Consider the following 63886-nt stretch of genomic DNA (forward strand, 5'->3'; position numbering starts at 1 on the left):
CAGATGAAGGCTTACAACTATCTGTACAGCTATAGTGTGTACTCATATGCATAAAATAAATACATAAATCTTTTTTTAAAAATGAGTTAAGGGGTTAGATCTTGGGTTAGAAACCTATATGAAGGAGAGGGAGGCGTCAAAGGTGCTAACCGCTGCCCAGGTTGATCCTCACGGTCTGGCATCGCAGCACAAGCCCTCTGCCTTGTCCCTCAGTGACCGCCTGCCTGTCCCAGCTGGACATCTTTGCCCATTCAATTGGAAAAAAAAAAAAGAATAGTCAAAACTGACATCCACCAGTCACGCTGACAGGGAAGGGACAAAAATGAGCAAGCCTCACCAAGACAGAGGACTAACAACAATCTGTCTGACAGACAAGGCAGCGTGTCCCCAATATATAAACTGCAAAGAGGAAGCTTTTAAGAAGCAGACAGAGACATGGAAAAACGTTTTACAGATGACTGAATACAAGCAGCCAATAAGCGCGTGAGAGACACGAAACCAGGGAAACAGAAAACAAAACAACAATTAACACCATTCTCACTTATCAGATAGGGAAAAAATAAAGAGAGGAGACAGATAACACCCAGTGTTGAGCAGCAAGCAAGTAAACAGGCCTCTCACCCACTGCTAGCACAGATGTGGAATGCTAATACTTCTGGGAAAGCAGTCTCAAGGTGACAACTAGCATTAAACCAACACTCTTTAAAAAGCAGGTTATGTTTATCCTTAAAATTATGTGTGTGTGTGTGTGTGTTCATGTGTGAATATGTGCACATGTGTGTTGGTGCCTGTGGAGGCGGGTCCCCTGGAGCTGGAGTGGCAGGTGGTTGTGAGACAGCCAGCATGGATACTGGGAACCAGACCTGGGTCCTCTTCAGGTACAGCAAGTACCTCTTAGCCACTGAGCCATGACTCTAGTCCTTGTGACCACATCTCTATCCCCAAAACATGACACTTGTAGACGTATCCTAGAGGAATAACGACCTCAATACACAGTTATCCGTGTGAACACTCACGTACAACACTGTTTATTGCAGAGCTCTTCCCTGCATCAAGACGGGCTGTCTGCGATGTTTATTCAAAGGGCGAGTGTTAGTTAGCATCTCCGTTAAAACAACCACTGAAACCACCGACTTTGAAGGGGGCCTTTGGCACCGGCATTTCTCAGAAGCCATTCAGCTAGGCATGCAGTCTCTGACACTGCTGGAGCGTGCTGTCATGAGGGAATCACAAGTGTCCTTAGACCCCTGCCAGAAAACTGTCACGAGGGTGTACTAATATAAAAGAAAAGAGGCTGTTGGGTGAAGTACAATATATATGCACACAGCTACGGAGGCGTTGAAGTCAGGGTCGTGAAGACCTGGTGGAATCCCCGCAACACTGTGGCATGATGTCATGTAGCCATGATGTCATGTAGCAAAAGCAAAAGGTAAGGGACAAAGGCAGTGTGCTACAGCACTTGAGAGGGACAGACCTATACAGGGGGTGGCTGTATACTAGTAAGTGATCTGAAAGTAAGACCAGGAGAGCAGCTTCAGCTACAGAGTTTATGACTCTACTTCTTTTCTCTCTCTTTCTCTCTCTCTCTCTCTTTTCTTTTTTCTCTTTTTTTTTCATTTTTTTTGTTTCGTTTTGTTTTGTTTTGTTTTTGAGACAGGGTTTCTCTCTGTAGCCTTGGCTGTCCTGGAGCTCACTCTGTAGACCAGGCTGGCCTCCAACTCAGAAATCGGCCTGCCTCTGCCTCCCAAGTGTAGCCCCGTGTATCTCTGTGTAGCCCTAGCTGTCCTGGAACTCACTCTGGAGAGTTTAGACTGGCCTAGAATTCACAGAGATCCACCTGCTTCTGCCTGTCGAGTGCTGGGATTAAAGGTGTACACACCACCACCTGTCTCACCTTATACTCTTTTACAAGCATCTCAAGTCTACCATGCTTTTTAAAAGATTTTTGTATTTTCGAGACAGGGTTTCTCTGTGTAGCCCTGGCTATCCTAGAACTCACTCTGTAGACCAGGCTGGCCTCGAACTCAGAAATCTGCCTGCCTCTGCCTCCCAAGTGCTGGGATTAAAGGCCTGCGCCACCAATGCCCAGCCTTCTTTTTTCTTTTTGAGACAAAGTTTCTCTGTGTAGCTCTGGCTGTTCTAGAACTTGTACTGCAGACCAGGCTGGCTACGAACTCAGAAATCCACCTACCTCTGGTGTGTGCTACTATGCCTTGTTTTAGAGTAGGATCCTATTTTAGCATAATATGTATAACATAACAGCATAGCATAGCATAGCATAGCATAGCATAGCATAGCATAGCATAACATATAACAACATTCCAGATGGCTGTAGACTTGATTGGTGCAATGGGAGCTATAAACTTGAAAAGCCCTTCTTGGGAGTTGGTGGGATGGCTGAGTGGGTGGAGGTGCTTGCTGCTGAGACTGACAACCTGAGTTTAAACGTTAAAGCCCATATTGCTGGTAGGGAAAACTAGTTCCTGCTAATTGTCCTCAATGTTCACATTCATGCTGGGGTGTACCACACACACACATTTAAAAAGGTATTAAAAAAAAAATCCCAGCAACCGAAAAACAAACCCTTGCTGGACCTGGTGGCATAAAACTTTAATGCCAGCACTCAGGTGACCAAGCAGGAAGATGTCTGTGTGTTCGAGGACAGTTTGATCTATGTAGGGAGTTCCATGCCAGCCAGGGCTACAGAATGAGACTCTGTCTCTAAACAAAAAACCAACCAAACAAAAACCAACCAAACAAAATCCCTGTGTTGGACTGGGGAGATGGTTCGGTGTGCAAAGCCCTTGATTTGGAATCCTAGTATCCACATAGAATCAGACACAGTAGTGCACATCTGTAATCCTAGAACATCTCCACATGTGCACAGTGATACATGCACACCTTTGCACGCACATGCACAAAGATTTAAACGTGCCATGTTCTTTGACTGGTTATAATGAGCATGTACTACATCTGCCATTACAAATATTAATAACGTAAGGAGAAAGGATGGGGACAGAGTTCATCGGGGTCCTTGTGTTAAGTAGGTGAGGAAGGAGTGAGGCCCTGCCTGCGCTCAAGCCTGTTTGTCCCTCAGTTGAGCTAATTAAACAAAAGTGACATGGCTTTCATTTCCTTGGTTAAATGGATTCAGATCCTGGGATTAAAGACAGAGTCATTTACATATGGAGTGACCCTTCCTTTATTCCCATGGCCTCTCATAATAAATTAATTAGAGTCATTCAGTGGCAGCCGGCCTTCCCAGGATGATTTTTCTTTGGTGCACACATTGTCTGAACTCGTGTTGTTAGTTAGCCTCTTTGTACGTGGGTGGCAGGGTGAGCCCAGTCACGTCCAGGGCTCTCAGAAAGCATGTGAGCCTTTTTTCCCAGTCTCTCCAGTGAAAAACATCTGCCTGTTACTGGGGAAGGAGAATACCTAACATTCATCTCTCAGCTCCTGCTTCTCAACTACACTGGAGAAATCCTTTCTTCTGGGCCCCAGCGACTCCGGAGGTCACAGTCCCATGGTCACCATGGCAACTCCCTTCAGGGTATGACCGAGGGGGCTGAAGAAAAAAGAGTCAGACTTACCAGGGGGCCTCAGGAGAAAGCCACTTTCACAGGGAGGGATTTGAAAGTCTCAATTATTGGGTCGGTACTCCGGCTACTGCTGTATATGGGATATGTTATTTCTGGAAATTTGCTTTAGGTCGTTTTTTTTATATATATAATGTAAAAATCTCGTAATTTTATTTTAACCGCTCAAGTGGGGCTCTCTGTGCGAAAAACCCCGTTGTGAATTCTTTTGTAAAGTGAATAAAAACCCTTATGATTCGTTAAGTGCAAGTGTGGATGTTCAGATTTGAAGTTATTTTTAAGTTTAACATCCAGGTTTGGGGGCATTAAAAGTTAAAAGACCACGTAAGAGTGTGGGTGGTCACTAGAGAGATTGTATTTTGAGTTCTGCCAAGAACGGCTCAGGCCACTGCCGAGAGCGCATCTAATCACAGCACCCAGCAGGCAGAAGGAAGAGGGTCATCACAAATCCAAGACCAGCCTGAGCTACACAGTGTGAATTGAAGGCCAGCCTGAGCTACCTAGTTAATTCCAGGCCGGCGTAGCAAGACCTGGACCTACGATTTCAGCTTCGGAGATTTGGGGCAACAGAGCAGCAGGATGGAGAAACAGCCTAAGAAAGGGAGAAAAGCCGGCTTCCTCCCCGAGACAGCCAGCGCTACCTCTGCGGAGCTGTGGAGCCGGATCACCTCAGCCTTTACCACTCTGAGTCCCTCAAAGGAGCTGGTCTTTTTATAATCTCAGATTCACCTTTGCTTGGCTTTAGTTGCCCAAAGGAAAATATAATTATTCCCAGAGCAAAACAGCTTCAGCTTCAGGGGCTGTGTTCTGAAAAATCATTCTAAACTCAGTTAGTGAGTAAGTAACCAGAGGTGCCCAGCCTGCAGTGCTGGAGAGAGTTAGCCAGAGTCCAAAGGGATTTTAATGACGTCGCCACAGATGCCAAATAAGGTAAACAAGCAGTTCTTGTTTATGAACTCCACCATAAAATATCGAGCCACATGAGGTTAGCTTCTCATGAAAAGCCACCCAGAAGGGTGTTGGAGAAGAGAGAGGGTGATACACTTAGGTGTATGCAAGTTGGTTCAAAAGGATAGTCGATGAGCCATTGTCCCAGGCCTGCACTATAAGAGTCTATGGGTGACTGCTTGGCTTCAATGACAGGCAACTGTTGGGACTGTTATACTGTCACCAGCCCTAAATTTACATTTTGCAGTTTCAGAATTTGTCCCTTTGTTTTCAAGGGTTTTTATGGGGAGGGAGCCTTTTTTGAGTCAGGGTCTCTTTTTGTCATAGAACTTGCTCTGTAGACCAGGCTGGCCTCAAACTCACAGAGATCCATAGCCTCTGCCTCCCAAGCGCTGGGATTAAAGGTGTGTATCACCAGTCCAGCTCATCTCTGTGTCTTAAGGCCTGTGGACCAATCACCATTGTAAGGAATTTATGCAATGCTGCTTCAAATGAATACACATGAACATTTATAAGATACCAGGAAAAGGTAGACCCTGCCTGGATATGTGCAGATTTTAAAGAACCACTATGTTTTGTTCAAATAGGGTAGCCTTGGGTTGGAGAAGCAGCTCAGTGGTTAATATACTTGTTGCCTTTTACAGAGGATCAGAATTCAGTTCCCAGCACTCGCAGGCAGTCTCAGAACCATCCAGAATTCCAATTCCAGCAGATCTTCTGACCTTGGCAGGTGCTGGGCACAAACACGGTACATATACGTACGTGCAGGCAAAACACTCATACACTTAAAAAACTCTTTTAAAAAGCATGGTAGACTTGAGATGCTTGTAAAAGAGTATAAGGTGAGACAGGTGGTGGTGTGCACGCCTTTAATCCCAGCACTCGACAGGCAAAAGCAGGTGGATCTCTGTGAATTCTAGGCCAGTCTGAACTCTACAGAGTGAGTTCCAGGACAGCCAGGGCTATACAGAGATACCCTGACTCAAACAAATGACTTTAAGGCTAGGGATATAGCTCAGTGTAGGACACTTTTGTAGCTTGTATGAGGCCCTAGATTTAATTCCAGTTCTACTCGGTCCTCAAAGATATTATCATATATGTGTATGTGTATATATAGATATGTCATGTGATATATCTATATATACACAATTATACATACATACACACACATATGGTCTCAATGTGGTCTGGCTAGCATGGAACTCCCTATGTAAGTCAGGCTGGCTTTGGATGCAGAGATCTACCTGCCTTTGCCTCTCAAATGCTAAGATTAAAGGCCTGCATTATCATGTCTGGCAGGTTTACATATTTTTAGTTACATTTATTTATTTATTTATTTATTTATTTATTTATTTATTGTGCGTGTATGGGTACACATGTGAACTTGTAATGGATGAAACTATGTAGTATTTGTTGTGAATAATTCATGGGGAAGAAGACAATCAGCTATGTGTTGGCAATTTTTAGAATTATTGGAATCCATAGGAGAAGGATGCCAGGGTTTACTACCCTCTGAAAAGTTTCTCTATAAAACCTAAGTTCCCTTGGGACATGGGAGGCAGAGAAGGACAGGTTATGTAGCAAGTCCTTTGTCAGTCAGGGATACATAAGAACCCAGGAATGTACCTGTTAGTTACTTCTCTGTTAGGAGAAGACACCAAGGCAATGTATCGAAGGAAAAGTGTATTTGGGCTTCTTATGGTTCTCAGAAGGATCAGAGTCCACTATGGCAGGGAGGCAGAGAAGCCAGCAGCAGACATGGCAACAGGGGCAGGAAGTTGAGAGCTCACATCTTTGAGGTCAACAAGGAAGCAGGTCTAGCAAACTGGAAGTGGTTTGGGACTTTATGGTCTCAAAGCCTGTGGCTACTTCCTCCAGCTAGGCCACACCTCCTACACCTTCCCAAAGAGCACCACCAAAGAGGGACAGATATTTCTCATTCAAAGCAATACCTACTGTTTTGTTTTTTTTTTTAAAGATTTATTTATTTATTGTTACATGTTTAAGTACACTGTAGCTGTCTTCACACGCACCAGAAGAGGGTGTCAGATCTCATTACGGATGGTTGTAAGCCACCATGTGGTTGCTGGGATTTGAACTCAGGACCTTTGGTAAAGCAGTCAGTGCTCTTACCTGCTGAGCCATCTCACCAGCCCCAATACCTACTGTTTTAACAGCAGCAGCAGCAGCAGCAGCAGCAGCAACAACAACAACAACCCATCTCTGTTGGCCAGACAAATAAAGGCAGAAAAAGTCAGATGGATCAAAGACCCAGAACCGTCCAGGAAGTCCCTTGCAGACTGTCAAAAACCAGAGCTGTCTCTGAATACATAGGAGTACTTTTGAGAAAGACCCCCTCCCATTTATTCCCCATTGCAGTCATCCCCTAGCCTCTTGAAGGCTCTTTTTAAACAACTTTCTTTTGTATGCCATTTGAGACAGAGTTTCATGTATCCAAGGCTGGCTTCAAACTTTCCATGTAGCTGAGGATGACCTTGCACTTCTGATCTTTCTGTCTCCATCTCCTAGTGTTGGGGTCAGAGTTGTACACTGCTGTCCCTGGTTTGTTCATACAGGGGACTGAACCCAGGGCTTCATGGATCCTGGGCAAACAACCTACCAACTGAGCTATACCCCCAGCTCCCTTGCAGTCTCCTGAGGAGAACAGCCATAACTACTAGTTAAGGCTCAGGTTTGAAAGCATTGAGCCATCGTGGGTCCTCTGGAGTGACCTCACGCCAGGCTCCAGGGAGACTTGCCATTCTTCAGGAGCTCAGAGTAGGAGCTCAGGCAGTGTCTTGGAGACTTCCTGCCTCACACTCACCTAGCTAGGCCCTAGCAGAAGAACCTCTCTACTGTTAAGACATGGGTTCCATCCTGACTTGAGTTTTTCCTTTCTCCAGGGACTGCTGAGCAGGGACTTCCGGGCAGCTGTCACTTAGCCTTGCTGTCCTTACCCCATAGGTTTCTCATACTCAAATTCTTATCTGCCACTCCGCATCCCCAACCCCCATCCTCCGTCCTCTTCCCTCCACCCTTGCCCAGTCCTGCTTAGGGTCTCACTCTGTGGTCCTTCCCTAGCTGCATCCTGCAGGCTGCTGGGCTGAAACACAGGCACTGAGACCTTTCATGAGACTGCCCAGGACTGTATAACATGTGCACTCCCTGTTGTAGGTGAATCAGGTCATCCACCGGAAGGTTTTATCCTAAGATCCTCAGGGTCTTCTGAGTAGGCAGCAGTCTATATTTAGCTTTGTATGCCACAACTGTTTCTGCGCCGTTGGACAGCCTCCCTTGCTTGCAGTTGAAAGCTAAGACAATGTGAGCATTTGGAGAGAGCAAAGGTGTGTTAATGTGCTCCCAGTGGCTGAATGTGAACATCCACAGACTTTTCCGTGGTAAGGAGAAATTTGGAAAAATTTCATTTTGATATTAAAGCAATAACTTTCTATGGGCATCTGTACTTTGAAGGCCTACAAATTTTTTTTTTCATGAGAAAAGTGAAATATTTCATGATCAAAGTCTTTTAAAATACAGAAGAGGGCTGGAGAGATGACTCAGTGATGTAAGAGCACTGGCTGCTCTTCCAGAGGACTCAGGTTCAGTTCCCAGCACCCACATGGTGGTTCATTAGCATCTATAACTTGAGCTCTAGGGGACCCAATACCCTGTCCCTGCCTCTGAAGACACCGGGTGTGGTTCAAAGGCATTCATGCAGACAAAATACCTGTACATATAAAATAAAATACTAAAACAATTTAAAATGCAGAAGAGGATTAAAAAAGAAAGAAACACAGTCTTCACTCTTTGGTGCCAATTGCTGAAAGACTTGTGCACACAAGATTCTAAATTGTCGCTGTTCACCAGAGCTATGACATTCACAGTGTACATAAATCTTAGTGCGACTGTTTTCCAGCCTTATAAAGTGCCTCCCCGCACTGTTCCTCACAGGCACGTTGCCAGATGGTTCCCCAGGAAGATCCCTCTGTCTGTCTCTCACTCCTCCCTACAAATGGGCAGATGGGATATTCCCATTTCTCTCTACTATGAATAACAACACTACAGCAAAAACTCTTTTTCTGTGTTTGAAGCAATTTTCTTAGGATTCGACTCCAGACAGTGAAAAAAAAAAAAAGGATATTTTTAAGGTTCTGGACTCATTTTGCCAATTTGTCATTTTTACAGGTTTTGCATGAATTCACACTCCTACAAGAGTTCTGATTTGAGTCTGACTATAGCAAGAGAGCCTGGAGAGGTGGCTCAGCAGTTAAGAGCACTTGCTGCTCTTGCAGAGGACCTGAATTCTGTTCCTGGTGCCCAGTGGGGAAACTTACAACCACCTGTCACTCCAGCTCTAGGATCTGTTACCCTCTTCTGGCCCCTGTGGAGACCTGCATGCGTGTGTGTGTGTGTGTGTGTGTGTGTGTGTGTGTGTGTGTGTCGCCCTTACTACTCGTTCACTGGTAAATATTTTCCTGGTTTTTAAACTTTAAGGGTTGTGACACATGAAACAATACCTGCCACCCCTCATTTAGCACTCTGGTTCTTTCAGGGTAATGGCTCAAACCATCTCTCCCGCTGCATTGTGAGCCCTTGTTCGCATTTCAAACCTCCAATGGCCACTCTGCCCCTCCCCCTGCGGGGCAGCCCTGCAGTCTGATCTCGCAGCAACTTAGAAATAAATGACTGTGGTGGTTTACACGTGAGCTGTCCTTCCCAGGCCCAAGTGTTTAAACAATTAGTTCCCAGCTGGTGGCGATGCTTGGGGAGTCTCAGAGTCTGCCTTTTGAAGCAGAGTGGGCCACACCCACTCCTGCTTTTGCTTCCTGGTCCACCAAGGTGTGAGCCATCTCAGTCACATGTTCCCATTATGATAGGTCAAAATCCTCCTGAAACCATAAATGCAAACGAAACCACCTTCCTGAATTTGTTTATTTTTTTGAGGTGATTTATGATTGTAGCAACATAGAAAGTAGGTAATACCACAGCTATCCAATTGGGACTTTCCCTGGTTTCTACACCAGTCTGCAGCTATGTAACTCTGATTCCTTCTAATGTATCCCACTGCAGCTGGATAGACCGAGAGCTCCGTATACTTACCAGGTCAATGGATTCACTGTTCTTTTTCCTTAGGATGTGAAATAAAGGTGCTTGCAGGTTTGGACAATTTGAATTCCTCCTGGAAGGAGGAAAAACCTGCCCTTGCCCATCTCCTGTTTGTTTTGATGTTGAGAGAAAAAGAGCGATGCCAATATTTACAAGCCTTTCTCTTTGGGAAGATGTGAAACAGAGACATGCCTGTGAGCCACTAGAACAGAGAAAGACAGAAGCAGGCGTCCACCAGAGCCTGCCAGAGTAGCAGCACCCTCAGGGGAGGGCCCTTCTGACCTGACTGTATTGTTTTACTCTCCAAGCTGGAGACAGAGGGAGGGGAAGAGAGAGAGAGAGAGAGAGAGAGAGAGAGGGAGAGGGAGAGGGAGAGGGAGAGGGAGAGGGAGAGGGAGAGGGAGAGGGAGAGGGAGAGGGAGAGAGGGAGAGAGGGAGAGAGGGAGAGAGAGGATGCCTATGATGAGGGAGGGAATGCTGTGAGCTGAGGAGTAACTTCCAAGTTAAGTTCAACTTACATTGACAAGGAGTCTTACAGCAAAGATGTCCTTTGCAGAAGGCTTTCTGGATATGGGACAAGAATACAGTGATGGCTTTGTGATTGGAGATAGGCACAAGAGTTCAGGGGTCAGGCTGGGAGGCTGGGAGGTAGCAATAATGGTGACACAGGTAGCATGCACTTACTATAGGCACTGTCCAGACATTTTACATGGGATGGACTATTTCTCATTAAGAGGTTATGCAGGGATGACTACGGTCACCCAGATCAAAAGATGAGAATCAGGACCACAGAAAGAACGTAGTGAGTCTAGTGGATTAGAGCCACGAGTGTGCTGGGGAGAATGCATTGGAGTGGGAACCTGGGGAGATGGTTTAGTCAGTAAGGATAAGGGACTGAGCTCAGGGGGCTGGAGAGATGGCTCAGTGGTTAAGAGCACTGACTGCTCTTCCAGAGGTCCTGAGTTCAATTCCCAGCAACCACATGGTGGTTCACAACCATCTGTAACGGGACCCGATGCCCTCTTCTGGTGTTTCTGAGATCAGCTACAGTGTACTCACATACATAAAATAAATAAATTAAAAAAATAAATAAAATAAATAAAAAAAGAGGCCGAGCTCAGTTTCCAGACCTTATGCAAGAGCTCTGAAGCTCAAGGCTGCCATCCCAGCGTTGGTGAGGGACAGGCTAGAGGATCCTGGGACTTGTCAGACAGGTGAATGGCGAGCTTGAGTGAACGAGAGACTGTCTCAGGAGAATAAGGTCGGCGGCAATTGAGAAAGACATATGGCATCTAAGTACTTCAGACATCTGCATCTACACACACACGGGTGTGTGTGTGTGTGTGAGAGAGAGAGAGAGAGAGAGAGAGAGAGAGAGAGAGAGAGAGAGAGAGAGAGAGAGAGAGAGAGAGAGAGAGAGAGAGAGAGCGCAGTGTGCAGTGGAAGCGCAGGATGGAAACCGGTCTTCTGGAAAGCCAAGTGTCCAATTATTTGGCCTCCAAATCCGAGACTCTCCTAAATCTGTGCTTGGAGCTCGCCCCGCCCTCCAGATACTCCTGACGTCACACGTGGATCCAGTCCTCTCCTGAGCAGCAATCCCCAGCTGCATCAGCGTCTAACCTCAGCTACTGCCTAATTTCCAGCTGCCTCTGCGCTCCGTCCTTCTTCCGTTTCACCCAGTGCCCTGTAAACACATCCATTTAGTGTCTAGCCCACTAATGGCAGTGGTGAATTTGTGTGCTTGCCTGTTCAGTCAAATGCTCGTCAGGTGGGAGGAGCGTGACTCCTTAGGAAGGGAAGAGGCTCCACGGAGGGAGCGGTTGGTGGGTTAAGGCTGACTTCTTTTCAGGCTTTCCTGCCGGACGCACAATCCCACAGTTCATCATCGCATAAAATAGGAAAGGAGATTTGTTCTGAGAAACACTGACCCCTTTGCTCCCCACATTTTTACAAGGTCAGGCGCATCCCTGGCTTTATTTAAGAGTGTTATTAGAAACAGCCTAGACCATCCCAGCCCCAGCTGGTCTCGCCAGAATGCTCATTTCTTTGGGCATATCACCTGAACAATGAATGAGAGAGACTGATGAAGGAGAGAGGGGTGGTTCCGCAAGTGTGTCTCCGCTTCTGTGATTGAGAGAAAGAGAAATCTACCATGTGAATCCAGAAATGGAAGAACAAGAAGGCCCAAGCTTTACATAATCAATATTTACATTTTCTTTTAAATTATTAGTCACATTGATTTACTTATTTGTGTGTGTGTGTGTGTGTGTGTGTGCATGCATGCGTGCAAGTTCCATGGTGTGCATGTGGAGGTCAGAGGACAACCTGTAGGAGTCTGTTCTCACCTTCTACCATGCAGGTCCTGGGGACTGAACTCAGCTTGTCAGGCTCATGGGCAAGCATCTTTACCCAGCAGCCCATAGTCACTAGTTTTGAAACCAAGAAGGCAGAGTCATTATCTCTGTTTCACAGATCATTGGTGATAGGCAAGGCACAGAGACGTGGAGACATCTCTGGCCTCCAGTCATGGGTGGGACTTCCAGTGTGCACTGACTAATTTCAACAGTTACTGAGCAGCTACTATGTGCCAAGCATTGGGCTAGGAAGTGTAGATAATGCAGTGAACAAAAACAAAACCCCTCCATTCCCTAGAGCTTAGTTGGAAGAGACAAAGTATCTATCAGATTTATAATTATGTATCCAGGGGTGATGGATGCCATGAAAAATTCATTATGTAAAGGGGAAGGGATGGACTTTGCTCTTTATGTAGAAACATGCATGATGTAAGGAAGGAGCCCAGTGAGTTCAGAGCCTGGGGTCACAACATTCAGGAAAGAAAGGAAAGAAAAACAGAGCCCCATGTGGCAGAATCATGCTAGGTACATTCCAGCAAAGGAGCCTGGCAGACATGAGCAAGGGCAATGACGTCAGAGAAGACACTTATGACGTAAGGTCATGGGTGGCTCTGATGACTGGAAGAACCATGCATTCCAAACATGGAATCTTTGGAAAGTCCACCGGCATATGGAAATACCAGCAGAGGATTGTGGGTAGAAGCTGGACTAGCAGCCAGGAGATGGTGGTGGTATGGACTTATGTAGAGTGGTGGAGAAAGAAGCAAGAAGAGTCAAGACACTTCTGGGATGTAAAACTGACTAGATCTGCTGGTGTTCTGGTTGAGGGTGTGAAAGAAAGAGGCAGTAAGGGATATACAGCTTGACTGGCAAAGTGCTTGCTTAGCATGCACACATAAGGCCTTTCAGTTAGATCCCCCAACACCACCTAGAGCTGGGCATGGTGGGGCAGACCATCCTCAGCTAGATCTTGAGTTTGAGGCTAACCTGGGCTACATGAAATCTTGTCTTAGAAAGGGGGTTGGGGAAGAAGAAAGGTAGCAAAGAGAGAGGATGGCCACATTGTTTGACCGAGTAATTTGTGTGAGGATACCACTAATAAATGGGAACACAGGGACGAGATGGGAGGAGACATGATGCCGTCAGAGGAGCTGGGGTGGCTGAGAGGAGCCTGGCTGGAGTGGAGGGCACAGTTCTCAAAGTGGGGAGGGGGCCAAGAGCATCCACCAATTATGTCAAAACCTTGCTAATGATGATGGAGGGATGAGGTTTGAGAATGGAGCTCTGGATGAATAGTGTGCAAGTCATGGTGACCTTCAAGAGGGCAGGATGGAGTGCTGTGGGCACCAACACCTGGTCTGTCAAACTTGAGAGCTGACAGAAGATACCATGTAGCCTTTCACTGAATCCGCTGTTGACATTTGGGGTGGGTGGGCGCTGCCTACAGGGGCATTTCTTTCCGTTGCTTTTTTTGGTAGGGAGATACTTCAGCACATTTGTAGCCCATAGATATAATTCATCAACCAGGGGTGGGGTGGGGATTGGTGGCATGGGACGAAAGGTCCTGGACCATAACTTTCTCCCTCTATTGTAGAGCTCTGAGCATTGATCAATGTGTTTAGTAATTGTTTGTGGTTGATGTTCCTGTGAAAGTCTCTGGCATTTATTTCCCCCTTTAGGCAAAGTTGTTTTCCTCAAATATGCCCATGGAACTAGACCAGATCCATTTAATGATGAAAGAGCCTTGGAAAAGCAAATCCCCTGACTTGGGTCCATGAGCCCTAGTTAGCTCTTATCACTCATTTGTAGGGGTGTCAGGCGAATCGATACCAGCGAGTTACTGTTATTGAAAACTCAGTGTGCGTTTTACATGAATTATCTCTGCAAACCATTGCTGTGATGTATGCGCTATTGATTAGCTCAGTTTAATGAAGAAACCCGTTTCAGAGGTTAAACCGCATGCCCAAGTCTGAGGGTAGCACGCAGTGGAGCCATGGCTTCAAACCTGACCGCGTCTTTTAATAGAGGTGCCTTAGAGAGCTGCTCCACGCCCCTTAGACGGGCTGTTACGCCCAAACTGTCGCTACAGGCAGATGTTAGCACAGAGTCTGAACCTTTTTTTTTCCTGCCAGGGTTGAGCCAGACAGTATACCTTAAGGTGGAAACTCCCTGAATGACAGACCTACAGTCCCTTCTCTGGGTGTTCCCCATCTTTGCTCCTCACCCCACACTCGGGTTATGTGGTACCAGCCAGGCTTGGGCAGCAGGGGGCGCTCTCTCGCCACGAGAGGCCGAGCAGTGAGGCCTCGCTCTAGGCTGGAGAGAGACTCCCTTGCTGCCAGCCCCAGCTCCTGCATTCTCGTGGCTAGCAAAGCTACTTCATAGAATCAAAAGTTTCTGCGAAGGTCCACGAGAAATCTATGCTCTGGTGGAAGGGTGTTAGGGTGGCGTGAGATAGAGGTAGGAGGCTCCAGCTCTTGGGTTGGTTGTTGACATTAAAATAGGGGGATTCAAAGAGGGCCACCAAGCTCAAGGCCTGGCCTCTGCCGGGGCTCCTAGGTACTTCCTGGGCCTGGGAAGGAATGTGGAGGACCTGAGGTCAGGCAGGCACTCAACAAACACCTACTTTTCTTTTAAAGTTCTTGCCTGAGCTGATTTCTCTCTAAGACTTCCAGCTTCAGGGGCCTCTGAAATAGCGATTTGGGGTTGGAAAAGCAGCTTCCTGCCCTTGCAGGGACACAACAAAGAGAAATAAGCACCTTGGCTTTAGAGCAAAGGACAGGGAAGCAGATGTTGTTACCCAGGGCCCATCCTCCTCTGCTCCTTCCCCAAGATGCCACTCTGGCCATTTGCTACTCTTGTGTGCTGAGGAGCAATGGTCCCTTGGGAAGGCCAGAAGCGAAGGGCAGCCATGTGAGGGGCGCCTGAGTCCTGGTGCCACCACAGCTGTCATCTGCTCGTGACTGCTCCAGGCCTGACCAGAGGCACTCCAGGCCACAGAGGGAGAGCCAGGGACACAGCTGTTCCTGCTGAGAGCTCAGCAGTCTATATCTCTCAGATCTATAATACCAGGCCAGGGAGCAAAGCTATGAGGGCAGTGGAAGGATCAGAGAGCTCCCCTCCCTTGTGCCCTTCTAAAGCATCCAGAACTGACTCAGTTGCATCAGACTTGACCCCTGTGCCCTGTGGGCATGTCCCCATGCTTCCTGACTAAGGTTGGCTTCCCTGGAGTGAACTACAATCTGGGACTTCCAGAGGTGGCTATGGTTGGGCAGGGAGCAACCAATGTCCTGGAGTAGACCCAGACACAAACCTAGTTCTTGATTTGGGAACAGTGACTCCCCTGTACTGGCATGATAATGTGTTCCCAGCTGGGGAGAGTCAGCCATAGAGGGGCCTGGCCATCCTTCTGCCCTGAAGATTCTTTGGATCCTTCTTTTCTTTTTGTTGGTTTTAGTTGCCTATTTATTTGAGACAGGACCTCACTATGAAGCCCAGGCTAGCCTTGAGTGACATCCTTCTGCCTCAACCCTGCAAGGTGCTCAATCCGGGAATGTGTAGGCTCCTTACCCTTTGGAAGTGGGAATTCTGCGGTAGCTCAGAGCTGCAGGTGCTCCACCCACCCACCACCAGCTAGGCAGAGAGCACTCATCACATTTCTGTTGATGAGACCCACAGAAATGTGAAGAGCAACTGGACAGCAAGTGTCAGTCACCTACGGAAAGTAAGAAATGGAACCCTGGAGGGCCTTTGTACTGTAGCTGATGAGAGGCAACCTGGATTCATGGGACTCCAGGATGGGGGGTGGGCAGTCTCAGTGCCGGTAGAAGAGAGGTTGGCTTCTCTGTGATGGATCATCAAACACATGGCTCCAGCAGTGGCTGATGTTCTGTCCTGAGTGGCTCAGGAGGGCTGCATGGCTGAAGTAGTCATGGGACGGACACTCTATTCCAGTCGTTCCTTGAAGGCTAAATGCATCAGATTAGGGGGTGAGGGTGGGGAGGGGGCAGTGTCCTGTTTTCTTTGGAAACCATACAAGAACCACTATTCTTGTTTGTTTGTTTGTTTGTTTTTCGAAACAGGGATTCTCTGTATAGCCCTGGCTGTCCTGGAGCTCACTCTGTAGACCAGGCTGGCCTTGAACTCAGAAATCCACCTGCCTCTGCCTCCCAAGTGCTGGGATTGAAAGCATGCTGCCACCACTGCCCGGCAAGAGCCACTATTCTTTCTGAATGATTCCAGGTCACTGCTCCTCATGTCACCAGAACAAACCATTCTATGAATAAGGATGACATCTATGTGCACCCGCTGTGCTCCACTGATTGTATGGGATGCGTTAGAAACAGTTCAGATATTTTCAGTAATACTTCCTGAAAGAGCATCCTCCACTCTATTCTACCCTGAGGCAGATGGGATGCAAAAAGCATAGATGTCTTGGCCAAGGTCAGGTGGCAGAGTCAAGGTGAAGTCAGGCCTGCTTTTAGGTCCACTCCTGCTGATTCAAAGCTGAGGGCTGAGATCTGCGTAATAGTCCCATCTATACCCCCCAAAGGCTGCCTATCCCCCCACCACCACCACCTTCAAGCAACCCTGTTGCCAAGGGAATCCAAACTATTGCACAGATTGAGAACTGGATTCCATATTATTTTGTCTTTTATTTTAAAAAGTTTTATTGTTATTTATTTTGATTGCTTTTAAATTGTGTGTGCGCACATATGTGTGCATGTATGCTTGCCTGCGTGTGGGTATGAGCATAAGAGTGGAGATGCCTGCCGAATCCAGAAGAAGGTGTCAGCTCATCTGGAGCTGGAGTTACAGGGAGTAATGAGTCACGCGATGTAGGTGCTGGGACATGAATTCAGGTCCTTGCAAGAACAGTACATACACTTAATTAATAAATCATCTTGCCAGTTCTTCCCCCTCTCCCCACCTTGTTTCCCTGCTTTCTTGTATGTGTGTGGGAGAGTGTAGGGTGAGGAGGGACAGAGTTTCTCTGTGTAGCCCTTGCTGTCCTGTGAACTCATTCTGTAGACCAGACTGGCCTTGAACTCAAAGAGATCCACCTGCCTCTGCCTCACAAGTTCTAGGGTTAAAGACATGTGCCACCACCACCTGGTCTAAAAATTATTTTTAAATTTTGTGTCTAGCCATGTATATATGTGCATGAGTGTGGATTCTACAGAGTCACAAAGAAGGTGCTGGATCTGGGGATTGAGCTCAGGTCCTCTGTAAGATCAGTACTTGCTTCTAACCACTAAGACACCCACCTCCCCAGTCTCCATCTTGCCCTCAAAGGTAATGAAAGAGATGCCCAAACAAACACTATTGTTGCAAAGAGAAAACAACACCTTATGGATAATTGCACCTGATGATTTCAGAACTCGGTGATGGTCTGAATAGAAGAAACCTTTCAGAAGCAGGGATCCTAGCCACCCAAAAGTCCCTGGAGAAAATAAAGGACTTCACTCTTCCCAGGAGGCTTCTCTGTCCTTGACCCTCAACTCCCTCCCTCTGCAGATGCTCATGGGATCATGCCAAGATGTTCAACTCTAGCCCCAGAGGAAACAGGATGCCAGGAGAGGCCAGGCTTGCTAACTCCCAGCCCCCAGGTTCTCAGTGGCAGGCGACTGACTGTACAGGGACCAAGGTGGCCTGTGGTTGAGCTGTAGACATTGCACTTGGAGTATCTGTAGTTCCAGATCCCTTTGTTTTCCTGACCCTATGGATGAGGTGATTCATGCTTGCTTCCTAGTCTGTCTTCATGGGGTCAAGGATCCACTTAGTACCTGTATTAGTCTATTCTGGCTCAAGAAGAGCATGCTATAGACTGGGTGGCTTCTGAACAACAGACATTGATCTCTTGGCTGTGAAGGCTAAGGAGTTCAAGATCAAGAGATTCAGTGTCTCACAAAGGCCAGCTTCCTGATGACTTCTCATCACATCCTCCCATGCCTGAAGAAAGGAGTCTTTGGGATCACATTCACAAGGGCACGAAGCCCATTCGTGGGGCACCACCCCCCAGGGCCTAGTCAGCTCCTGACTATGCCTGCTTCTTGATACTATCACACCATGGACCAGGATTGCAACCTTTGATGAGGGGCAGGGGCTTAAATATCCAGTCACTGACAACACCCTTCAAGAGCCCTTAGGTTTCAAAGTGATATGTGAATTCTCCATTCTGGAACTGAAACCACCTTCTAGAAAGAAATATACAGAAAGAAAGTATATAAGTGTCAAGAAGAGAATGTACATCTCTGCTTTCCCAAAGATAACTGCTGTGAATTTGGGGCTGATCCGATCAAAACATTAATGTCTTAACTTTATAACGTTGATGAAAGTGTCTCCACCTTTGCAGCCCACTCACTCCCTTAGATCCTCAACTCCTAAGCTCTCTGTGGACATCCTTTTAACTCCCCTGCAAGAGGATAGTCTGTAGGCTTAGCCTAATCGCTGTAACCGCTATACAATCGGCCGTCTTAACGGCTCTAGATTCTAGATCACAGTACAATGGATATGTTTGCTTATAAAGATATTTTGACATGTTAGTTTATAACTCAAATGGATTGCCAGAGTGGGATCAAGGAGACCAAAAGAAGGAACATGTCTAAGGCTCTTAGTACATCTTTCCAAATTGCCTTCCAAACAGGTCAGATTAATTTCTATCTTATTAGGAATCTGTACTGGCTAGTTTTGTGTGTCAACTTGACACAAGCTGGAGTTATCATAGAGAGGAGAGCCTCCCTTGAGGAAATGCCTCCATGAGATCCAGCTGTAAGGCATTTTCTCAATTAGCAATCAAGGGTGGGAGGTTCCCATGGGTGGTGCCATCTCTGGGCTGGTAGTCCTGGGTTCTATAAGAAAGCAAGCTGAGCAAGCCAGTAAGCAATACCCTTCCATGGCCTCTGCATCAGCTCCTGCCTCCAAGTTCTTTCCCTGTGTGAGTTCCTGTCCTGACTTCCCTTGGTGATGAACAGCAATGTGGAAGTGTAAGCTGAATAAACCCTTTCCTCCCCAACTTGCTTCTTGGTCATGATGTTTTGTGCAGGAATAGAAACCCTGAAGAAGACAGAATCTATAAGAACATTAAACATGGGACACCCAATCAATATTTTCTTCCTTCCTTCCCTTCTTTCCTTTCTTTCTTTCTCTTGTTCTTTCATTCATTCTTTCTTTCTTGCTTGCTTTCTTTTTTTCTATTATTATTTGGTGGGTTTGGGTGTTTTGCTTACATATATGTCTGTTACATGTGTGAAGAGTATGTTGGGCCCCTGAGACAGGAATTATAGATGGTTGTGAGCTGCCATGTGGGTACTGGGAACTGAACCCAGGTCCTTTGGAAGAAGTGGAAGAGAAGCCAGTGAGCTGTCACTCTGGCCCCAATATTTTCTTTTTTTAAAAATCCATTTTTAGCTTCCCAAGTTTATTCTCGTTAAACAAAGCCTTGTGGGTAAGGCTAGTCGCCTTTGCCCGTGTCTCCTTCTCTCTCCTCCTTTGCTAGTCTTTGCTGTACCTCGACGCATGTCTGTCCAACATTTGAATTATGACATATATATCATATGCTGATATATACTTTTTAAAGTGGTAGTTTCCTTCTCTTGGAAAAAAAGCTTGCATAATTTCTGTAAAGAGCCAGGTGGTAGAAATGTTAGGCTTTTATCTGTGCTACAGCTGTCGAACTGAACCTGCTGTTGTAGCACAAAGCAGCACTGGCAATATGCACACACATGAGTGCAGCTGTGTGCCAATAAAACTTTATTTATACAAAAAAAAAAAGCTGCCAGATCGGATTTGGCTTGTAGGCAGTTGCTGATCTCTCTTCTAGACTGTGAATTCCTTGGATCCAGGGCCAAGTGGATGCACAGCCCCTGGAATGGCCTATGCAGGATTACCGTTGGCAATGACTGGGAGGGTGGACTGGCTTTCCATCACTGAACTGACTTTAGGTGAGCAGAAAGGACATAAAGCCATCACGACCGCACCACCGCCCCTGTTCTCTCTGAACTTTGGCCTTTCTGTTGGGAAGAGGGAGCAGAAAATGGAGGACCATTCCCGTGCAACTTGAGTCTTTGAAAATGGCAACTTAAAGAGAAAGCATGCCATTTTCTTCTGCCCTCACCCCCAGCAGATCCCAAGGACCAGAGAAGGTGTGGAACAGTCCCAGGCAGGTGAAACTGTGCCATTGCGCTGGGACCCAGGAGACAGCTCAGCAGCTAAGAGCACTTCCTGATCTAGCAGCAGATGGAAGTTCAGTTCCGAGCTCCTAGGCCTCTAACTCCAGCCCAAAGGGATCTATCGCCCTCTTCTGGCCTCTGAGGGCAACTGCATACACATGTGCAAACCCACACTTACATATATAACTAGAAATAAGAATTAACTTTTTTTTTATTTATTTTATGTGTATGAGTACACTGTAGCTGTACAGATGGCCATGAGCTATCATGTGTGTAGCTGCTGGGAATTGAACTCAGGACCTCTGCTGGCCCCACTCGCTCCGGCCCCGCTCCAATGTAATTCACTGTAGCTGTCTTCAGATGCACCAGAAGAGGGCGTCAGATCTCATTACGGGTGGTTGTGAGCCACCCTATGGTTGCTGGGATCCGAACTCAGGACCTTCGGAAGAGCAGTCAGTGCTCTTACCCGCTGAGCCATCTCGCCAGCCCAAGAATTAACTTTTAAAAAACGTCATGGCAGAGGAGTACCAATAGGCAAGGTAGCATATGTCCAGCAAGCACCTCCTATGCCACGGAGGACTATAGATTGCTACAGAACTCAGTGGTAATCAGACAACACTGGAATTGCTAACGATGAACTCAGTGCTGTGGCCACTCCAGTTATATACACGATGCTGTAGCCGGCCCCTGAAGGTTCCCTTGGGGGTGGTAGAACCTTCAGGAGGTGCAGTTTAGAAGGAGGTGTCAGAAGGACATGTCCCTAGAGGGTGTTGGAGACAGCAGTCTCTTTCCTGGTGCCTTTGTCTCCTGGCCGTGAGGAAAGTCCTGTGCCTGTATTTCCTGCCACCATCACAGAGCGCCCCACTCTGGAGGCCCAAAGGCAACGGGGCCACTTTTGCATTGGAACCTCCCAAACCATGAGCTAAGTGAGTTTTTGTCTGATAAATTATTTGCCTCAGGTCTTTTGTTATAGTCGTGGCAAGCCACCCAGCACAGAAAAGAACACAGAACAAAGAGCTGAAGGGAACAAAGACTCAGAGCTGGTGTCCTGGTCCTCAGTACCTTACCTCTACTCCAGTGACAGACGCTCCAAGTTGTCATTCTGGCCAGTGTCCATTCTAATCTTCTCCTAGACAGGACCCCAGGTGACAATACAGTTCCCAGCCGGTCTCCCTTTCAGCTAGTTGTACTCAATGAGATATGGGTGCTAGCTCTTTGGCTATTTCTGTTTATCCACTACTTGGAATGTTTTCACAATGTCTGGCGCCCCAGCAGCCATGATGAAGCCACCATGCAGACAGAAGCCATGTGCTGAGGCTGGTGGGATAAAATACAGAAATGTGGCTGCCTTACTCTAGACTCTATCTGTCTGTCTTTTAAGATGAGAGAGAAAATAAATCTCTATCTTGTTCAAGCCATATCGACCAGGTCTCCTTTACAGCAAGATAAATGCAGCTCCTAAGTGTTAAAGCCTCAGAGGAGCTGGGGGGTGGTGGCGCACGCCTTTAATCCCAGCACTTGGGAGGCAGAGGCAGGTGGATTTCTGAGTTTGAGGCCAGCCTGGTCTACAGGGTGAGTTCCAGGTCTACAGTGAGCTATACAGACAAACCCTCCCTGTCTTGAAAAAAAAAAAAAAAAAAAAAAAACCAACCAAAAAATCCTCAGAGGAAACCAGAGTTTATAGGATACACAAGCTTTGCTAAGAGAGGCCCATCTGGTCGACTCCAAACATTGCTCTTTTCCCAGCTTCTGACCCAAGACCTTAGATGTAACACTGACATGCCAGTCAGGGGCTGAACCGCGGTGGAACCGAAGTGAAGGGAGGAAGTGAATTAGAAGGAGGCGTTTCCTTACTGGCATCGAAACAATGGCTGTGGGAGGCCACGCTGTGGAGTCAAAGTGGATGAGACAGTAAGACACTTAGATCCTTGCAGGTTGACTGGTACTGAATCAGGGAATGCTGAACACACTCTCCTTCCACTGGCTCAAGTAGTAAAGTTCCCCCGAAAAGCAATTATAAGAGCGGTTCGTGTAGGGGGTGAGGTGGGGTAGAAACGAGTCAGCTGAGGCCCAATCAAAGAAGATCTGTGCTCCTTCCTTCCGGGTGGGTGAGCAGTTGACCAGGTCCACCTATTGCCAGAGCCATGTGCTCAAGTTTACACCATGAGGGCAACCCGCTGGACACTAAGATCTGGACCAGTTGTCCCTTTTGGATGGAACAAATTTGCACCCGCTACCATCTTTATGCTCTGAGTTCCATGGATAGAGAGACAGGTAAAAACAGGTTTCATGGGGCTGGAGAGATGCTTTTGTGGTTAAGAACACTTGCTATTCATGCCCAGGACCTGAGTTTAGTTCCCAGCACCCACATAGTGGTGCTCAAAACTGTCTGCAGTTTCAGTTTCAGGGGATCTGATGCCCTCTTCTGGCCTCTGTAGACATTGCACACACACGGTGCACATATACAGACAAAACACTCATATACATAAAATAAAGTAAATAAAAATTAAAAAATAGTCAAAGAAAGCCTCTCTAGCTGTGTGTGCTGCTGACACATGTCTTTAATTCCAGAGGCAAGAGGCTGTGGCAAGAAGATCATTAATTAGATGCCACTCTGCGGTGTCTGTCTTGAGCCCCACCCCTAACCCTACGCCCACACCAAGTGGGGCAGCCAAGGAGAAACATTCCTTTGGAGCGTTGATTTACAATCCCACCAGGAGCTCTAAGTACAGCAGCCCTCATTGATTCAAAAATGGCTATCTGAGGTGCAGAGGTCCAAGGGTCACACTATCTGAAGCCAGTTGTAGAGTGGGTCTCACAGGAAGCCCATTTTGTCCAAGAGGAAGGCCTGGCTCTGCACAGAGTCTAGGGCAGAATCCTCACAGAGCCTCTGGAAGTGGCCAGCACTTGCTTAACCTTGAAAGAAAGTCAAGTCACCAGGGGAGGCTTCCCGCTGTGTCCTTGTCCTGACGAGTGTAGCAGCAGCAACGAGGTTCCCCTCAGACGACACCCTATCAAGACAATCTGCAGATTTTCCTCCAGCTGGCATATCGGCTGCAAAGATAATGTAGGTATTTTCAGCCAGCCCAGAGCCAGAAAGATAAGGGGGAAGAAGAGCGGGAGAGAATTTGATTGAATGACCAAGATAAATTTACTGTACCACAGGAAATCGAAATGCAAAAATCAGGATTGGGAACAACTGAAATATTTAAAAAGACAGAGACAGAGAGAGAGAGAGAAGGGCTGGGCAAGCTTACCCCTTCCTCCCCTCCCCTGAGCTCGTGAATATTGTAAAAGATAATAGGGTTGAGAAGGAAAGGGACCAGAATAGAAACTAGCCATTATGAGAGGACAGAATGACAGGGTCCGGGTTACAAATGGGAATATAATTAAGGAAGGAGGAGAAGTGAGAAGGGTTTGGGGTTGATCTCTTTGGCCTCAGGTCAGATTAAGGCCGAGAGAACAGGCCTGTCTGCTATAGAAGCCTTTTTCTCATCCTCTCTCAAGTCTGTGAATGGGGCTGGGTTGCAATGGTCTTGTGGGTTAGACTGGCCCATTGGCTTGGCTGCTGTGACTAAGAACACAAGAACCTAAATAGTTTGAGTCAGGTAGGAGTTTGCGTCCCTAATGTGTAGCAGTTTGAGTTGAGTTTTCCACCCAAGATCCTTCCATCATCCCTGGGCGCTGTCTTCAAGGGCTGAGGCTGAGCTGCCGTGGCTCCAGCTAGATAGAAAGGGACAGAGCCTAGAGAAAACCCAGCCACCCGTCCCAAGGCTCCTGGCTTAGACTTGGTACCTCTTACTCCCATTCACATTCTCTCAGGGACCTCTTCAGTTGTACTGTACCCGTTAGCTATGGGGGCTGCTGGGAAATGTAGTTTTTGCTATGCACTCAGGAAGATGGGAATAGGGTCTTGGAGGATGACCACAGATGAAGACCACAAAGAACTAGTTGGAACCAAGGGACAGAACGGCTGAGATTCTGCTGGGAAGGGACCGTGAGACTCTGGTTTTGGAGAGAGCTGCCTGTGGCTCCGCATGGACTTTTGCTGCTGTCGGAGAGATCAGCTTCAGACCTTCCATCAGGACCAGGGGGGTCTGGAAGCAGACATACTTCTTGGTGAAGATGTGGCCCATCACTTGGCATGTCCTCGCAAGTGATCAGCCCCCACCTGTCTCCTCTAAACCACCCCAGGCTACAAGAGGAGAAAACTGCCTGTGTTTCCTGCTCTCCAATGTCTGCAGCATCTTGGCATAAGTCTCCCTCCCTCCCCTCTTGAACTGAGAGCAAAATCAGGGACACAAGAGGGGCATGTTAAGCAATCAGTGGCTAATGGAAGGAGTAACCCCTCAGGATTGGACATTCAGACTCAGGTACAGAGTGAAGATGCGTGAAACACAGGCCCATGACTGCAATCAGCAGCGAGGCAGGGGGCTCTTTCATAGAGCAATGGGGGTGGAAAGTCGAGGTCCCATCTATCAGGCCCTGTCAGCTTAGACCCAGACTGTGTTTCCTCCGAGGAGCCTGGATTACATGTATGCTAATTGCCAGTCATTGGCATGATTTCCTGAGCTCCTAGCTTAGGATCAGTCTTCACAGTGTCTATTTTTCCCCTGTGGGGTCATCTCTGCAATCAATATACCTACCTTGACAGGGGCTGGCTGCTGGGCAGGATGAATCTGATCATTCCAGCTCCTTTCTGTTTTTAAGAGCAAAAATCTATGCACAAAACCTTTCAGTGATCCACAGGCCACCGTGTTGCTCACCTACCGCCCCCATCCCGGTCCACCATCAGCCTGCCAGTTCTTTCTTAAACAATGAAACCGTTTTCTCTCTTCAGATATAAAGTCAGGCCTCAGAGACCTTGACTCAAGTCAAGAGACCTGAGCTCTCTTGGGGTCTCTCTGAAGAGCTGCTGTAAACACTGTTGTCTCCATGCCTCTCCCCGGTGTGTCCTGGAAGAAGGTTGCACCCTTGTTTCTCAGGGACAGGCAAGGGAGACTGTGCTTGTTAGAGGGTTGCACTGGGGGTCTTAAAGCATGCGGTTCTGTGGGATCTTCTGGGGTAGGTGCCTTTCTCTTAACTCTTTGGGCTGCCTAAGGGACATCAGAGCTCACTACTGGCTTTGTTTCTACTCATCACTGGAGTCTTATTTAGACACAAAACCTTAAGAAACCTACTTCCCGATTCCCAAGAGTCTACCTCATTTCCTTCTGCTCTGGGTTGTATAGACAAGCTCCTGCCAGGATACTGTCTCATCAAGCTCCATACTTTCAAATGTGGAGCACAAAACTCTTTTTTTAAAGTAGAGTTGGTATTCTACCCTCTCCATAGGTCACACCTCTCTCTCTGTCTGTCTCTGTCTCTCTCTGTCTCTGTCTCTCTCTGTTTCTCTCTCTCTCTCATACACACACACACACACACACACACACACACACACACCAACAACTTGGAAATAACCAGTTGATAATGACCGGTTAATAGTAACCAGGTGATTGACTATTAGTGAGCTGGGCTTGGCAGAAGGCAGCCATGGTCCCTCCCTAGTTCTGTATACACTGGCTCTGTGGATTCAGGATTCCTGTCTCTTGCTTTCTGAATGCTCCCAGGTATTAATTCAGAGGTGAGGTCTGTGGAGGAGTTAGGGTAGAAATCAGGAGTGACTATATTGGTGGTCTCATGGGACCCAGTGGTGTCACCAACAGATGCAACCCTTCAACATCCGACTTCCAGAACCATGAATTCAAATAAACCTCTCTTCTTAAAAAAGTTACCCAGCTCCAAGCCTTTCATCTTAGTAACATAGAACAGAACAAGCACCCATTATTCTCTACTTCAGAGCCTTAGTAGGAAGGCTGAAGCAAAAATCTCATTGTGATATCCAGGTGTGGTCTCAAGGCTCATTTCCATAGAAGGTCACAGCCATTTGCAATGTGCTTTGTTGCTCCTCCCATTTGGGGGTGGAGTCTGTTTGTCTGCCTCTAGTATTTGGGTTGGTTCTGGGCCTGGCTTTGCTCACTTAGAATGGACAAAGGGGTGGGCTAGGCAACTTTGGGGCATTTGTGACTGTGATGGTTTGTATATGCTCAGCTCACTATGAGGAGGCGTGGCCCTGTTGGAGTAGGTGTGGCCTTGTTGGAATAGGTGTGTGAGTGCAGTTGTGGGCTTTAAAACCCTCATCCTAGGTCCCTGGAAGTCAGTATTCTGCTAGCAGCCTTCAGATGAAGATGCAGAACTCTCAGTTCCTCCTGCAACCATGCCTGCCTGGATGTTGCCATGTGTCTACCTTGATGCTAATGGACTGAACCTCTGAACCTGTAAGCCAACTCCAATTAAATGTCATCCTTATAAGAGTTGCCTTGGTCACAGTGTCTGCTCACAGCAGTAAAACCCTAAGACAGTGTCCTCAGCTCCTCCTTTCTTCCTTGTTTGTTGTGTGTGTGTTTTATTTAAATTACTTATGTATCTGTTTGTTTATTTATTTGAATTTGAGACACAGTTTCCTGTAGCCCAGGCTGACCTTGAACTCTTGGTCTTCCAGTTTTGACCTCCGAAGAGCTGGGAGTTGCTACTACCCTGGCTCTGTACCTTTTCCTATCCTGTCTTGGAATGTTGTCTCAAAGAAATGTCTTCGTGGAATGTACATCCAGGAAGCATCCTGGCTGAAAGACCACAAGGAGAGAAAGGTTCACCACCATCCAACACTGGTACCAACTGTGTAAGGGAGGGCTTCCTGGAGCCCTAAGCCTGTCAACCTTCCCACTGAGCTCAGCTGCACAAGCCAGACCAAACAAAGCCAGCCTCGGAACAGACCTCCAGCCAATCAGAACGGGAAATAAAAGTTGTTTTCAGTCACCAATAGACTAGGATAAATAATGAATAGATATAATATTAAGTGTGTAAGTGCTGGGCAGCGTTGGATGCAGCAATGAGGACCTGAGGCAGGGGAGTGTTAGAAAGGGGGAATGACCACTCAAGCCCTCACACAAACACCGTTTAGTATCTCATTTTCTACACACATTTTCCCAAAGTTTTATTTTGTAAATTTCCAGATATACATTAAAAGTGAACATGTGGGGGTGTGTGCGCGCGTGCGCGTGCTCATGTGCATGCGTGCTCACCCACTACAGCACTCATGGAAGTCTGAGGGCAGCATCAGGTGCTGGTGCTTTCCTTCCACCTTGTTTGAGGCAGGGCCATCTCATTGTTCCCCTGTGTCTGCCTCGCATCCCATCTCAGCAGCTCTGGGGCTATATGGGTGTGCCTGGTCTGCCTAATTTTACATGGGTTCTAGGGATTTGAACTTACATCCTCACAATTGCTTTACCCACTAAGCCACTTGTCCATCTCCCTTCTCATTTTTTTTGATACATTTCAAAACTGTAAACATCAGTCCCTCCACCCCCAAACACAACAGCACCCTAGGCATGCTGTTTTTCAGTAGCTGTAATATTATAATACCTAACGTGTAATTTTGCACCCTGCTTTATTCAATTATCATGATAGATGAACTCATTTGGATGTTATGAAACTCTTTGTGAAATTTATTTTTAATGGTAGATAATATACTAAGGAGATGCGCTGCCATCTATTTTTCCATATTATGATTGTTGGATACTTGTGATTTTTCTAGTTTCTCCTCTGTTATTATAAGCTACCCATCAAACACCCTTATTTCCAGGTAAAGGAAAAAGGCCAGAGGGCTTAAACAACTCATCTGATGGGCACTGGGATAAGAGACAGTGTACAATTCTCGTTAAATAAAACATTTCTTTCCTCTTATGGGAGGAATTAGATCATTCTGAAGAGCTTGGATCCGGGCACTGGAGACGGCTAGCTTCTGTGCTTAGCTGGATGTTCTGGCTGAATCCTACCACCTCTCACCCTCCTTGCCCAACTGCATGTCTTGGATGAATTCCCAGGACCTCCCATCTCCTCTTCCTTCCCGTGAACTGGGAATGGTAAGCGCCATGGCTCAGAGCGTTAGAGTGCCTGGCACAGGCCTCCACGGATACCATTTTGTCCACAGCCACAAGGTTTTAGTGTATGTGCTGTCGAAGTGAGCACACAGTGAAGTTTTAGAAGCAAAGGTATTTACACATAGGACGTGTCACACACGGGACCCACACAGGAGTAAAATTAAACTAAACTAGACAGCGCACAAGCTATGAGTGTGTCAAAGACAGTTCTTGAGCCGAGCCCTCTGACGATACAATGTAACCGTCTTCTTAGAGGTCTACCTGGTTCATATGCAGCCACTGCTCCCAGTTCTTTTGAACAGCTGCCCAGGTCAGGGAAGGTGCTTTTCTGATTGTTACAATTTAAAAATAAAAATGTGTGTGTGTGTATGTGTGTGTGTGTGTGTGTGTGTGTGGTGTGTATACATGTGTGCGTGAAGGCTAGAGAACAATTTTGAGTGCCACTCTCAAGAATACTGTCCACCTCCTCCTAACATAGGCTCTCTCTGGCCAACGAGCCTGAGGAATCTCCTGTCTATTTCCCCAGAGTGGGATTGCAAGCACGCACAGCTACCACAGCCAGCATTTTTACTGTGTTTTTAGGTCCTGAGCTCAGGACCTTGTATTAGCAAACACTTTACCCACTGAGCCACCTCCTTAGTGCCGTCTTCTTCTTCTTCTTCTTCGAAATGAGTCCTTGCACTCCAGGTTGGCCTTGAACTTGTAATACAGCTGAAGATGACCTGGAACTCGTGATCTTCCTGCTGTTACCTCCCAAGAATTTCAGAATATAGTTTTATGTGGTATTTGGGATAGAACCCAGGGCTTTGTGCATGCCAGGCAAGCACTCTTACCAACTGAGCTGCATCTTCTTGCCATTTTTGAGCACTACATACCAATCAAGATAAAACCAGACCTTGAACTGGCCTTTAGTCCCTGGTAACATTTACTTTGGTAACACTCCTGGGCAAGAAAAGAATATTACATTTGAAGATGTTCCAAGTTGTCTTTGACCATGATGAAAAAGAGCCTAAGCAAGGAACATGGGGTGAGGGTTCCAAAACAAATGTCAGATGCTGTGGGAGAGAACACCTCAGGGTCAGAGCTGGCAGTCTGTGTGCAAGCCTCGGTCAGGTTATCAAAACAGAGAGCCTCGGTGGAGAAACAGGATCTCTGCAAAGGAGAGGGGCTGTGGTCACAGTGGGGGATGGCTTTCCTTGGGCCAAACTTGGAGGTTGACTGTGTGCGAAGAACTGTTCCTTTAAGAACGTCCAGGCAGACATGGTGGCATATACTTGTAACCCCAACATTTGGATGGTGGAAGCAGAAGGATTGCAAGTAGGAACTCAGCCTTGGCTACCAGTGAAACCCTGTCTTAAAAAAGCCAAGAGCTGGTGTATGTCGCTCATGGGAGAGCATTTGTCTGGCATGTGCAGACCTTGTGTTTGATCCCAAGCACTAGAGAAAAGTGGTGTGTGCGCATGCGTGTGTGTGCACATGTGTGTGCCTGTGTGTGTACTGTGTGTGTTTATACCGTGTGTTTGTTGTACCTGAGTGTGTGTACTGGGTGTATGTGTACACTGTGTGTGTATTGTGCCTGTGTGTGTGTACACTGTAGCAGAGAGAAACCTCTCACTTGTCTCATGTAGCTGGATTCTAATGATTCTTGATACTCTCTTCCAGACCATTATCATTTTTGTAACCATTCTCATCACCAGCCATGGCAACTAAAACTGGGGGAAACAGTGGCTCCTTATGGGTAGTGTGAGCCTACTAGGGGGTAGTACTCACACGGCTTGGGTGGCTTGTGTGACATGTGTGACATATGGCTCTTCTTTATCCTTTTCATCTTGAATCCTAAGGAAAGGAACATTCTGGGCTCCATTGTTCCTGCCTTGTCTGGTCAGAGACCTGGGAGGCCGGACGCCTCCTTCCTCTTAGCCCCCAAGGCAGGAGTGACATGCCTGGTCTCCATCCTTTTTGGGCAAAGAGGGGAGTCTGGGGGAGAATCCAAAGGAAGGCCAAGGAGGTATGGTCTCCACGTCAGGTCTACCTCATGTTCTACTCACAGGAAATACCTTTCACCTTACATCAGCTTCTCAGTGGGTGTGGCTCACTGGACTGAGTCTTATCCGGACTTTCGTGATTGTGAGCTTTAAATAGTGACAGACCCCAAACTTCCCCAAAACTTTACCGAGATAATTACTGTTCTTAGCTAAGATGTTTTCTTTCTTTCTTTTTTACCCAAATTATTCTGGGATCTGAGCAGCTTGGTGAGGGTAAAGTTAGGAAAGAGAGATCAATGTAAGTGGCTGGCTGATGGCTAATGGCCTTTAGAGTGTAGAGATTGGGTAAACAGATTTAGCCACTGATTCAACATATTAATTGTTTGTTAACCTTTGTCTAACCTTTAGGAAGCCTCTGAACATGTGGATTTTAAACCCAGAGTACACTTGAGGTATTCCCATGACAGAGCCCATTTTTGCAAGGTGTTAAAACTCATTAATGTTCTGTTGAAGCAGGGCAGAAAAAGGCGGGGGGTTGGGGGGGGGACAAAGCATATCAAATAGAGAACTAATCAAGCAAATTAATGTATGCAGCAGGCTCGCTCCCCAGCTTGTGGAAATATTCATTTGTTACCTATATAAGCTATAATTACATAAAGCGCAGGCGATTGCTGGATAGAGGGTGATTTAAGGGTTGAGAGAGCAAACGCAATAACAATAGCGTGATCCTAATAGCCGTCATCAGTCTAATAACGTTGGCCCCTGGCTAGCACTCTCATTTGGGGATCTCAGAGCGTGTTAGCCACGTTAATTAATCCTTTCGCCCTTAAGTCTTTGAGGGTTGGCAGAACCATTAGCCCCTCTTACTTCAGGTGAGAACACAGGACAGCAAAGCTGGGAAACTGAGGAACAGCTGTGAAATCCTGCTTCTTACCCCGTTCCCCTGCCTCTGTGTACGAGCCAGCTCCAGGATGGGAGGCAGCTCTCTACTGGGAGGCTGTGGGCTTGGCTCTGTGACGTTTGAATGGGGAGAATGGATTGTCATCTTTAAGTACTGAAAGCATGTAACCCCTTCAACCTACATTTCTCAGGCGGGGAGAAACCAGGAGGTTATTCACCAAACTCAAGGTGAGCAGCTTCCAGACCTTCCCGCAAGGATCTTGCCTGATACTGCAAGCCCTAGAGAAGTAGAGGGTTGATTCTGTGGTCCCCTTGGCTTTCCTATTGTACCACCCAAGACCATTTTCTGGTTTCAATTCCATGGACTGAAATGCTGTTGTGTTTTGTCTTAAATATTTTATGATCCCGGCTTTCCTGTGAGCCTTAGTCTGTCTTCCCCAAAGTTAGCAATCACTGGGTTTTTGTGTTTTGGAGATTAACTCATGGAGTCTTTCCCAAGTGATCTGGTCTCCCAGATCATGAAGGTCCTGGCTCTCCTCTATCCAGTTGTCCCCACAGCTTGCTCAGGTTAGTCAGTCATCTGGATGACATTTCCTGCTTTCCTGAAGGAACCAAAAAGGACTTGGCTGTCTTTGTGCAGGTAGCACGAGGAACCCCCATACCTGCCCCTGTAGAAGCAATGCCAGATGCCTCTTTCCCATCATGCTCTCTCCTGTTCTCTACTTATCGCCTGCAGTTGCATAAGGCCCTGCTAAGCCCTCTTGCTGTCTCTGTGCTAGGAATTGAGGGAGCCCAGGGCTTTGCTAGCAAGCACTTTATCACTGAGCTGTGGCTCTATCTCCTTGGCCTCTCTCTGGCTGTGTGATTTCTGGCTCAGGCTTCTGCTCCTTTCAGCTTCAGTCCTTAGCTCCCAGGTCACAAATGAAGAGACAAGGAGACATTCCTCCTACTCCCACATGTGACAGCCATGGAGGCCTCATTGCCCATGGCCAGCCTACTCTCTGCTCCTGGAAACGAGAATCTCTACTTCTTCTGCAGAGGGCTGACTTCTAGACCCTCAAGGAAATTCCCCCAATAAAGTGGCTATTCCCCAACCTCTCTAACTTGGGGCATGTCAACCAGCTCAGGAGTCTACAACTGCTCCAAATCTTCCCCTCTTCTCAGCCACCAAATTGGGACCTTCTCCTATCCACATAGCCAACCATCACCACTTTTAATTTCTCTTCCCACACCCTCTGTGTGTGTGTGTGTGTGTGTGTGTGTATTTAACAGGGTCTTATTGGATAGCCTAAGCTGGCACTAGAACTATATAGCCCAGACTGGTCTCCAACTCATGATCCCCCTGCTTCAGCCTCCTGGTCATTTGTTATATCAAGATCAAACCAGCTACAAAGCCACACACAAAAACCTTACAAACAAAAGCATAAAACAATATGAAAACCAACAAATGAAAACAGGCAACCAATCAATCAAACAGCAACAACAAAGGGAAAAAAACCACAGAAGTAAAAAGAATCACACCTTATAAACTGTTATGGTTTGAGTATAAAAAGTCTCTCATGTGTTGAATGCTTGATTCCCAGTTGGTGACACTGTTTTGGAAGATAGAAGCAGCTGATCATATTTCCATTCACACACAGGAAACACACACACGGAGAACAGGAAATGACTTGAGGATGTTTGTCTTAGGGTTTTATTGCTGTGAAGATACACCAAGGCAACTCTTATAAAGGCAAACATTTAGTTGAGGCTGGCTCACAGTTTCAGAGGTTCAGTCCATTATCATCATGGCAAGAAGCATGGTAGCATGCAGGCAGATGTGGTGCTAGAGAAGGAGCTGAGAGCTCTGCATCTTGAATCAAAGGCAACCAGCAGGCTGTCTTTGGCACTGGGCAGAGCTTGAGCACTAAGAGACCTCAAAGCCCGCCTACACAGTGACACATTTCCTCCAACAAGGCCACACCTCCTATAGTGCCACTTCTCATGGGCCAAGTATATTCAAACCACCACACTATTAAACCCTCAAAACCTACCCCTAATGAACAAGGTTCTACCTATAGGTTTTACAACCTTCACAGACAGGGTCACCAGCTGGAGACCAAGTGTTAAAATACACCAGCCTGTGGAGGACATTTCTCATCCAAATCCCTTTATGCACTCAGCGACTAACCAACATGCCTCACACTTACCAAATCCTGGATTTTTTTTCCCCCTGAGTCTTCAGTTTGCATCAATCCAGCCTGACCCCAGCACACATGCACCCTAAGGATATCAGCCATATCTCAACCCCAAAAGATTAGGACTATGTCTCCTCTCACTTCAAGGCCATCAACAATGAGCAATTGGTGTTTAAAATGTACCTGGTTCTCACTGAGACACCCTGTAAGAGTCAAACTTGTATCAGACTAGAAATCTTAGTATAAAAAGGAAGAACATAAAATGTCTCGGTAATTTTTATATAAATTATACAGCTGAGTGATATTTTAGATATATTGGATTAAATAAGATATATTAATTTCCCTGGTTTCTTTTTCATCTCAAAATGGGTACTAAAGGATTTTACGTTGCATAAATGGTTAACCTTATGCTTCTCTTGAGCCTAGATCTAAAAACTCAGAACTCTATTTTCTCTGGGCTGCTCACTTGCTGAGTGTGGTTGTTTGAATGCTTGGCCATAGGAAACGGCACTATAAGGAGGTGTGGCCTTGTTGGAGGAGGTGTGGCCTTGTTGGAGGAGGTGTGGCCTTGTTGGAGGAGGTGTGGCCTTGCTGGAGGAAGTGTGTCACTGCCTATGCTCAGGCTCTGCCCAGTGATGAAGAGAGCCTTCCCTTGGCTGCCTTTTGAAAGACAGTCTCTTCCTGGCTGCCTTTAGATCAAGATGTAGAAGTCTTGGTTCCTCCAGTACCATGTCCGCCTGCATGAGACATGCATGCTTTGCACTATGATGATAATGGACTGAGACTCTGAAACTAGGTGTCTCTTCTCAGAAATGGAAACCCTAACTAAGACACTGGGCAGCTCAGAATTATCACCTTCTATGGGCTGTTTCCTAGAAGGGATGCGAGCATCTCTCTCAGTGCACTGGAGGTCCTCCAGGGTCTGTGAGCATCTCTCTCAGTGCACTGGAGGTCCTCCAGGGTCTGTGAGCATCTCCCTCAGTGCACTAGAGGTCCTAAGGGTCTGTGAGCATCTCCCTCAGTGCACTGGAGGTCCTAAGGGTCTGTGAGCATCTCTCTCAGTGCACTGGAGGTCCTAAGGGTCTGTGAGCATCTCTCTCAGTGCACTGGAGGTCCTTGCCAATAGGGTTATACCCTGCTATCCCAGATTGAATCCCACACCCCTCTTTCTATTTTTCACTCTCATCACTAAACATGCTGACTATTCAAGCCTGCCTCTGTCTGACAGCTGATAGCTCTGCTGATGGTGTTCCTAGCCTGTCATTGCTTTGGGGACAAGAAGGTATCTCAAATGAGAACAAAACCCCGTGACAGCCAATGCCCTGTATTCCCCTAGAATTCTCACCCTGGAGAAGTCTCTTGAAGAGAGGCATCCTGTAGTGTCAGGTTCTCTGCCATTGTCAAAGGCCAAGGGAGGGGACCTCTCATCTTCCACTGGCTGGACCCAGAGTTCAGCTCCTCTCTCTGTTGTCGGAGTGACAAGAAGAGACAGTAGGGAGCCTCTACGTGACCTGTTCAGCTTCCTCAGTTTGAAGTGCCCTCTCTCACCCACCTTGGTTCTGGACTATTTGGGCTTTGCTGTTGCCCTCTCCAACCCTTCTCCTCCCTTGAGAGATACTTAGAGACACTTGGTCTCAACTCTAGAACAAGAATGACATTAACCAGTCCTGTTTATTGAGTGCTGAGTGTGTGCCAGACATTGAAGTCTTCTAAGCATATCTCAAATTAAATCTTTCATTGACCCTGTGGGGTAGGTCCTAGGACACCCCTCCCCCCCCCGCCTACTCCAGAGGAAGTTGAAGCTTAGAAAATAGCTTTATTTTGCCTGAAATTATAAACTGAGAGAGAGAGAGAGAGAGACAGACAGACAGACAGACAGACAGAGACAGAAACACAGACAGACCGAGATAGAGCTGGTACTCAGGCCTGATCAGACTCCAAAGCCAGGCTGAAAATGCTACAATGTTGCCAAGTGTATATTTGAAACTTGAAATTCTGTGAATGATATACAGATATTTTTCCTTCCAAAAATTAACAAAGCACCCTTAAGCTGCCCCCTGAAGTCCTGTTCCTGCCTCCCCTTGCCTAACTCTTCCAAGGGGGACCACTGCCTACCCATTTTGCTTTGTTTTGTAGCACTGGGGATTGAACCCACTGCCTCACCCATGCTAAGCAAGCACTCTACCACTAAGCTTCAACCTTAGCCCCTGTCTATGCGTTAGGATATATGTTCACTCACAGACCGACATTTAGATCTTTAATCATTTCTTTTGTTGTTTGTTTGCCATACATACAGCATCACATTATACTCATGGTTTTTGGATGCTATCCCCCCACCTCCGCTTGTATCTTAAAGATCTTTCTATATAAGTAGATATGGACTGGCTTAGTCATTATTTCCTACATGCCAAGCATATACTTATATCAGCGAGCTACATTCCCAGCCCATTTTAAAAAAAAATTATTATTATTATTATTACTATTATTATTATCATTATTATCATTATTTTAAAGATTTATTTTATGTATATGAGTACAACATAGCTGTCTTCAGACACACCAGAAGAAGGCATCAGATCCCATTGCAGATGGTTGTGAGCCACCATGGGGTTGCTGGGAATTGAACTCAGGACCTCTGGAAAAGCAGCCAGTGCTCTTAACTGCTGAGCCATCTCTCCAGCCATGATGATGATGATGATGATGATGATGATGATGATGATGATGATGATGTGTGTGTGTGTATGTGTGTGTGTATGTGTGTGTGACATGGGTCATGGGAGGGGACAAACAGGTCATGACTCATGGCGCTAATTCAAAAGTCAGAGGACAATTTTGTAGAGCTGGTTCTCTTCTTCTACCTTCCTGTGGGTTCTGGGGACCAAACTCAGGCTGCAAGACTTGCTCAGCAAGCGTCTTACCCACGATCCATCTCGCTGGCCCCCATTATATTTTAATGACTGTAGAACACTATCGATTTCCCCAACGTTGCATGAACACCCTTATCAGCCTTGCATCCATCTACAGCTTTGCACAGATCTGAACCTTTGCTGTGGAGATGGAGGTCCGCGTCTCCTGGGCCAGAGCGGTTGCACATTTACATTTTGATCAACATGGACACGATGCTTTTGAAAAGGCCTTTGCTTCCTCTGACACTCGGTGAGATGCCAATCTTCCTTCTTGTTCCGCAGATGTAGGAATCCCCACTAGCTTTCCTACCCTATTTTTCTGTCTTAGGACCCTCATACCTTAAATTTCCTGCTATTCTGCCACTGTGACCACATCATTTTCCTAGATGGGGGGGGTCTATCACCCTGGATGACAAGTTGTCCCCTACAATGAGATTTGGAGACGTCACCAGCAGCCACTGTTTAATATTTATTGGGAGCCTGCTGCGTGCTGGGCCCACACAGCAACCAAGAAGACCTTTGGGAAGGAAACCTGCAGTGATTTGAAGGCACAGATTACTTAATAAAAAGCGACAGCCCCATCAAAGGCCACAGGGGCTCCGCGACAGGCCCGTCAGGGGCCACAGGGGCGCCGCCGATTCCCTGGACGTCTGTATGCCACTGGTGAAGCAGGTGGGGGTGTGTCCCCCCTCTGAGAAGCCACATTAAGAAGGCAGCTGGTCTCCTACAGGACGTCTGTGCAATTCGATGGAGCTCATCACTTTCCGGTCTATGAGCAATTAAATTGCACCAGGAAGCCCTGTATCCTTATATCATCCCCTAACGACTTCGGGCTGCAGGAGTTGGAGGCAAAGAACCCACATCGGTGTGCAACTGGCAAAGTCTCACCTTGTTTCAAAGGCCAAACATTCAGTGCAGTTCCAATTTGTTCCCCTGCCAAGACCAGAAAGCAGCTGGCTTTGTCCCTGCACCTCTGGAGTTAGGCACCCTTTGAACCCTCGGAACAGCTTGCCGATAGAGCCGCTTTTTTTTTCCCCTCTGATACCTTCAACCCAGCCCACTCTCACTCCCGCTCCCCCGCCCTAAAGACTTTTGTTTTCTGCGAGTCCCATCCCAGGGCCTGTCAGATTGCATTTTTTATTGCATGGAGACAAAAAGCCATCTGGAGCCCCTGGTCTACTGACTGCCTTTCCCAGGGTCTCCTGCCAGGCCCCCCGATTAAGAGTCACCCCCCACCACCAGCCCTCACTCTTTATTTTTTAACCCCTCTCCTGCCCCCTCCTCAGAGCTGGTGCCTTTGTCCCTCTGCTCTCCTCCTCACCCTGTCACTGAGGTCCGGCTACCTTGTCTTGGTGGAACAATGCGGGCTGTCAGCTTTTATTAAGCGAGCTGAGAAAAGCGTCGCGATTTCAGGTGGCTGAACGCTTACAAATTCTGCCTTTCATTCTACCAACCCGGAGTTTCTTTCCTGGTTGCCAATAGACTTTTTTTTTGGGGGGGGGGGGAAGGGGTGGGTTGTAACTATTCCCCTCTGCTTTTCTTCTTCTCAAACCATCAGCTCCAAAACTAAGCAGCCGGGGAGAGCCTTTGCAAGGTCATTTAGCCAAGGACACAGCACAGGTGAGGATCGGCTGCAACAGCCCTGTTGGAAAGCTAGTCTCCAAATGCCTGGAGGGTGGAGAGATCTGAAAAGCAACAGAAGCTGCCCCTCCCACCCCCCTTACCCGATTCAGTCTGGGTGGGGTCCCAGTCTAGTGTTTGCAGTTAAGGATCCATGCAAGTATGAGCATGCGGGTGTTGCTGCTATGGGGTTGAAACTCAAGCTCAAGAGATTGCTAGATTCCAGGTGTGCAGAGAAACGGCCCCAAATATAAGGCACATAAAACTCTGCTTATAGGCGTGAACTTGCCAGGCACAAAGGGAGCTCCGCCCTCTCCCCCCTATGCCCAGATGGGGCAGGATGAAGAAGGGACAAGTGAGTATCCCTGTCAGGAGTGTAGGAATCCAATGCATTAGAGAACGCCTGGCAGACAGCAAGTGCCAGTATAGGTTTCAAGCCATTAAGTATGGACTCTGCCCTGTGGAAGCCATGTGGCCTGGGATTGGAGTAGTCTCAGCCGACTGTATCCATTTCAAAGAGCTCATAGGAAGACTGAGAGAGAGGTTGGGTGGAAAGTTTCACAGGACATACACAATCAGCGCTGACAAACCGGTTATCATCTCTTATTAGGCTCTGGGGTCCAGGCCCCCCTCCTCCCTTAATTCTTGCTTGGTAGTGATCTATAATCCACTGTTGCTTCCTGAGAGGGAATGCTCATTCTCAGGGACCAGTCCCCAATAGGAGGATGGGGCTGAGATTCCCACATGTAAAGGCATGTGTCCCCTTGGATGGCATCAGGTTGCAAAAAGATCAAAAAAATCCAAAAGAGTGTCCTTAAGCAGAACTCAGCCAGGTTTCCAACGCTGGGTTCCAGATCTGCTCCAAGGAGTAGGGCAAACTCATTTATAGAACCCAGCAATTGGCCTTTAGATCGGAGGCCTGAACAGAAGCATAAAGCATAACATATCTATTGTTCTCTCAGCTGATGTGAGCCTGAATTTGGCCTTGAGCTGATTCATGCCGGCATGTGACCAGAGACTCCATAGAAGTATCACTCAGTGAATGTCTGTCCATGGATAAACGCTGGCCCCAGCGTCCTAGGGGCTCCGAGGTAGGGTGGAGCTTCACACACATTTCCCATTTAATTCTCAAAAGTCCTGTGAAGTAGGTTTTATTACCCTCATTTCACACAAGAATAAATGGAGACTCAGAGAGTTTAAGAAACTAGCCCAAGGCCTTGGAGCCAAGTGAGGAGTCAGTATCTATCCCGGAATCTATCAAAGCACCAAATCCAGGCCTGTCACTCCATACCAGTGTCTCCAGCGGCCTTTAATTAATCACCTAATAAAGGCAGGCACGATGCCTGTCAAGTTTCACCAACAGTTAATATCGCCCCACTTTCACAAACGATCAACCAGCCTGACCGAGATGCTGCACGCAGGATTTCCCCCCATACGCCAGAATTGCTTTGAGGCCCCACCTCCCGCTAATGATCGGAAGCTGCCTTGGGGAGCAATCCTTTTTAAAAATGAAGCTGTCTGAGACTTGCAGTGGACAAATATGGCCAGAGTTGTCTCACAAATCTTTCTTCAAGGAGCACATGGTGGACATGTTACACTGTGTCGCCGATGCTGATGTTGCTGACTTATTTGGGGGCCCGGAGGCCTATGCGGCTCTGCTCTGAAATAAAACAAGGAACTTTCCTTGTTTTCCATAAAATCAGAGTAGGAAACCAAGGTGGTCTGCACAGGCCTTGGGGAGTGATTAGAGGGACCCGGGCCTGTGAGCACAGATTTTCTCACATTTTCCTGCCTGCTATAGAAAAATACATCCTCCCCAATCTCTGGGTCTTCTGCTAATTTCTCTTAAAATTAACATAAGACCCAGAGATTGGGGTGTGTGTGGAGAGATGGCTCAGCAGTTATGAGCACTGACTGCTCTTCCGGAAGTCCTGAGTTCAATTCTCAGCAGCCACAAGGTGGCTCAGGACCATCTGTAATGGGATCTGAAGCCTTCTTCTGGAGTGTCGGAAGACATTGACAATGTCCTTACATGTGTAAAATAAATAATTCTTACAAAAGTCAAATAATTGGACCAGAATGATTCCTTTCCTCCACTCCACCCATCTTTCCCTCTAGTCTTACAGTACTCAGTGTTGAGCCCGGGACCTCACATATGCAAAACAAATGCTGGGCTACTGAGCCTTGTCCACAGCCCTTTCTCACTTTGAGACAGGGTCTTGCTGGGTGGAGGCCAGTCTTGAACTCTGGATCTTCCTTTGCTTTCTGAGTGTCGTTTTGTTTTGTTTTGTTTTGAGACAGGGTCTCTGTGTAGCCCTGGCTATCCTGGAACTCACACTGTAGACCAGGCTGGCCTCAAATTCAGAAATCCACTTGCCTCTACCTCTCAAGTTCTGGGATTAAAGGCGTGTGCCACCACTGCCCAGCACTTTCTGAGTGTCGTAATTACAAGCATGAAGCTGTATGTTTGGCCTGAGTCACAACACTTTCTGAGGTTCTCTGTGTATGTATTTATCTGTGTCTGTGTGTACACATACACACATGTGCACATGCTCAGGCACTTGGGTGGGCAATCACATATGGAAGCATGTATGTAGAGGGCAGAGATTGATGTTGGGCATCTCCCTCAATGGATGGCTCTTCCACCTTATTTTTTGAGACTGTCTCCCAGTCAAAACCAGAGCTCACCAATATGGCTGGTGTCTCTAGCCAGATTGCTTTGGGCCTCCCCAGTCTCTGCCTTCCCAGGCCAGAATTACAGGCTGGTCGCCATGCCCACCTGGCATTTTACGTAGCTTCTGGAGATCTGAACTCTGGTATTCACACTTGTTTTTGTTTGTTTGTTTGTTTGTTTTTGTTTTTGTTTTGAGACAGGGTTTCTCTGTGTAGCCTTGCCTGTCCTAGAACTCACTCTGTAGACCAGGCTGGCCTTGAACTCAGAAATCCGCCTGCCTCTGCCTCCCAAGTGTGGTCCTCACACTTGCATAGCCCTTTAACCACAAGTCTTTTAACCACTGAGCTATCCCACCCCCAGCTAAGGGTCTTTCAGACTCAAGCGTCTGTACCTTAAGTGTCTCCCTACCAGATGCTTTGAAGATGAAATAAAAGTGTTTGGTGACTTGGGACCCTCTGTTCAATGCCACTTTGGGGGTTTACAGCCATCTCTCCAGGTAGATATTTTCTCCATTTTAAAATGAAGCCGAGTCGTCTGTCTGAGGTTACATAGCTAGTAAAGGGCTGAGCTGGACTTTGGAAGGCCCAGGGCTTTGCTGTGGCCACCCTGGTTGTAAACTTACATCTTGCTCTCAGCCCACAGCTCTATTGGAAAAGGTCACAGAGTTAGCTTCTTGTTCCCATTCCCTAGGCTTTACAGAGTTCTCTGCATACTGAGAATCACTCAGAACTTGTTTGCCAGATGGGAAAACTAAGTGAATAAAATATCAAAGATACAGCCACCACTCAGGTCCTCTCTAATTGGCCCCTCCTCTTATTTCACAGCCCCATTTAAAGGTGAGAACTTTCAGGCCCCACATGAAAGTATGAGGTCTAGACTTCCCTGTTTATTCTTACTACTGTTGTTGCCCCTGAATGAATGGTCCTGCTGATCACATCAGGGATGGAACAGAGAGGTGTGTGCTGGGAATCTGAGCCAGGTTCTCAGACTGCCTGGCCCCCCACCTTTCTCTATCTATATGACCTCTATGGTCACTAGCGTCTCTGAGCTGAGATGGATTAGATCAATGTCACAAACTCCGGGCCTGATTCAAATGGGCTGGATTAACATGAGCAGTAAAGTGTGTGTGTGTGTGTGTGTTTGACTAAGTTCCCAACACTTAAAAAGTATTCACATAAAACCTCAACTGTCCCAAACCTCATGTGCCCTGGCTGACCGACAGGCTGGAATTCCCACCCTACAGTTCATCAGGGAGCAGCTCATGAGAAGGATGCTCTGCACAGCCTCCCTTGCTCTTTTTCTGGAGCCCTGCCTCTGTGTTGGGCTTTGCTCTGGGTTCTCATTCTCCTTGGCCTGGAAGGTGTCTGCATAGGTAGCCGCTGGTTCTGTGGTCACTGGGCCCAAGGGACTCATCTGAATGTTTCCTGAGCTTCAGGCCTCACCTTGGGCTGAGTGACTGAGGGTGTAGTAGGAACCTGGGTTCTGGGGACGACTCTATTGTAAGGCTACTGCTCATTGGGAAAGCTGGGAGGAAGCTTGGAAGCTTTTCTTACTTATTTGACCCCAGGTCTACACTGGGTCTCTCTCAACACCAGTGGTTCTCAACCTTCCTGATGCTTTGACCCTTTAATACAGTTTCTCATGTTATTGCAATTCCCCCACCACAAAATTATTTTGCTTGCTACTTTATAACTGTAGATTTGCTTCTGTTTGCCAGAGGGGAATTAACCGACAGGTTGAGAACCACTGCTCTAGGAACCAGCAATACCTGTGCAGGATGGGTGTGTGGATCCCCAGCCTTCCTTCTGGGTGCCTCTGCCTGTTCCTTTTCACAGAGCCCCTGCTTTTCAGAGATTAATTGTTGTCAAAAACAAGTTATTTTCTAATCCTCTCAGGCCTCATTTAATCCTTCTGCTTTATTTTATCTTTTTTTTTTTTAAATAAAGTCACCAAGGCTTTTTAAAATTTTTGTTTTATGGATTTGCCAATGATTGTCCAGTTTGACAAATTGGATTCTTAAAGCCGATTCTCTGAAGAAAAGGATGCAATGTGACAAGACAAGAAACGGCTCATCCTCAAACCAGGAGGATAAATAATAATAATAATAAAATAACAGCAACCCTATTCTCTAGCCTTCCTGTGACTCACAGGGTGTCTCAGTTGTCACTGATAATCTAATCTTTCTAGCGTCGGTGAGGAACAGGACAATGGAGACCTAGCCAGGCTGTGGATGTGATAGGCCTCTGATTAATAGGACTGTCCAATAAGCCCCCACCCCCAGGAAGATGATTAATGACATTTGATGTGAACTCTGCCCTCCCCCAGTGGGAAGAGAGAGGATGGAGATCTATTCACACAGAATGGCTCATCCTGAAGGGCTGATTGATTTCTAAGGCTTTGTTCCTAAGAGGCTGTGTCCAAGGAGGGGCCTGGCACCTTTGTGGTGCACGGGCTTTGCCAAGTGCCTAGCCCAGCAGGACCCTGTTTACACTTCTCCTAGAGACCAGCCTTTTCATCACCTGAGAGCCCTGGATTGCATAAGTGACTCGGCCCGTGGCTACTGCTGCTGCATTGATGTTCCCAGCTACTGTGATCCTTTTGACTTCTCCATACCATAGTGCAAGGGACCCAACAAGGCATACTGTAAGAGACAAGTGCGGCTTGTGAACCCTTCTGGGATAGCCACTCCATCTTTTGGGTTTATGGGGTATAGGCTGGGTGGGAGTATCTGGTCTTTGAGTCCAGCTTAGATGCCCCCAGCAGAATAACTACAACAGTGGTTCTCAACCCCAGGGTTGCCACCCCTTTGGCAAACCTCTTTCTAAAAATATTTGCATTAGGATTTATTTATTATTTTTATTTATTTATTTATTTATTTTTTATTTTTTGGTTTTTATCGAGACAGGGTTTCTCTGTGTAGCCCTGGCTGTCCTGGAACTCACTCTGTAGACCAGGCTGGCTTCAAACTCAGAAATCAACCTGCTCTGCCTCCCAAGTACTGGGATTAAAGGCGTGCGCCACCACTGCCCAGCTTACATTAGGATTTATAACAGTAGCAAAATTACAGTTATAAAGTAGCAATGAAAATAATTTTATGTCTGGGGATCACCATAATATGAGGAACTATATTACAGGGTCACAGCATTAGGAAGGTTGAGAGCCACTGAACTAGGAGGAGTTCATGGATGGATGCCTAGCTGGTTTCCATATGACATTCAGAGGGAAGAAGGAGATGGCCTGACTGACTTCAGGGCGGATAGAAACAAGGTTGCCATAGTTACTTTGTGGTTGTTGCAAACAATAGACCCCATAGTGACTTAAGGGTGAAGGTTTTATTTCAGCTCACAGTTGAAAGGGATATATGGTCTATCACTACGGTGAAGCCTGGGGCAGGAGACTGAGGGAAGCATCCTAAATCAAGAAGCAGAAAGAGATGAATACCCGTTTTTAACTTCTCTTTATAGTTAGTCTGGGACCCCAGCACGCAGATTGGCACTGCCCCACGCTCAGGGTGAGACAGGTTAACTTTTCTGGATACGCCATCACAGACGTGCTCAGAAGTGTGTTTCCATGGTGACTGTGCATCCAAACAAGTTGACAGTGCCAATTAATTATCACAACCACCTCAAGCTTGGCAGTGATTGGGCCTTCTTAGCTTAGCTTTCTGGAAAACTTACCAAATTTTCTTCCTTCAGGAAGACTAGAGGGTTCTTTTTGAATATTTCTTTCTGATGATTGGCTTTTTAAATTTCTCCTTAAAAAGAATGTAATTAAGTTTAAAAAACATTTTAATTTTGTGCCTGTGTGTGTGTGCGCATGGATGTGTGTACACGAATGCAACCAGAAAAGGGCGTCAGACTCTGCCGAGCTGGAGTCACGAGCAGCTACAGCCACCTGGTGTGGGTCCCAGGAACAAAACTCAGGTCCTCTGCAAGAATAGTCTGTACTCTTTAAGAAGAGCCACCTAAGCATCCCCAGTTTTACTTATTTTTATTTATGTGGATGTGTCTTCCGGTGCCCACGGAGACCAGAGAAGACCGTTAGATGCCCTGGTGCTGGAGTCACAGGGAGATAAGAGCCACGAGACATGGGTGTTGGGAACCAAATCCTGGTGCTTTGGAAGAGGAACAAGCGCTCTTAACCACTGAGCTATCCCTCTAGCCACCCACCACCCCAGCCCCCACTTACATTTGTTTAGCAGTGTGTGTGCATGCATGTGCATGTGCACGCGCGTGTACACCTGCACTCAGGAGCTGTATACACAGGCTATCTATCTCACAAGCTTCTGGGTGATTCTCCTGTCTCCACCTTGTGTAGTAACGCTGAGAATGCAGATGCATACCCTATCGGACATTTAAAAGATGGAAAGAAAACTGTTTATTCTGGGGCTGGAAAGACGGTCGGTCCAGTGGTTAAGAGCACTTGTTGTCTTGCAGAAGTCCTGAATTTGGTTCCTACCACCCACATGGTGGTTCATAATCATTCAAATCTCCAGTTCCAGGGGATCCAGTGTTCTCTTTTAATCTCTACAGGTACCAAGCACTCACATGGAGCACATGTATACAAGCAGAGAACACACTCACCTGTAAGACAAAATGGATGAAACTTTTAAAACAAAACAAAAGTGAGATATTTTTAAAATAAAATTTTAATCTTTTGAAGTGTGTTAAGTTTTTTTTGCCAGCGTGGGTCCCACATGGGTGCAGTGCCTCCAGAGGCCAGGAGAGGGCACTAGATCCCTCGGAATTGGAATTATGGATGTAGCGAGCCTCCATGTGGACGCTGAGAACACACACAGGTCCTCTGCTAAAGCAGTAAGTGCTCTCAACCAATGAGCCATTTCTTCAGCCCCCATATCTGACTTTTTACGTGGGTTCAAATGGTTGAATTCCGTTCATCAGATGAGACAGCACCTTTACTCACTGAGCCGTGTCCTCGGCCTTTACTGACTTTCTGACCTTATAGTCCAAAACCCTTAGTAGCAACACCATAGTTTTCCTATGGAGAAAAAAATCAGTTGGGGTTTTAATATTGGCTGTGACAATAATAAGAGCCAAGGACAGTGATCATCACGAATAAGACCCACTGGGTGTCCAGACCGGTGTGTCTATCTGTGGGTTTCACTAAGACCCAAAAAGCACCTAATGCTCCAAGGATTGGGTGACTGGCTGGCACTGGCCCTCTGAGAGGTGAGCTCAAACCATGACCCATAGCAGTGGAATTAGACACCCAGACCCCTGGTGAGAGAGGGGGGATGAGAGTCTGACATAGGCCTCACTTCTGACAATATACTTCTAAAGCACCAGATGTCTTCCACACATCAAACCTCAGCTGACAGAGCAGCATGCTGAGCTATCCCCAGGGACTGCTGGTCAGCAGGCACAGTTGACAATCCTGCTGGCTTGGACCCCGCAGCAGAAGTGGCACCAGGGTTTAAATATTTTATGGTGTTTTAGTCTTAGGCTAAGTCTGAATGGAAGATGGGCAAAATGAAGCAGTTGCCTTGAGGCTTACAACAATGTTCCCAAAGCGAATCCATTTGGGCTGGACAGTCCTGACCGGGTGGCTCTCAACCTCTAAGAGGGTGGTGTATACTTGAAAACACTACATCCATTCTTGGGATGCCTATGGCTATAGGAGTTTATGTAAGACAGAGTCTCACATATCCCAGGTCTGCCTTGAAGTTTCTGTGTAGCCAAGGGTGAGCTTGAACTCCTCCTGATCATCCTGCAACTTCCCAAAGCCAGGATTGTAAGCCTGTGCTACCATGCCTGGCAGGTTGTCATTTATCCTTAATAAATTATTATTATTCATTCTGTGATGTTCCCTGTCTGATCATCAGGGATTTCAGTGTTCCTGCTGGGAAGAAAAAATTACAGGGCACATATGAAATGCTGATCATTCTAGGAGAAAGTATCCCGTATGTGTGAGTGTGTGTGTGTGTGTGTGTGTGTGTGTGTGAGAGAGAGAGAGAGAGAGAGAGAGAGAGAGAGAGAGAGAGAGAGAAAATGTGTGTATGTGAATGTGGGTGTATGAGTGTGTATATGTGTGTATGTGTGTGAGTGAGTGAGTGTATGTGTGAGTATATATATGCGGGGGAGTATGTGTGAGTATATATGAGTGTGGTGTGTGTGTATATGTGTGTGTGAGTGTATATGAGTGTGTGTGAGTGTATGTGAGTATGGTGTGTTTATGTGTATATATACATATGTGTGGGGTGTGTTGGTGTGTGAATGTATGTGGTTGTATGAGTGGTGTGTGTGTGTGTGTGTGTTCAGGTGCACATGCCCATGTGTTTGCATGTGGAGGCAAGAGAAGGATGTCAGATGTCTTTTTCTATTCCTGTCCACCTTATTATTTTTTTTTTGTTTGTTTGTTTGATTTTTGGGTTTTTTTTTTTTGAGGCAAAGTTTATGTGGCCCTCGCTATCTTAGAACTTACATCACTACCACAGCTGGATATATCTTTTTTACATACATTCTGTGGCTTACACTTAGTTCCTCTGCTTCAAAGACAACCTTACCAACTGAGTTGACTCCTCAGTCCTTAATGACTTTGCTTATGGCTGGGCTAAGATCCTGGACAAAAGCCACTCAAAGAAAGATGGGATTTTTTTTTTAAGTGTAGCCACCATAGTAGGGAAGCACGGGGCAGGTGGACACAGTGTGTCCACAGTAAGGAAGAGGGAGGGGCAGGTGGACACAGTGTGTCCACAGTAAGAAAGAGGGAGGGGCAGGTGGACACAGTGTGTCCACAGTAAGGAAGAGGGAGAGAAGACAGTAATGCTCCCCTGGCTTCTCCCTTTGTGTGGCCTTGGATTAAAGTTGGCATCCTGTGACTGGAGGGACAAAGGCATGTTCCTGGGTAAAGGCTACAGTGCACGCTCTAGCGAGGGGACCAACTTGTTCTGACTTTCCCAGAACTGTCCCAGTTTTTGAAGTCATTCTGGAATCTCTTTAGTTCTGAGAAAACCATGTAACTGACCATTTTAACTTCACTCCACTACCAAACCTCTTGACTTAATTTCTTGAAGGTGAGACCTAGGCCTGAGCAATAGTTAGCACTCTCCCAAGATGATTCCCGTGTGACCCAGAGGTTAGGATCTCTAGGCTTGTTCCCATAAAGCAAAAGGACAGCCTAGGTAGACATACACACATCCCACTAATGTCGGGGCAGGAGGGAAACATGGAGGAAGACTGGGGTGCTCCCAGAGTCGGATTGAACCCCAAGCCTAGTAAGGCCCAGGATCTTTGGATTTCATCCTTTACTTCTTGTCTCTGTTGCCAGAAAAGACAGACTAACCCATAGTCCTCTCCTGTGGATGGTTTGACACCCTGCAGTCCATTTCTTTCAAAGCCCCTCACCACAGCCTATAATATTGAGCTTTAGAGTCTACTGTCAGTAGATTGGCAGTCCTCTGAGGATAAAAAGCCCCATTCAGGCTCAGCTGTATTTGAATATTCAATAGACATATGAATGAATGAATGAATGAATGAATGAATGAATGAGAATGAATGAGGTAGCTGTATTTGTGTGTGTGTGAGACAGAGGGGGAGGGAGGAGAAGGAGGAGAGAGAGGGAGGGAAGGAGGGAGGGAGAGAGAGAAAGAGAGAGAGAGAGAGAGAGAGAGAGAGAGAGAGAGAGAGAGAGAGAGAGAGAGAGAGAGAGATTTTCATGTCATTTGGCCTGGCCTTTAATTACTGTGTAACCAAGTGTCTTGAACTTCTGATTGCCCTGCCTCTGCTTTCTGTATTCCTGAATGATATAAAGTCTGCACCCCACCCCCCCACCCCGGGAACCCAGAGCAACCCTTAAAAGAACCAAGTGCTGAAGCCTAGGAACCTCTCTCTGCAGGATGGTGGGTGGAGCTGTTCAGGAGAGGGAGAGGGGCTAAGCTCCTCCTTCCAAGACTCTAAAAGACTGCCCCCATCTCCCTGGGCTTCCGTGGGAGCGGGCCGTGTGCAGCGGTGCCGGATAACTTTTCTTGGTTCGGGCTCATTACTCTACATTAGGAGTTCTTGGTGTCTGGAGTTTTCCGGGTTATCAAAGATGCTCTTTCTGGAGCGGCCAGCAGGTCCTTATTCCTGTCACCAGTCATCTCCTGCCTTGCTGGGCAGAGGATTGAGTAACGCAGGAAGGAGGGGATTTGGTTTTTATACTCTGTAATTTCAGCCCGACACCGCAACCTGCAAATGGTAGCTGTGGCCAGAAAGCTGCTCCTGGGTGGAGGGCTTGTCTACTGGCTTTCTTTGCAGCGGGTTATTTGGAACTGGTGGGCTCCCTTTGGGAGAGCTGGGACTGGGCAGAGCTGTGGCTGGCTTGTGCAGTACCTCTTACCTCCTCCAACTCTGCAGAAATATGCTTCCGGTCACGCCTCTGCAGGTTGCTGTGCTTCCAGACCCTGAACACCTTCTAGGGCTTTTCTATTTTTGTCACAGATCTAGAGCTGGGGCTCAGAATCCGGCTTGTTTCCCCAGCCCTAGATCCCTCAGTGCTCCAGAGTCCACACGACTGTCATGCAGAAAACAGAGCCCAGGCTGATCATTGGCGGCTCAGGATGGTTTGACTTTCCAGGACTAATGTGAACGCCCTCAACTATGGAAAAGTAGATTTAAACGATGTTTTAAACAATGCGCAAACGTGGCATTTCCTGATTAAGAAGTTTGTGTGAAAATTCTGATCTAAAAAAAAAATTTTTTTTTTTCTGATTTTTGCACAAAAATGTTTGCCCTAGCGATGCAGATTCTACCACTCTTCCTCAGCAGACAACAAAGTCTGAAGCAGGATCCCATGTGGGAAGGTGTAGCGCTCTGGAACTGAAGTGTCTTGAAGAATTTCATCAACTATGGAGGCCGGGCAGGAAGACCACAAGTTCAAGGATTGCCTGGACTACCGGAGTTCAAGACAAGCCCAAGTTCCTCAGTGACAGCCTGTCTCAAGATAAAGAGCTAGAGAAGGGTAGGAGAGAGAGAGATAGCTGAGTCAGCAAAGGGCTTCCAAGCCCGAGAACTTAGTTCAATCCCCTGGCCTATGTTAAAAAGCTGGAAGCCAGAGACAGGCAGATTCCTGGGGCTCACTGGTCAGCCAGCTAGCATAGCCTACTTGGCAGCCCCAGCCCAGTGAGAGAACCCGCAGTTCAAAAACAAGGTGGGCAGCTCCTGAGGATGACAGCAGAGTTCTCCTCTGGCCTCTACAGGAACTTGTGCACATATTTTACATATACCCATATATCCACAAAAACACCACACACACACACACACACACACACACACTTATGAGAGGATGAGAGGTGGTGGAGGACAGGAGAAGAAACGGGGCTAGTGATCTGGTGAGTGGTATGTGTGAGAGCCCAGGTTGAATCCTCATTGTTAAGGCTGGAGAGATGGCTCAGTGGTTAAGAGCACTTGCTGCTCTTACAGAGGACCAGGGTTCAACTCCCAGTACCAATGTGGCAATTCACAATTGTCTATAACTCCAGTTCCAGAGGATCCAACACCCCTCTTCTGGCCTCAGTGGGCACCAGGTACCCACAAGGAAGGTGCATAGACATATACACAGGCAAAATACCCATACACAAAAGACAAAAAAGTAAATAAAAAAAATTTAAGAATCCCTGGTGCTGCATTAAAAAAGTTTATATATGCTTTTAATCCCAGCACTCAGAAGGCAGAGGCCTGCAGATCTCTGAGTTCAAGGCTAGCCTGGTCCACAAAATGAGTTAGTTATAGGATACACATACAAAGTTCACACACAAAGAAACCCTGTCTCAAAGGGGAAAAAAAAAGTTTATATAAATATCAGCTACCACTTTTACAACCGTCTTAAGAAAATTAGGACTGAAAGTGAGGATAGAATATTATAGTTCCCAATACTAGTAGCTGGTGTCACATTCCTAGGACTTGCTACAACTCTCTTCTGAACAGACCTTCTTGCCCAGGTTAAGTTCTGTACTCCAGAGAATGCTACCTCTCAGACCAGACCTCACTGCCTGCAGCCTTCAGGAGGGCCTCCTGGCAGCCCTACCCTCCCTGGCTGGAGAAGAGCCAACTCCAAGCTGGGTTGGCCTGCACCTACTTCTGTCAAAGGCAGGCTCCTGTGTGTTCAGAGCCAACTCCCACCAGCGTGTTTTACATATTTTAATTAAAGTGCCGCCCTGGGCTGGCAGGGCCTCTGATAGATGGCTGCAATCCGAGGTGCAGGACTGCAGCGGTGTGAAACACAGCATCCCAGGATGCACTGGCAAATGCGCTGGCTCACACCTCTGGAGGCAGGTCTCTCCTCCCTTCTAAGGAAGCAAACAGCAGCAGGCAGGTGCCAGTTACATCCAGACGAAGTTCAGGCAGGGCTCGGAGACAGGAAAAGAGAGACACGTGCCATGGATGGGTTCTGAGGACCAGCTAGCTGGTGAGCTCTGGACAAGTCCGATTCTCGCAGAAACACAGTCTCGTGGACACTCCTTAGCGGTGTCAAGTTATGACAAATGGCATGGCTAAAAGTTGCTGGGTGGCAGCTGCCGCGTCTCAGAGGGAAGCAAGTATTTTTAGCACCATGCCTCGGGGGTTCTGGCACTGGGTTAATTAATCATGGTGAATAGCACCAAGTTTTAGTCTTCATCCTCGTCCCCACCCCTATGCCAGTCTTGTTCTCATTGCCCAGCCTGGGATACCAGCTGCAGAGCTGGAAACCGCTCAGAGCCACAGCAGCCCCTCATGGTCCTCACCTGGCCTCTCTGATGCAGTCCTGTACCCTCCCTCAGTGGTGCCTCCTGATGCTGTGGCTTGCCTCTAGCCACACTGTTGTTTCTTCTGGTCCATTCCTGCCCACAGAACATTATCTCCAGGTCCCAGCCTCCCCGTCTCACCCCAAAGTTTCACCTCACAAATCCATCAGGTCCCTGAGTCCAAGAGCTTCCTAAACGTCCTTTGTTTTTCCTTCAGGGATCTGGCACTCGCCTGGTGGCCTTATGTGTTGATTGCTCACTTTATTGTTTGAACTCTGGGCAAGACCTTCCATGTCTTGTTCTTTCTCTTGAGCACTTATGGGTGGTGCCAAGTATATGTATGTGTGGGTGAAAAACGAGGTGGACAGATGGGTGGGCGGAAGGATGAATGGATGGATAGATGAGTGGATGAGGTGGATAGATGGATGGATGGGTGGACAAATGGATAGATAGGTAAAAGGCTGTCTAGAAGAGGTGTTTATATAGTGACCTCATTTAGGCCAGTATTACCATCATGGGAGGCACAGGGCCAGGGGATTCTGGGAAAAAAAAAGTGGCTAGGACCCACACCTGTCCCCTACTCTAGAGATAGCTGCTCACAAGCTCTTTGAGAGTCTGCCATATGGCCCTGGAATCTGTTTCTCCCAGCATTCGTTTTCTTGGGGACAAGGAGCGGTAGACATCACCTGAAAGTTGACATAACAGTTCATCTGAGGGTTAAGCAAGGTCTCCTCTTAAAAATGCACCCATTTGGGCTGGAGACATGGCTCAGCCGTTAAGAGCACTGACTGGGGCTGGAGAGATGACTTAGCGGTTTAAGAGCACTGACTGTTCTTCCAGAGGTCCTGAGTTCAATTCCCAGCAACCACATGGTGGCTCATAACCATCTGTAATGGAATCCGATGTCCTCTTCTGGTGTGTCTGAAGACAGCTACAGTGTACTCATATACATAAAATAAATACGTCTTTTAAAAATACACCCACTCTCTGTGGAAGGACAGGCTGGTTGCCTGTCCTTCTCTTTGCTTGAGTATGAGTTCCCAGTTGGTTCTGATATTGGGAGGCCCGTGTATCAGGGGAACTGGCTTGAATGTAGTCCAGGAAGAGAAGCATAACTGTGCGAGCCAACGTCAGGTTAGAAACCAACTGTGGTTGGCTTAGAAATGGCTGGGAACGCCATTCTAACAGGACACAAGGGATTCTCAGTTTCTTAGGGTTTTGTAGCTTCACAAAGAAGTGACAAGGAAACACGGGAGTGGGTTTTCTAATTCCCAAGGGAATGTGGTTTACACAATTGACAGAGGTGACACTTTTTCCCCCAGTGGTCTTAGGAGACTCCTATGAAAGGATCATTTAGTTCCAAAAGTAGCAATGACCCACAGGTTGAGAACCCTTGCTTTAAGGCATACCATCTAAGAGTTTCAACCCATTCTGACTGAACTGAACTCTCAGAGGAGCCTAAGATTGCCTGGGTCTCTGTAAAGTTGCCACGTCCCTCATGTCTCCCTGTCTTCTTGAGTCACAAAGAAGCTGTGACAAGCTGAAAGAGACCTGGGCAAGGGACCCTCTTCACGATAGAATGCCAGTTCATGGATGCTTTACTAGGTCTAAATTCCTTTCTCTTGATACCTTGAAGGGAAAACATAGATCAACCGTCCTAATCCCTAAGACATATGGGAAGGCATGTGGAATGCAAGGCCAGACCTGACATGGGACTTCCTGGCACAGGAGAACATTCAGAACTTGCAGAGCCAATGTGAGTTGTTGCCTTGAAGGCTCAGGAGGCCACTAGGTCTTGGTGACAGCACCGGCTTTCAGTTCCCTGTGGCTCTTAGAAAAAGGGGACTATCCTCTTTGCAGTGGTCCTGAGAAGCACACTGGAGCCTCATTCAGCAGCACCAGAGGAACTGAGAAAATGCTGTCGCATTGCTGGCCTTTCTACTTTTGTGTCATAGCAATGGCTATGACTTCTGCCATTCCCTGTGTAAAACAAAGTGGCACAGAATGACAGCAGAGACTGGGAGGGAGAGAGGCAGCAGAGGAGACCGGAAGAGACACACCGTTTCATTCTCTCTTTCACCAATCTGGGAAATATTTATTGATGGAGAACCCAACAGGCACAAGCCCTTAGTTAAATACCCCCACAGACCCCAAGCTGTTTCCTTCCACTTCCCATCCCCACCCACTCTTAGGTGGAATTCCCAGGCTGCGGTTTTTCTGAAGGCCAGTAGGTGTCAATGTGTCAGCAGAAAAGCTAGGGGGTCCCTGGCATTTGAGAGCCACCTATGAAATGAATTTCCATTTCTTCTGAGTACCATTGTGTGCGAGGGCAGCAGGCAGGACGCTTGAGGGTAAACAGGTGGAGGAACTCAAAATCTCTGTTTGCCAGAGTTTACTGAGCCTAAGCAGACAGTAGACCCAAGTAACAGTTATAAGAGACAGAAGGAAGAGAACTGGGGGAGAGGGGATACAGAAGGCCTCGTGGGCCCATCTTTCATGTCATAGTTGGGGGGGACAGGCTCAGCAAGGGGAGGTGACTGACTTACGGCCACACAGCAACCCTTGACTTCAGCTTTCCTGACTCCTAGAAAAGTAACCACTTTTTCAACTCAACATTCCTTCTCAGTAATTGGAGTTTCTTGCTATTCAAAATTTCGCCTCTATTTAGCTACAACTGTCCCTGCAACATACCCCCTTCTGATGACTCCTTGAGGTCACTAGATAGTTAACAGACATCTCAGAGAAGGCAGTACCCTTATCATTGGCCCTGTTGTGCTGCTAGAGTAGACTTATCTGGCTCAGGAGGGCTCACGTGGTTCTTCACTTCCGGGAGACAGCAAGTTGGGAGCTTGAAGCTATCCTGGCTGGGAGCATTTACACTATGGAAATTGGTAGCAGCTGCCCATAGGAGATATTTCTCTCCCAGAGAGCTGTATACCACAGCTCTCAGAAACTCATAGAAGGAAACAGGGTCTTGAGGGGGAAAGGTGATCTACCAATGAGACATTGCTTCTAAGTGGTGAAGCCTGGACTCCAGTGCAGGAGGGTGGGTGATAGGAGGCTGCTCAAAGAGACCTGACAACAGTCTTTGAAGTCACTTGGAAGTGACAGAGCCTAGCTTGATCCCAGGGAGCTTACTCTGTGTTGTCCCGCAGTGACAAAATAAAATATCAGAGGCTGAGAGAGCTACAAAACGACAACAGAAACATGTTTCCCTATAATTCTGTAATCCCGGAAATGGGAAGTCTAAAATCGAGGAGCTGGTGTCTGGTGAGGACTCTCATGCCTTCCTTCCTGTGTGGAAGGTACCCATGGCAGAAAGGCAAGGGTGGTGAGAGAAACAGAAAAGGGGTCAAGTAGAGATGATTAGGATAATGAACCAACTCTAGAGGTGACACCATCCATCCAATATGCTCTGCCTTCAAAAGCCCCTCACTTCTCAATACTGATAGGATGACAGGGTTTCACCATGAGCTGGGTAGGGGACAGACATTTCTGCCTTGGCACTAGATGCTGCAGCGGCGGCTGCTGTCCCAGGTAGGGTCATTGGAGGACAGCAGAGCAGGGGCCAGTTTGAGAGAAGAGGTAATTTATCCAGCTCTGTGTGGATTGGCTTCAAGGCCGGTTGTTGGGGAGACGTTTATGTTTGGAATCCCAGTGGGGGGTCTGGGCAAGAGACAGCAACATGCAAAGGCAGACAGAGTCTTGTTCCCGACTGAGCCACATGTGGCTAGAAACATTTGCCTCTGTTAGAGTAACCAGGCAAAACCACAAGATTTACCCATACACACATACTCCTATTGGTCACCATCCAGGGACGTTGGGGAACATTACTTATGCTCATTTCCCTAGTTCTAGAACCTGAGGAGCACTCGGGAAGTTTTAACTGAATAAATATGAACGGCTCATTTTTATCCTACAGGCATTTCTGTGGACCACCCTTTAAGAGCAAACACATTTATCACACTAAGTAGATCATCTATGCATTCTGGCATCATCTGGCCATTGCAAGAGTATGGATTACTCCTCTAGCATCTTACAGCTAGTGGTGGATCACCATCATTCCATCATTTCTTTTTTTGTTTTATTTATTTATTTTAATTTTTTTTTTTTGAGACAAGGTTTCTCTGTGTATCCTTGGCTGTCCTGGAACTCACTCTGTAGACCAGGCTGGCCTCGAACTCAGAAATCCGCCTGCCTGCCTTTGTCTCCCAAGTGCTGGGATTAAAGGCGTGCGCCACCACCGACCGACTCATCATTTCTTATAATGCCTTTGGTGAGGCCGAACAAAGCCCAGACACCAGGCCATAAAATCATCTGTACTCCTTATGAGTTGGGAGACTGCTAGGTCTTAGAAGCCTGTGAACCTGACCTGGCTTGTCTTGACTTGGCCAGTTTTCTCAACTCCTTCGGAATTGGCTTGCCCTCGGAGTTAAAGGAACACTTGAATTCTAGTTCTGACCAGGTGACCAGTTAATGAGAAGCTTCATTTCAGGAGACTTGGGAAGCACAGGTAAATCTGTAGGTTACCGACAATATGCAAAATAGTGAACTGAGGCTTTCCTTCTGATTGGCCGAAGGGTCTTGATGTCACAATGAGAAGGGTCTATCCACTTCACATGATCGTGCCTCTAGCTCCCAAGTATCTCTCTGACTCAGTTTCTTGGCTTCCTCTGTGCAGGAGAAAATGGAAGCCCTCTTTCAGGCAGGATCCATTCTTATGAAGGTGAATACCTTACAGGGCAAGAAGATGGTGGAGAGTGGGCTCCAGTCTGGGGACCTTTCTCTGTCTCAGTCATGGCCCTCCTACCTCCCTCTACCGGCCGACTTGGAGATCCTGCAGCAGAAGGTGGCCGCGGTACAAAGCGAGCTGGAGGACTTCAAGAAGGAGGCGCTGAAGGCCATCCGTTACCTGGAGGACGCCTTCTGCCAGATGAGTGGCGTCCTGGCACAGCAGGAGGAGCAGGCGGCGCGAGTGAAGCAGCGGCTGAGGGAGGAGGAGGACCGCGGCATCGTTCGCAACAAGGTCCTCACCTTCCTCCTGCCCCGGGAGAAGCAGCTTCGTGAACACTGCCAGCGGCTGGAGAACATGCTGGTCAGGAGCCACGATTCCCTGCGAGTCATCAGGAAGAGCCAGGCCGACTGAGCAGCCCGCGTGTGCGCCCGAGGTGGTGGGCAAGATTATTTTTTAGTGGAAGGGCAAATGCTAAGCCCCCGTTTATTCCCCTTCCCCCATTTTTATTGCTTTCCTGCTACCAAAATAACACCATGCAGAACGGCAAAAAAGCCCTCAATATGGTTTTCGGGTGACGTTCCATTTATCCAGCCTCATCAAGGAAGGAGGCCCCAGACACTGTAACCGTCAGACCTGTAACTGTCACCTCGAACTGTTTCCCCGTTTGTAATGGTACAGTTGCTTGGATGTAGTAGCATTTTTCTTGTATATTCTTAAACTGGTTGTGTTGAACAGATTTACCTTTCTTTTAATGACTCCAGGCTTTCGTGATTTATCACTTAACAATTGGTTTACTGAGACCTGTCAATGTGTGTTCTATACCGAGACAGGCTGGGGGCTTAGTGACAGAGCTTGCCCAGATCCTGAAATGGACTCAGACGGTTGGATTTGTGTAATTCCTGACCTCTCCGTTTCAGCCTGCTTGCAAGGTTGGACTATTGTTCCTCTCTTTTCCTTACGGCTTTGGTTCATCTCTGCTTCCTCTCCATTTAGCCTGAAGATGGGCTGCTCTGTGTGTGTGGGGTGAACCTTGTTAGGTTTCTGCTCGTAGAACTCTCTGCACTCCACTTCCCACCCCACCCCCCCCACCCCCGGGTGACATCTATAAGTTCGCACAATAAAACAGTAAAACTGACACCTTCATTTGACTCACTGAACAGTAGTTGCTAGGGTGTCTGGTCATTTATCAAGTAATATCCCCCCAGCACCCCCCAGCACCTCCCCCATACTGTCTGCCCCCACAGGCACCTCCTGAGGGTAGGACAGCGCCTTTCAAATGGTAAACTAACCAGCAAACCCCAAACACTCCTGTGTGCTCTCTCTGTGTTAACGAATGGCTAGTGCTCCAAACCCAGGCCCCTTGTGTGCAATCACTTACAGTCTTGCAGGCTCACAATCCCCAGAACCAATCAGGCTGTTTTTGGACTGGCTCCTTCTGGGGTACGTGGCTTGAGGCCATTAGCAGTCACTGTGACTTGTGTTTACAATCAGCCGGTTTCACCAATTCATATATTATTTCTCCGGCCTCGCCCAAAAGCCTAAGGGGGTCTGGTGGCCAGAGGTGATACTGAGCAGTTGGGTATCTCCAATCCAGGGCTTGCAGCTTGGCGCATGCCCTCTGACCTTCCGATGCAGCCTCATTTATTCTCCTCCTCTACTCGCAGGCTCTCAAATAAGATCCAAATATTTGGGTCCCTTTGAGTCGGCATTCCACCAAAAGACCTTGCGACCCTTGGTTAAGCACAATATCCAGCCATCAACCGTCTTCCTAGAAGGGCTGTATCTCTGCTCTAACTATAGGCAGCTTTCTCCTCTACTTCAACTGCCATAGCAACTGAGTTCATTTAGCAACAGTAATATTGATAATCCCACAGTAGCTTGGAGTCTTCAGGCACAGTACACATTGCCACACACTTCACTTCAGCGTTATGAGGAAACCAAGACTTAAGCTGAGTAACTTGCCCAAGATCAAAGCTGGCCGACTGGGGATCTGAGCCTAGCACTAGCTAGCTCTTTTAGAGCCTGTGCTCTTAGCTGTCCTGGAGTGCCCTGGAAAGCTTTGTGGATGTCTGATATATGCCTCTTAGTGTAGGTGAAACGTTGCTGAAATTGCTGAGGTTAGCTCTGGAAGAAGGGAGTGTTTCTTAAAGGAGATTCCCAGACCACTAAGCCCTAGAAAGAGACAGACAGACAGATGGACACTGACACACACACACACACACACACACACACACACACACAGAAAGAGAGACAGAGACAGAGAGGAGAGAGGAGAGTTTCAAATGTAACTAGGAAAGAGTGCTTGACTGGTTAACAGAAGTCTGCCCATTGTAGAGGAAATAGGATCTAAAGGCATTCACTCATAAGGAGAGGACTCTAGTCTCCTGCAGGTCTAGCCTGCCACTTGACCACATCTGAAGCCACCTATGTTTAGTTTTAGTCTGACATTTTGAGAGGTCTCGGCTATCTGGAAGCATGGTCAGAGCGTGGGAGAGGCCAGATGGTCCTGAGGAAGAGACAGGAAAGAAGGACCTGGGGACCTTAGCAGAGATAGTTTTAGGGAAGGTCCAATCACAGTTTTACAGGCAGGCACTGGACAGACTCTGCCAGTGGGCTCCCGGGGCCTAATAAGCACCACCTCTCCTTTTCCCGTTCAGGTGAAGCACACCAATTGAGGATAAACACAAAAGACAGGTTAAAGGAGACAAAAATGTCACCTTCATAGCTGGTAACACTCTTGAGAGTGTGGCTTAGGATCTGCCAGCCACATCTAGCTGAGACCTTGTACCCTAAACCCGATGCCATCTACAGGCAGAGTGCAGCCGCTGGTGGTGTGTGTGTGCAGAGAGTGGAAGTGATGTGCTGGGTGGGTCCTGCCCTTTCTCCAGACACTTCAGGTGGGAAGTTGTCTTTCTCTGGGTAGGATTAGGTGAAGAGACAGAGTGACCAGGGGTGTTACCTGAATATGCATCTTTCCATCATGAAAGAAGCCGAGGAAAATAAGCAAAGAGGAAAAGTTCAGTCGAACCATCTAATCCTGTAGGGTAGCAGTTGTGATAAGAGAGAGCATGAAGCAGACCCCCTCCCCATATAAGAAACAGAATGACAGGGGTGTTATGCGTCTGGGCTCTAAAGGGCTGCCTCAGCTTATCTAAAATGTGGACATTTTGGAAAAAACTTTCACATTTAAAGGATTCTGGGGAACTAGTTTCAGAGCCTTTGCAATATCCTGCCCTATAGACTATCTCTGCTTCTTCCCTGGGGCCTCTGTCCTCACCAGAAGGTTTATGCTAACAATGTGATTTGTGCTTAGGGCCCTGGATCATGCTGTATGGGTTTGACCTCTAGGGGAGCTGTAGACTGCAGAACTGAGGTCAGCTACACCGCTGCTCTGTGCCTGAGAGATTAAGCCACCAATAAAAACCCTGGACACTAATACTCAGAGGATTTGACCTGGTCGGTACTATTTGACCCACGTCTCTGCACACTGTTGCTGAGAAAATTAAGCATCATGCATACAAATGTGCCAAGAGGCCAGCCGGAAGCCTCGAGGCCTTGACACTGTCCTCTGGGTCTTTGCTGGTTTTAAACTGTGTTCTTTCTACAGTGCTCCATAGAAACTATGAGGACGGCAGCTCGCTTAGTCTTCTGAGTTCTTCTAGTGGATCCTGGAACCAGGGAGTATGACCCAGGGAGCCACAGCAGAGTCGGCTGCACCTGTTGTGATGCTGTGAATTCAGCACTGCTAGCCCCATGGCGGATGAAAAAATTGAGCCACAGAGAAGTTACGAGTCTAGGAGTCCCCAATGACACCTCAGAGCTTGCTGCTCTCCCATGGCAAGGGAAGGAGCTTAGAGAATTGTGCAGCGTGGATGCTGTCCTATGGCTGAGCAACGTGGACATTGGACCGGAAACTGGGATGAGTGCGGAGGTTCACCTCTGTGCTGCTGGTCCTCAGACCCGATGCCTTCACTATGTCCAGCCGTAACCGTTTCATGCCTGGTATCACCCTGGGAGACCTCACAGGATGCTCGGGAAATACTGCAACTCCTCTGTTCTAAAACAGGCAGACACTCGTTAGAGATGCCATCACCGTCCAGGGTGACCACGGTGTCCTCATTTAACTGGGGACTGTCCTATTTTAAAACTGCAAATCCCGCATCCTCAGCACCCAGACAGGGACAGTTGGGAGGATCCAGGTGAGGCTGGTGGGTTGGATGACTCCCAGGCTGGTTGGCGGAGCAGGAAACAGGGTGTTAGCAGCCTGTGCTGGCTGATGACCCTCTCTGTTCAGTTTGGAGCCAGAGGCCATGCTGCTTGTCCTGTGGTAGGAAAGCCTTGCTTCCCTTCATCTCCTCTCCCTACAGCTCAGGGTATTCAGAAAGAGGCCTTTTCTATGTAAGTTTGGAGCTCCTAGGGATACCAAGGGCTCCTCATTAAGTCACACTTCATAGATGTCTTCGCAGACTGGGAGTCCCAGAGGACAGAGAAGACCCCTGGGGGATGAAGGAGACAAAAGACAGGATGCAATGTGGTGGGATATTTGGTTAGCATCTATGAAGCCCTAAATTTCCTCTCTGGCACGATATAAACTAGGTATAGTGGCATACCACTATAATGCCAGCACTGAAAAGTTCAAGGTCATCCTCAGCTACAGAGGGAATTCAAGGTCAGGCTGGGCCAGCCTGGGCTATACAGACATTGTGGTTTTGTTTTTTACTTATTTTTATTTACTTTGAGTTTTAAAACCTTGTTTATTCTTATTTCATACGCTGTATGAGGGCTTCGGATATCCTGGAACTGGAAGTACAGACAGTTGTGAGCTGCCAGGTGGGTGCTAGGAATTGAACCTGGGTCCTCTGGAAGAGCAGCCAGTGCTCTTAAACATTGACCCATCTCTCCAGTCCTTGTTTTTCTTTTATAAAAAAGAGGAGACAGCTTGCTGCCTCTTTCATGCCAGCTCTCCTCCTGGCTGTGAACAATGCAGCCCTGCTGCTCACTTTCTCTGAGGTTCTAGGGCCAACAGGAGACAAAATAACAGATGGCTTTCTTTCTGCCGACAGCAGAGTTCTCAAAGGTGTCCCACAAGCTGTGGTCCTCCGCTTGCCTTCCCCAGCATCCCCAGCAGCCAGAGGCTACCGTCACTTCAAACATCATTTCATCACGTGAACCCTCAGCAGTTAAGGGCACACTCCCCGTGACCCTGGGGTCTCCTCCTTCAGCAATCGGGGAGTCTGTGAATGGGGAATGGCTGAAATGCAAGGAAAAGAAATGCAGTCATGAAACATACAGAGTCTTGGGTTCAATCTCCAGCACTCTATAAACTGGGCATGATAGTGCATGGTTGTAATCCCAGAAATTCAGGAAGCTGAATTGAGAGGAAGGTTGAGGGTTCAGTGCCAGCCTAGGTTACCTAGCAAGCTCTCAGATTAACTTGGCATACATGGTGAGATTTTCTTTTTTTTGCCTCAAAAGCAAGCCACGTAGACGAAAAAAAGTGTAAATCAATTACCTTGATTGACCCTACCACTTCCAAGAAGTCTCAGGAACTTGGAGGTGTGCTAAGTCATCCAAGTGGGTGCTTAAGTCCCTTCTCCAGAAACACAGGAGACAGAAATGCCAAGAGGAGACAATCCTCGGGTCTCCCTTCCAGCCTGGCAGAGTCTCTGCCCAGGTAATGTGATATAGCATTATGTCTGGGTGGCCCACGGTGTGAGCAGCAGTAGTCACTGGACCAGTAGGCCATCAGAAGGTCGGATGCTTTTCAGGTGTCCTGTCTTGTACGTGTCTTTGGAAGGCATCAAAGCAGGAGTTGTGGTTTGATGCTGGTCTCTGGTCCATCTCACCCCTTGCTTCTGATTCCTCTCCACAGCAGAGAGGGTCAGGATAGACAAGCTGTCTGAGCTTAAACAAACCTCTACTACAGCTGCACAGCCTGGGGTCCTCAATGCATTGACCCATAGAAACTGCCGCAGTGAGGTCAACGCTCTGTGATTCTGTGTGGACAACATGTTTGCCACTAGCCACTGTGGCTGCTGAGCATTTGGAACATGACAGATTTAGGAACTGAATTTTACATTTCTTTTATATGCATTAGACCTTCATTGTTGGTGACTTCGGCCCCAGAGCCTCAACTTCCCTGTTTCCCTTACCAGGATAGGGACGTTCCTTTCTAGGCGCGCGGGATAAAGCAACATGAAGTGTAGGTATGGCAAAAAAAATGTTAAGTACAATTTGGCTTGCCAACCTAGGAAGATAATCTGTGTTTCCTGTCTTGAGGACTCTTATTCGTTGTGCCCCAGAAATGACTGAGTGGCTCAGAGTGCAGGAAATAGAAGCCCATGATTCTGTGTGAGGAGGTAGAAGGACCATGGTTAAGAGAAAGGTTGTATGGGACCCTGGACTTTTCAGTCCACCCTATGTGCTGGACTGGCTGGTAAGGAACATGGAAACCTTTTCCTAAGTGGATATAGCAAGCTGAGTGTGTCTATCTCTGTCCTTGTCTTTCTTCCTGTTGGAGTCATACCAATAAATGCAGCAGAAGGGTTTCTTTAAGAGCCTGCCAGCCTGCTGTCAATCAACCATCATAGCAAGGCTCACTCGGGTTGAAGGTAAGAACCAACTCTGTGTTACTGGGCCAGAATGGGGATCAAGGAAGAGTTATAGATGGTGATGGCCAGAGCCTGATAGCAACAGCCCTAAAGGCAGCACCCTGGGTGCAAGCAGAAGGGTTCATCGTCATGGGCCAGCAGGGAACAGTGGCCTGCGGAGAGTGGCCACCTTGGTATACACTCACCTCCTGGGAAAGGTTCACAGAGGAGCTCGTATGTTCCCCACGAGGCACTTGTCTATTTGAGGCAGGGAGGCAGGGCTCGTCCTTGAGACTCGGAGTGAGGAACACTGGTCATGGTGCCCTTGTCTGTCATCATCCTGATGGTTATCGCTTCAGGAGGGGTATGGCCCCCGTTTCTGAGCTTGACAGTTCTGAGGAGTCAACCACGTCTCCACTAAATAAGTTAGATCTCTCCAGGGCAGATCAATATTTAATGTGGGGCTTAAAAAGACTGACTCAGGAAATGAGTTTAAAAGCGCAGAATTTGCCTTAGGTAGCAATTTCTGATATACAGTAGTGTCAGGGGACAGATTATTCAAGGCCCAGCCACGGATGGTATAAAAACAGTTGAACAAACCAAGTTCTGCTCCCTGTCATCGGTGACTCTGAATCCCCCAGTTTCTGTCCTGGACTCACAGAGGACTGTCAACTTAGAAGGGCGCTCTGAGAGTGGCCACTCCAGGGATGGCTGATTCAGACATCACTAATCGATCCCAGCCCGCTCTCCTCCTGAGCTAAATGCAGGTTCATCTCTAGACAACCACCATCTACTGATGAGAGTGGCACTTGGTGTGATGGTGTGACATTTATTTTTCATCCCCATTAGATCCATTTTTTTTTTTTTTTTTTTGGTTTTCTGGTTTTTTGAGACAAGGTTTCTCTGGTTAGACCTGGCTGTTCTGGAACTCATTTTGTAGACTAGGCTGGCCTCGAACTCAGAGATCCACCTGCCTCCTGTGCCTCCCAAGTGCTGGGATTAAAGGAGTACACCATACACCATCATTCCCTGGCCTAAATCCAAATTCTTTATTGAGCAGAGGGTAAAGCAGTAAAGCACAAGGCTACATACTGACTCATGACTGAGACTGGGATGGTGTTAGGCTCTTTTCTTCTTCCTCTTCTCCTCTTCCTCCTCCTCCTCCTTCTTCTTCTCCTTCTTCTCCTCCCCCTCCTCCTCCTCTTCTCCTCCTCCTCCTCCTCTTCCTCCTCCTCTTCCTCTTCCTCCTTCTCCTCCTCCTCCTTCTTCCTCTTCCTCCTCCCTCCTTCTTCTCCTCCTCCTCATCCTCCTCCTCCTCTTCCTCCTCCTTCTTCTCCTTCTCCTCCTCCTCCTTCCTCTTCCTCCTCCCTCCTTCTTCTCCTCCTCCTCCTCCTCTTCTCCTCCTCCTCCTCCTCTTCCTCC

At 47.4% G+C, this 63886-nt stretch overlaps 1 protein-coding gene and 1 long non-coding RNA gene across 2 annotated transcripts; both read left to right on the top strand.

Annotated features, from left to right (window-relative positions):
* The first annotated feature begins 26448 nt into the window (after positions 1-26448).
* Positions 26449-27037, top strand: LOC116079075. The gene is made up of 2 exons (XR_004113748.1): positions 26449-26495; positions 26720-27037. It is a non-coding gene; the product is annotated as an uncharacterized LOC116079075 (long non-coding RNA).
* A 25689-nt stretch (positions 27038-52726) lies between these two features.
* On the top strand, positions 52727-57005 carry Ccdc182 (coiled-coil domain containing 182). Its single transcript, XM_031352620.1, has 2 exons — positions 52727-52895; positions 55821-57005. The coding sequence occupies exon 2, from the start codon at positions 55827-55829 to the stop codon at positions 56283-56285; it is 459 nt and encodes a 152-aa protein (XP_031208480.1). The 5' UTR covers positions 52727-52895; positions 55821-55826; the 3' UTR covers positions 56286-57005.
* Positions 57006-63886: the final 6881 nt, after the last annotated feature.

This window comes from Mastomys coucha, unplaced genomic scaffold (genome assembly GCF_008632895.1).
Source record: "Mastomys coucha isolate ucsf_1 unplaced genomic scaffold, UCSF_Mcou_1 pScaffold5, whole genome shotgun sequence".
NCBI lineage: Eukaryota > Metazoa > Chordata > Mammalia > Rodentia > Muridae > Mastomys > Mastomys coucha.

Bases quoted from the DNA above. Each gene is read 5' to 3' on its own strand.
- Ccdc182 (XM_031352620.1), top strand. From the start codon at position 55,827: ATGGAAGCCCTCTTTCAGGCAGGATCCATTCTTATGAAGGTGAATACC.